The 72,089-nt window shown below is 36.9% G+C and overlaps 1 protein-coding gene and 1 pseudogene across 1 annotated transcript; one reads left to right on the top strand and one right to left on the bottom strand.

The window, feature by feature from the left end:
• The first annotated feature begins 24,313 nt into the window (after positions 1-24,313).
• Positions 24,314-68,422, top strand: RAD23B (RAD23 homolog B, nucleotide excision repair protein). The gene is made up of 10 exons (XM_016130023.2): positions 24,314-24,767; positions 41,425-41,506; positions 43,614-43,693; positions 46,188-46,456; positions 50,926-50,981; positions 55,641-55,768; positions 58,810-58,942; positions 60,455-60,582; positions 61,284-61,454; positions 65,974-68,422. The coding sequence occupies exons 1-10, from the start codon at positions 24,702-24,704 to the stop codon at positions 66,085-66,087; spliced, it is 1,227 nt and encodes a 408-aa protein (XP_015985509.1). The 5' UTR covers positions 24,314-24,701; the 3' UTR covers positions 66,088-68,422.
• On the bottom strand, positions 37,859-40,973 carry LOC107502608 (annotated as a pseudogene).
• Positions 68,423-72,089: the final 3,667 nt, after the last annotated feature.

Genomic DNA, 72,089 nt, shown 5'->3' with positions numbered 1-72,089 from the left:
CAGCATCTCTCCATTCTTGCCAATGACCAAGAGAAACCGCTGACAAGTTTTCCTCTCTCTCCTGGCAAATGCAATAATGGCATGGCTATTTTCTCACTGTAAAGATAGTCAACCCTCTCTGTCACTCCGGCCTATAGGAAAAGATTAGTTTACACTAGTGATTGAACTACCATGTGTCATGTGAAGAAACACAAAAGAAGTTCACCAGGAGAGGCTCTAAGATTTCTGATTATTCTATCCACATTTTAGCACTAAAATTTGAGAGTGGTGCTCACTTTTTAAATGAATGCAGGGATTCGTTTATCCAAAAGAAATGTGGATAAATATTGCAATATCTGCTGTTTTCTGAAATCTTCATGGAGGGTAATTTTAATCCCTGCCTTTCCCCCCTTGGGTTGGGGAAGCACTTTATCATATTATAACTGCTGTGATTTGTACCTAGTACTTATTAGGTTCAAGACACAGTGTTATGAGAGACATAGTAAAGAAGAAAGAATAAGTGGAGTTTCAGTAAACTTGTTAACTTTAAATTTTATACAAACTTGCCTTTCCCTCCCCAAACCCTAAAGTAAGAGTAAAAATTAAAAGAAAAGACAAAACATGAACCCACAACAACAAAGAAAAGGAGATCACAGCAGATGATAGATAGCCACACTATTTTGGAAATGGAAACTCTACGAGGGGAGGGAAATGGGGGGCACAGGAAGAGGAGTCAACCAAACCACTTCATGCAAGAGAAGCCAACCACGTCATGCCTCAGAAACTCCAGGAAGTCTCTGGAATTAAGAATCCCTAGTGCCTCCAAAAGCAGAAATGCTGAGTGGGTCTGAAAGCAGGACAACTGATCGCGAGTCTTTGTAAGGGGTGAGCAATCTCCCAGGTCCCCTCGCCAGCTCTGTGTGGCCAGGCAGCCACAATCCTTACCCCAGCAGAACATCAGAAGTGTCCCCTCCTGGACATGTTGTGCAGAGGTGTTCCAGACTTGGGAACACCAGACACAGCTACGAATGGAGTGAGTCAACACATTTACGCAGGGAGACTCAGAGAAAAATCAGATAAGAAACAGCAAGTCCAAACCAATTCCACCTCCCTCTTCATGTTAGTTCTCAGAAATACTGTCATTCAAGCTTAAAATTACAGACAGGAGAGAAAAAACTAGTAACAAAGAATTAGGGATAAGAATGGCATCCTCTTCTCAATAGCACCACTAGCAGCTTAATCTTGATGTACTCTCCCTTAATCCTACCCCACACAGTTCCAAGCGCTTGATTCTGCAGCTTTGACTTCACACATAGGCTCCCACGAAACAATAGCTTTTGCCTCTTGTAAATGCTTGGTATGGCATATCCACCCAGCCTCTACTTTTACTGAAGAAATGGCTTTGGTTCTCAACCGACAGAGATATTGAGGAACTGCCTTAGCAAAGACCAGCATAGATTGTCCCCCGGAACCCTCTGTTCTTTGGATAGTACTTTACTCTCAGTGCCCTGTTCTCCTCCTGTAAGAGAGGAGACTATAGCAGCCAATCCCCAATATGTTCTGACTCCTGCAATGTAGCCAAAGACTGATTTCATCACTCTTTCCTTTTTTTGCTGATGATTGGAGAACAATTGGATCATGGGCTTGTTTTGATGAATAAATAACTGCACTGGTGACATTTGGAATGGCAGCCTTCCAGATCTGCAATTGCCATAAACCTACAGAGACAAATTATGAACCTGGGTTGGAGACACTGGGTTCAGGGACCATAGACTTGATATCATCTCATCACTCAAACATCTGCCTTGATTTCCCTTGGCCACATTCAGGGGCTAAATGCCAGCTTCTCATTGACTATGTAATAGAGACAAGAAGGTGATGCTCAGAAAAATACCCATAGTTTATGGAGTCTGCAGCTACCAATATGCTTGACACGTACTATAATCCTGTTGTTAAAAGTGTCTTTTGAGTGTAAAAAAAGAAAAGAAAGAAACAAAAAAAGTCAACCCGCATGGTCTGAAAGGAAACTGAGAACCTCTTTCTTTCACACTTTGAAGAATTTAAGAGAAGCAGTTTCTAGGGACTTAAATGGCTACAACGGTCTTGTGCCTCTGGTTCCTGGATTTTGTGTTTGAACTTGGTCTCTCTGCCTTTTGAACCTTCTACTGGTAAAGCTGCCCTACTTAACTCATGAGGAGGAAAAGTGCACACTTCCAAGCTTCGAATGCTGAGTGAATTGGGGAAGATGGTGTTATTAACTGAAATCTGCAAGAGAAGAGAGGAGCCTTTGAGGGAAAGAGAAGTTTATTTGGAGCATGGTGAATTTGAGATACCTGCAGAAGGATCAGGTCGAGGTTCTTAACGGGCACTGAAAGTGTCACAAGATAACTAGAAAACTGGAACCTGAGCTCAGGGGATCAATTAAGTTTAGTTCAGTAGATTTGGAATTCATTTGATTAGAGGATAAAGTGAAAGCCACAATCTTGAATAAACACATCAGGGGATAAGATGAAGAGTTTGACAAAGATATATAGAAGGCTATCTCAGTCAGGGAAGAGCTAGATTACACTGCAGAACAAACAACCCCAAAATCTCAGTGAATCAATGCATCAAAGGTTTATTTCTCATCCAATTTATGTCTGAAATTGACTAGCAATTCCGTTCGATGTCATCTCACTGCGATTTGGACTGATGAGAAACCACCCACCTGGAACGCTGCTGGTCTCTGGAGCAGGAGGAAAGAAGGGTCTCATGTTGGCAATTAAACGCCCTGGCCCAGAAGGGACAGACATTGCTCCTGTTCATAACTCGAAGGCCAGAACTCATCACCTAGCCCCACCCAACCGCAAGGAAAGCAGGACATGTCATCCAACTATGCGTCTGTAAGAGGAGTGCTGGCTGGCATCGAGAGCCACTTTAACGACTACCCCAAGGCACAGGACAGAATTTGTATAAACATGTTACTCCAGAGATGGAAGAACTTAAGAGTCACCATGAAAAGAAGTCAGAGAAAAAACATTTCGATGTAAGAGGAGGACCAAGAAAGCAGGAGTCACAAATGACCAGGAGGAAGGAGAGAGAGTGAATAAAGAAGTCAGTTATCAATGCAGAAGCTTCTTATAGAACAGTGTGCCATGCACAATAAGGCAAGGGGATTTCACAAGGCAGCTGGCTGTCCCACGAGCGGCACTTCAAGACCGCACTCATTTCCTAGATAAATTTCTCAGAATCACAATATCTGCCCCTCAGCCTAACCCTAACTCCATATCTAACCTTAATTACAAGAATGCATATGTAAGGCTGCCTTAGCCTGTTGCCACCCAATATTTTAAATGTCAAATCTTAAACCACTTTTTCTGGTTTCATACTTACTAAGCGAACTTCTGCTTATGATTTGGCTTTCCTTAAAGGTCCATCTTCAGTAAGAGAAGGTATTAGTCACGGTAGAGCATTTCAGGCCACGTGACAACTCCATTGCTCACTGGCTGAATTTAAAAACTGGCATTCTGATCATCAGTGTATAGGAATCTCTCACTAGATGGTTCTACCCTTGATATGCAGGTGAATGTATGATATGTAGGCAAACGTAAAGTTCACAAGCCTTATGTATTGATATTTTTACTATAATAAGCATTTAGAAGGAAAATTCCAATAAAAACAAATCTCATGTTGAAGAGAGATTAAGGAGGAAATAGAAAAGAATTCAATAGGAGGGGAAAACCCTGGATAACAAGGAATTAGAAAATAAAAGAAAGAGGAAGAGAGACCATAGTGAAGACTGCAATTTTAGAAACCTAAAGAGTTTGGTGGCCTTTTAATTTTTGCTGAATTTAAAATAGGTCTGCAATTGTTTATAGACTCTGAAGTCTTCAATTTGGCAAAAATTTAAGGTAAAATTATTGATGGTAAAATGAAAATACCCAAACTGAATACATGCCAGAAGCCAAGTATATAATAGATGTTTTTATTTCCAAAAAGAAGCATGCTGGGAACTGTTAAAGAAATTATAATAGGACCAGATTATATATTAGGATATTCTATACCAGATCAATTGTAATAAATTATAATAGATTATAATACGATAGAATACAATTCAGTCACCAAAACTAGGTTGTTGAAGAGTATGAAACAGCACAAAAAGAAAAAAAGATAGCCTCAGTATATTGTCCAGTAGGAAAACAGCAGGATTTTAAAACGTGTGTACATTTTATTATGCCAAATTTGAAAAACAGACTGTAAGATCTCAAGATTAGGTGAGAGGTAGTGGTGTGATTAAGGCTGTTTTTTATTTCATTCTTTACACTTTCTTGTGATTTTCAAATTTTCTATAATGAACTTAGAATTCTTTTAGATAATGTAGAGAAGCATGCTCCCATTAGCAACTCAGTTTTTCAATTATTTTCGTTACATTGGAATTAAAAACCCATTAGATACATTAAATGTAACATTTTTAAGTGCTCAGGGTATATATGCTCCTGACTGCTTTTAAAATGAAATTGTAATTAGACAGAATAAGAGAACTGAGACTAGAACAGCTCTCTGAGGATAATTGCAAAGACATAAAATGCCTTATTTCAAATACTGTGAAATACCACACAAATGGTAATCTTATTGACATATTTTTCAGAATGCAATACATATAAATTAAAACTTGACTTTAGATACTCTCATAGATTTTAATATAAACAGAAAGTTTTCAAATTTCGAATTGAGCTAAAACTTTATTTTTATATTATATAAAAATGAGGTAAGCAAACCAATATTGAAAATAAAGTGTCTTAAAGAAGTCACAAATGTAGCTCACACTATTGGGCACTACCAATCTAGACCAAGAAAAAGACAAGTGCCATGTACCGGGCTCCATGAGAGGAGAAGCCAAGCTCATTTGGGGGACACAAGGAGGGAGAGGTCAGTTTAGCTAGAGTAGAGAGTGCGAACAGGACAGGCCTCACCTGCTCGGTTTCCCATTCGTAGCACACAAGGTAGAGCACACTTCTCTGTGTGACCATCCTTTCCAATAGACAGAAATTCTTCACGAAAAACTGCAAAGCAATTACTTGTGACTTTTTTTATTTTAGAAGGCACAAAATTCAGAGTAATATTTTAAAACAAATACAAATTGCCAAATACAAGTGAACACATTTGTGACAAACCTTAAACTGTTCTCCACCCACATGGACCTTCCTCTTTTTCCCCTTGAACCCCAACAGACAGAGCCAAGTCTTTTTCTGAGCTACTTTGTGGGGTCCAAAACATCAAGGCTGTCATCACTGAGAGCTGCCTGTCTCTAGAAGTCCTCGCAGGTAGTGTTTCTCTAGTTTTTGATTTCTCCAACAGAGGGCATCTATTACCAGCTTAATTAGAGACTAGCTAATTGGCCTTCCCAATTAGTTCCAAGAGCTGTCTTTGGCTTCCTTGACTTATGACAAATCAGAAAAAGAAATGCTGAAATGGGATCTATAACTTTTTTCTCTATAATGGCCTTTTTTTAAAATTTACATTGAGAAATTCCCTGCCAGTTATCTTTTAGACCAGACCCCACTTCCCCTAATGATCCATGTGAATAATGTCTATTCAGACAAAAACTTTTATATGCAAATAGTTAACACTTGTTAAGCACATGCTGTGCATTAGATGTTGTGCTAAGTACTCATATCATCTCATTTAATCTTTGTGACTCAAAAAGGTAATAACAGTGGAATACTAACAATTATTCCATGCTTGCTATGTGCCAGGTACTTTTCTAATCTCTTTTTATTTGTGATGAGTTCATTTAAAGATTAAATGAGTTAAAATATGGGAAGTGCTAAGAATAATGCCTGGCACTGCAAGAAGCATTCGATAAATGTTAACCTATATTTAAACCCCACAGAGATCCTGTGTTGTAAATATTATCATTTCTGTTTTACAGATAAGTGAACTGAGGCTTAGATGGCTTAAATTCCTTGGCCTGGATCATTTGTTCTCAAACTAGTGTGTACCACAATCACTTGGAGGGATTGTTAACACAGCTTGCTGGGCCCCATCCTTGAGTTTCGGATTTAGTGGGTCTGCAGTGGGAGCCAGGAATGTGCATTTCTAACAAGTTCCCTAATGATGCCCAGGCTGCTGCTCAGGAATCACACTGCTCGAGATCATTCAGCTCATAAAGACCTCACCCCAGCTGGCCATGATCTTCACCACTACTCAACACTCCCTCTTTGTCATGTTAACAAAGCTTAAAGTGTTTAACACTCAAGCTAATGTTTTTCTGAATCTTTAAACTATTTTCTAAATACATATTTTAAAAAAGCCCCATGCCTACTACTCAATAGATAAAGCACATGGAGAAAAATCCTACACCACCCCACCTCCCATGGGAGTCACTACCTAGTGAAGGAGGTGGCCCTAAATGAAACACAAGCAGGTATAGAGTTACAAACGTCGATCTGTTTATAAAGCTATGGTTTAGAGTGCAAGGAAAGCTGTTAACTCTGGTATCTGACCTAGACTTGAAGTCAGGGACCGTTTCCCTGCAGAAGTGGAAATTCAGCTACCAGCTGAAGGACAGGTAAGTGTTAACTAGGAGCAGGTGGCTTGGGGGCACAGAGAAAACTCAATGAGTTTTTAAAGGAATGAAGGCATGTCTGTGGATCTGAAGAAAAGTCAGCAAGTACAAGGATGACACATGACACAGCTTAAGAGGTTGGCAAGGACCAAACCATGCAGAACCATACTGAGGATTTTGGACTTGATTAGTGCCCTGGCAAAACAGAATGAGCCTTGATGGTTATTTGCAAATAGGTCAAAACTATAAATATTAAAGCTTTGACTATTACGTATCTGTAGAATAACAAATGCTGTACTGGCAAACCGACTCTCTGAACTAAAAAAAAAAAATTAGTGTTTGGAGTGTTTGCCAATTTCTGTGGTGTGAATATTCCCACCATGCCGACCGCCCCCCACCCCCCGGCCCTCTTACTCCAAGTGATGCTAGAGAACACTGAGTTGGAAAGACAAGTGTAAACTAGCTCTTCTGAGCTGATACAAGCTTGCTTTTGCTCACCATTGTATTATAACTCTATTCCAGACAAACTCTAAATGGAGATGATATTGTGTACTCTAGCATTAGCGAGAAAGTCATTGATGGCAGACAGAATATAATGCATTTTCTTCCACTGAGAATATAAAATATTCTCTTATTTTATGAAGGAAGTCACCAGGATAAATTTTAGCTTTTGCCATTTTATGTAGACAAATCACAATGAACAATGCTTTCAATCTAATCTTGAGCTTATAAAACTTGTTCATCCTTTGTTTCTTTATGTGTAAAATGAGGAATCTCTTAAAGGGATAAAATCTTCATTATTTTATGAAATGATGTCTTCTATAATCAAGATCTAATTTATGTCCATTAAGGGTTTTAGCTTTCTAGTTTCACTGTCAGGGTGTGAGGACACACATACACGCACAAATCAGCCATCTACTTGCCAGTGATTGCTGACTCATAATCAAAATTTCTCCTCTATACATCAGAGAATCACCACTGAGGCCAGTTAAGTGATTTGACTTTGGATTTTCAACACCTAGTCCTTAGCCTACTGTACGGAGACATCTAATAGGTCAAATATCTGGATAACTAATGTAAGTATTCTTTATATCTAAAATTTATCCACTGGGGCGTGAGATTAATTCTAACGATTAAAAGTTTAGACACCTGATTTTCTAGAGCCACTCTAGGTGATGGCTTACTGTGTGTGAGGTCCTCGGGTATTCCTTTAAAAGGAAAAAATCACTATTATCTCATGAATTCACATTTGGTACACCATAGGTGTTTTCAGAACCCTTTATAAACCAGATGATACCGAAGGTAAAATTTCTTGATTGCAAAATTGTTTTAATACTACAATGCCTTAAAAGGATATTTTCCGTGAAAAAGTGTGTAAGGCAAAATCCTCCAGTGTCATTGACAAGTGGCTACAATAATTTCCCTTGAAAATATTTCTATATGATTCATTTACCTTATGAAATAAAAGTGAATGGTGGCACACGTTTGGATGGAATGTCATTTGAAATCTCTCCAAGGACGTATTATTACTTTAAAAACACCCATTACAATAATTTATCTGAAATCTTATTCATTCACGCTTACTTCAACAGCCGTAGTTGGAGCCCCACAGAGAGACCCAGGGGCACATGGCCATGAATTGGCCATATTGCTCTGAGAGACTTTCTAAATTTTTATTATGGACACGAATTTTCACACATACCCAAAATTAGGGAGAACAGTAAAACGAATTACCCATACCCATCACCTAGCTTCATCAATTACCAATTCATGGCTGATCTTGTTTTATCTTTACTCCCTCCCTCTTCCCATTCACTCAACCCCACACTGAATTCCTGAGAACTTTCAAAGGAAGTCACGGAACCTTACCCTGCAGCCATAGCAACTACTTACATTCTCTTATGGAGACTAGATTTTCTTGTAACCTTACAGTCCAAGCACAGTCACCAAAGAAGAAATGAACACATTTTCCAAGGTACTCTATTTACATGCTCATGGTTTTTCATCAATCATATAAAAGAAGGTGACATTTTCAGTTCAAATTAAAGTGACTCATCAAGCCAAAGGGGTGAGTCATGTGACACCTTCCAGTTTAACCTGTTCTTTGACTGCTGAACACCTGTCACATCTTGCCATAAATCTCTCCCTGATTCTCTGTAATGAGAGACACTACCAAATCCTGAACCTTATCGATATTATAAGAAATGGTTTCAATATTTTTGCAGGAGAGTTTAAATTTAAATCACATTCAAAATCAAGCATATACATTTACTTTAGAAGTAAAGCAAACCACTGGAAAAGCATTGTGGGAGAAAGAGATTCTTTCCATGGGCAATTCTGCATCTGTCATTTTTTCTTAAAGAAATAATCGAGCAAGTCTTCAAAGATATTGTATTGTTTATTGTGATAGTCCGAATATTTGGAAAATACTAGACACAATTAATTATCCAAAGATAGAGGATTATGGAAATGAACTATGAAATATTCACCCAAAGGAATATTATGAAGCCTCGAAGAATGATGAGAAAATGTTTGTAATATATTAAGTAAAAAAAAAGTTATTTTTAATAACTCATAAAACAAAAGATGACATAAGAACTTATAGGTTGAGAGAGACTTGAGACCTTTTAACAAATCACAATGTATTGTACTAAGCATACACACACATACACCCACACACACATACACACTGAGGAAATTTGAACAATGACTAATTATAGAATGATACCATGGAATTTCTTAAAATTATTTTTTAAATGTGATAATAGTATATTATTTTTTAACTTCTATATTGAGAGATGAAATGTAATGCTGATGGGGTTGTAAGACTATAGATAAAATAAGATTAACAAAGTTTGAGGGTTTAGTATACTCTACTTTCCATTTATACACATTTTAAATTATGTACTTAAATTACCTAAATTTTTTAAAGTTATAAAACAGTATGTATATTGGGATCCTATTTATTAATTTATTTTATGTCTTTTTTATTATTCTTGTATACGAAACATGAGTGTTTCTTAACATAGACATAATGCACTTTTTGTAATAAATTAACAACCTAAACTACCTTATCCTAGACATTAATCACCCCAAATTTACTTTCACCATTATTTCTAATATACCACTGAGTTTAACAGTTTATAACTATTAAAAATAACAATGCAAGATAAAGTCAGACATTGTCTCAAACTAAATTAGCTGATCTATTAACCTAAGGCCCACACTCCAGTTATAAAATAACTTTTATCCTGCTGGCTAGGGAGCAATTCATGCCTGAAGCAAGCAAAGAGATAAGCACAACTCTTTTGAAATCCTGCACTTTAAGTTTCAATACAAAGCTAGACTTTTATAAACAAACAAGGCAGCAAACTGAATCTCCTAATAGGTGAGTGTAGAGAAAGAAAACAAAAGCTTTATATAAATGATTCAAATAGTTTATACAACTTTAGGGACAATTTCGCCTAAATTAGTAAGAAAATGTGATTTTTTCCCCATGTACTAGTTATGCTTTTGCTCTGTTAGGGTGGCTAGATTTACCTTAGGGAAGAAATAAGCCACCAAGATAGTACACTATCAAATTCCTAAAGAGGCATTTAAGACTTAAGTGGGCCTTTCAGAAAGTGACTGTAAGCATATAAAATGAATTAGGAAAAATTATTTAAAATATCAGAGCCTCTGCTGATGTGCTGTGTGTGTTGTGCCATGTAACTCGCTATTGCTTAAAAATGCAACAAAAGTTCCTATATGTGAAAGAGAACAGTATGGAAATTGAAGTTTTGTGATCCTTCCTGTGTCCTCCAAACTCCAAATTGTTTAACTGACCAGAAATTCTTGCTTTGCTTCTAGAGTTGGTGTCCCATCCCTGGCCCTCTCAACTACAGGCCCTGAGCCACATTTTGAGTAATTAAGTTCCGTCTCACTCAAGCTCCTGAGCCCAAGTTCATCCTCTGTACAAAGTAAGTTTTCACACCTCCAGGGAGTGGGCTCTAGAATGGGCCTTGCTACTCTGCCCTGTATGTAGCCAGACGGGTGTACGGAACAGGCTTCTCCTCTGACCCTTTCTCCAGTAGCACCTCAGGACTTTTGTTTGGGTTTCCTGATTGCTCCCCTGGTCAACACCCAGAGAGAAGCCCTGAGTCTCAGCCCTCTGCCCCCAGATGTGGCCCTTGCTCTTAATCCTCTCGTAATCACAAGCCTGGCTCCCTAAATACTGGACCGCTTGGGACCACACTGCCCCCTCGTGGATGCTGGTCTTCTTGGAGATCCCTGTACCCAGCCCACCCCTCACTCCACATGTGGCACCCAAATATCTCTGCAGCTGGGGATTTAACTGTAGTTTGCCACACCTGTGAAAAACAATTAGAATTGTGGGCTATCCCTCAGTGGTGTACTGACTAATACATTTTCAGGCTTTTTACAAGTTGGACTGTTAAATACGGCCATTATTAAAATTTAAATTACATAAACTTATAGTTGATTTACATTAAAAGCAAAGATCATTAATACTCGAAACTCATCACTTCTTAATAATTTTACTATTGTCTACGCCTGTGAGTTATTTTCATCTATTGTTATCTGAATGGTGGAAATTATTCCACTTGTCAAATCATGGTTGAACTGCAACCATATGTTAACTATGGTTGCAAGAGTTCAGCAAAAATCAGTGAAAGAACTTGGGAAGAATCAGTTGGCTATATGGAATTTAAAGAGTATCATATGTTTTGTTATTATTTATATATATTGTGTGCTACACACCCTTTATGTTAGTAAATGTACAAATTGATAAAAATTTTTTTCCAGAGAGCTAATTGTTAAACATTTGTAGCGCATTACAGCAACCCTTCTTTTCACTATGGCACCAGATCTACAGTCTCATCACAGTCTCCTAGTTCTGCTCACCTCCCATTACTGACTTTGAGTCAGTTACAGGTTGGAAGGTGGGAAGCTCATATCCAACCCCCTCTTGATTCATCTTGTCCAGGAGGAGGGACAACCATTAGCATAACACACCTGGCCTCTTCTGCTCTCTTACACATTCCTCCCCCAGGCAGGTGAACTGACTTATCTGGCTGGTGAGTTTAGAAGGAGAAAGAAGTCATGCGCGGCCTAATTCCTGCCTCTTTTCCTTTTCTTAGCAGCTACTCCCAGAGAGCATTTTTCTCCACATGGGGAAGCTGGCCCTGTTTTGGGTTTGCCTGAGGCTGATGAGTAAGTTGGTCAAATTCTGGAATTCAGTGTTAATTCTACATGCTCAAAGACAGACAGACGCTCTGCTCTGTAAAGTAGCATTGACCAGTAATGAGGGCCATATATTGGCTTCCATCTGCTGACTCCTTGTCTTATTCCTCAACTGGTTCAAAATCTGAATGAGGGAAAAAGGGGTGCTCTTTATCGGGTCCCTCAGAATCTCCAAAAGGGTCCTCTCCCATCAGCCATTACTCTGAGGTCCCAGAATGCCTTCTGGCTGTGCCCATATCCACTGGTATGCACAAGCCTTTTCTAAGTTAAGAAAACCTGACTGGTGAATTTATTTGCTTATCATTTTTTTAATTACCAATACGCATGTGTGATAATAATAATGCTTCCAGAGTTGTGCACCTTTTATATGCCAGATATTATACGAAGACCTTGAAAAAGCAAGTATTATTATTGACCCAGAGTGTTTAAGTAACTTTCCCAAGGTGACAAAATAACCAAGCCAGTTGTCTGAGTTCAAGGCCTTTGCTCTTTCCATTGTAATTATCTCCCTCCCCTTTCTTTCTCTTTCTTCCCTACTCTAGTCTTCCCTCCTCTCCTCTTTCTTTCAACAATCCTTCTGCCACTACCTCCTCTCATTTCCACATTTTCTAGCCCTTTGACACCACAGAAAACAAAGGCAGCATTTGTGACCTCAGAGACTGCAGTATATATGTAGCTTTTAAAATTCTACAAAATCTTACCCCAACGGCTGGGCCCTCAAAGAACTTGGCAGCAGGCAGTAGGAAAACTGTGGCTGTCTTTTTAGTTTCCTCCTCAGGTTTCTCATGAGGAATGTTCAGCATCCCATTCAAGGTCCTGGGGGAGGAGGTCACAAAGAAACTAGTGTGCATCAAGAGACTATAGGACTTCATCCAGCTGGGGTATGTCCAGGCTTGACCTGGGGGCTGGGCTCTAGGTGGGAAATACGGCCTTTCCCCAAGTGGAGTGTTTGCTGTCACCTCTGAAACAAGGTTTCTTTTGCTAGTGTCAATGGTTGTGTAATAGACTCAGGGACAGAGCAAACAGTTTAGAAATTACTGAGGGAATGAGCGAAGAGAGCATGAAAGAAAAAATACTGAGAATGCATTATTAATATATATTAATATATTATATTATTTAACTTGAGAGTGCATTCTCTCTTTTTATATATAAAGCACAGATAGTGTCTACATACATATAGCTCCTAAACAAATAAAGTTTATCTGTGGTATTAAAATTTCATGGCGGGGATATTAAGAAAAACGTGTCTCAAAAGGCTCCTACAGGAGCAGTAATTTTGACAAATGGTTGATGTATAGAGAGCGCAGTAGAGTATGTGATATAAGTCAGGTACTCAATACATGAAATTGTAGTTGCTATTATCATAGGTGGTAGTGGTTGTGATTGTTCTACAGACTAGAGAACCATGCTGCCCCATCATGGTTAGGGGAGAGAAGGGTGTACCATGGAACATTCCCAGATAAAGTTACTTAGGGTGGGTCCTGCATGAGCTAGAGGATGGAACTGCCCTGGGTTCGAGAAAATAAGCAAATTCTTGCACACAGCTGGGATGGCCTCTGGGATGCCCAGAAATATTTGTATTCAACAGTGATAAAAGCCAAACAAAGCCAGACGCAGACATTTGTAGGCCTGCACAGGCTACCACGATGCCTGCTTTAATCCTCTGGGGAAAGGGCATGCTCCCAAATTCACTTTCTTCCTACCTGAGAAGTCCATCACCAAGCTTTGTGCACATGCCTTTGTTTCTCCTCACAGAGGATCTGGCTTCTAGGCAGCACTCGATAAATGAGTTAATATAGATGGGTTTGAGCAACTTCTCATATAGCTGCATGTGCTCTGCTGGTTGTAGGAAAACTAAACAATCCAAGGATTATTAAAATCTACGTTTGTGTTCCTTTTAGGATACAAAGTGGTTTCATATACAGTACCTTATTAAATCATCAATAAGGTCAGTATTACAACCCATCTAAAGGATAAAGAAGCTGAAGCTTGGCAAGTTCACCTAGTTATCTTCTTTAGTTACCCAGTAATAAGTAGCAGAGCAAGCCTCCTTTCAACTATATCATACCACCTCTAATACTCCCTTCTCAAAGAAGAGGAAGACACACGAAATGGTAAAGCTATGGAGGAAAAGTCACATGCTGGGACTTGGGGACTCCCTTATGCGAGAAGGAGTCTTATCTTCATGGAGTATGAGCCTAGCATATGGCAGGGCCTGCTGAGGCTGGTCAAAGCTATCAACTGCCAAGTTACAAGGAAATGAAAACCATTAAAATAGAGTATGGAGCGAGATGCTGTGAAATTTGGTATATAAAATAAAAGGCTTAGGAGCACAACTGTTGAGAACGATATATGATGTGAAATATGAACAACTAGGTACACATTGGTGCAATCTTTTATTTCAGGGACACAGCTTCAAATGGAGGAATGACAGGTATTTTACTAAGAATGGAGAGTATTTTTCAAAGACTGAAAAGAATGTGTTTAGTCAGAGACCAACTATCTGGCCAAAAGCGCTGTAAATGGAAAACAGATGGGAAAGGAGAAAAAAACACCTAGATAAAACTGAAATGGGTTTCCAAAGATGATATTAAGGAAGGCCTGGGAAGAATTTCAACAAGGAGGGAGGTGCTGAGTAATTCAATGAGAAAACAATGGGAAAGGACATCAGAAACAAAACGTAGGCAGCAGATGTCCAGATGTCATGCATGGAACATGAGCAACATAGTAACCTTGAGATTATAGCACAGGAGGACAAACAAGACCTCACTGATACCACTGAGAGTTGGCGGGATGGAACAGATCCATGGGAACATAACGATAGAAGGGTGTGCTGTACACGAAAGTCCTGTTGGGAGGAGACGGAGCAGCACTGTAGGCAGTGACAACAACTGATTCGGAGGAATCCCCGAACACTTGGATGAAGATGAAAGGAGAGGAGCACAAGTGATGTTTTTCTGGAAGCAGAGCAGAGCCACATGGAAAAAAGGCACAAAGCTGACACAGCACACACAATGGAGGTAACATTCTGGGTACTTCATTCGGATAACACGGTTTGCCTTCCAAACAATTTCATGTCCTAGAAGGTAGAAGAAGGAATAAAAATAACTGTGCTCTGACTGATTCCAACTAATGGGAAAAGGCATTTGTTGGAGTAGAAGGGGTAGGCTCCCATCAAGAGAGGACAAGTTTGAGCTGGATAAAATGTATATGCAGGACTTTAGTAAGCTAGATTTCAAAATATTTTAAGAAAATATAGGCATAGTTCCACAATTTTCCAAAAGAAGACAGTACCAGCAAGTGTTCAGAAGCATGAATTTTGGCAATGCCAATGAAGAGGAAAGAGGTGGGGAGAGTCCTAAAGAAATCAGAGTGATGGCGCAGAGCTCTTTAAGCTAGGGTCAAGAAAGAACATTCTCTATCATGCAGTTCACTGCATGCTTACATTGTGATTACATGATAAGGTAATGAAATATTGACATACTCAATTCCATCATGGGTATTTTTTAAGCTTGAATATTTGCTAGCCATCAGAAATTTGACAAATACTTGCTTTTTTTAATCTTCTGTTTCTGTAGTCTGACTTTATATTTACTTATTGGCTCATCTGTAATTTAGATGAGTGTAAGAGAAATTTTTGTGTAAGTTTCCTAGGGCTGCCATAGCAAATCACCACAAACTATTATTTCTAAAACAACAGAAATTTATTGTCTCACAATTCTGGAAACTAGAAATCTGAAATCAGGGTGCTGGCAGGGCTATGCTCTCTCTGCTGGCTCTACAAAAGGATCCTTTTTTGGGCCTCCCTAACTTCTGCTGCTTGCTAACAATTTCTGGCATTCCTTGGGTTGTGGCAGCATCGCTCCAACCTTTGCCTCCATTGTCACATAGCATTCTTCCCTGTGTCTGTCTGTGCCCAAATTTCCCTCTCCTTATAAGGATACCAGTTATAGTTATTGGATTAGGGTCCACTCTAATCCAGTGTGACTGCATCTTAACTTGATTATATCTACCAATACTATTCCGATAAGGTCACATTCACGAGTACTTGGGATTAGGACTTAAACATCTCTTTTGGAGGGGACACAATTCAACCCACAACGGTTTCTAAATAGCTAACCAATTAGTCCACTGCTCACACTTTTCCCTATTAAATATTATTAAAGAATCTTTCATTATACTATCAGATCATAAATTACATGGATATACACTAAAATCTCAGGTTATCATTTTTTACTCTGCTTTATCTGTCTATTCTTATATCAACATGAGAAGAGTATATATATCTTTAAGAGACTTATAATCATTTTTGACAAGTAGTTAAATATGATGACTTTTTCAACTGTCATATGATGTGACAAGACAACCAAATTATTTCCCTCTGCCAAAAATCTGCATTCGGACCAGCAGAGTCTTCTTCATTCCTTACTTTCTCAGAGTCTCTGGTTTTGCTATGAAAGCTACATGGAAGAGTAAAAGGTAGAGTTTTTGCTGTTTAGGAGAACACCCTATTCATGGCCCCCCTGTGGTTTTATTTCATTTTTAATTAAACTACAACGTGGGCTACATCTACTTTATAATCATTTGGAACTGGCCATGAGGAAATCCAAGAAGAAATGAGACAGACTGGGAATACCAAGGGGAACTAGAAACTATAAAACCAATTTCAATGAACAATATGTGTACAAGAAAGGATGTCTCAATGGGACAACTGCTATCAAAACTTTCAACACTTTGGGTCCTGGGACTCTTCTTAATTAATACATAGTATAACAGCTCTGCAAAACAGAGGCAAATAATAAACATGAGTCCATAATAAAGGAACTCACACTTTCCATTTAATGGTAAAAAAAAATGTTTTAATGCTCTAAATAAAGTTTCTTCAGAGAAGCCCATAGAATTATATTGATTTATTCATAGTTTCTTTTATGTCAAGATAATACTCTAATTCTAATACAATTTTCAGAACATCTGGCCAATATGTAGATTAGATAACCAGCTGTGAAAAAGAGATATGGAAAGCTGAAAATTTTTTTATTCCATCTCCTACCATACCCAGTCAGGCCTCACCACCTTCCTGGAACCTGCCTCAGGCCCAGCATATAACAGACATGTTTTATTCGTTTATTTCTTCTACTAACTTCCCAAGGGCAGAGGTTCGGAGACTCGTCCAACAAAAGTAGGGCCTGGCATATAATATCTTCTCAATAAATATGGAGAATAAATGATAATAAAGTAATTAACAAATGAACATACCAACAAAAAGAACAGGTATGATTATTAGTTCAAAAGACAAGCCTGGTATGCTTGAAATAAAACATGTATTAAAATTAGCTTTAGCTGGAAATGGAAAATACCTGTTGAATGTGAAAAAAAATGTTGAGTTAGGGGAAAAAAAACTAAAGAACTCAAAATCTTTAAACATATTGAACTTTAGCAAAAGATCTATTTCACAATTTATTGCTAATGATTTTCCTATTTTCTCTTGCAAAACTAATGAGAAAATCAGGTCAAATGAGAAAAGGAATGTTGGGTTGTGTAAATGATACCATTTAAACATAAAACATGTGAATGCCAGGCCTTTGCCCCAGTAGCTGGCTCATTGCACCATTAAATCAACTTGTAGATGGCTAAGCTGAGAAAAATACTTATAAGGGTATTTATTTAGTGTGTACAAGAGTTGAAATTTTAGAAGTTTAGAACCCCCCACATGGCTTTCCAAAAGGCTATAAAAAAAAATTGTAAACTCACCAGCAAACTATGAGAACATCATTCCCATACAATTTTAATAATATTGGAGGTTATTAAGTCTTAACTGTTACTTTTAATACATAACAATATCACCTTGTTTCAATTTTCTTTCTTTCTTTTTTTTTTTTTTTCATGAGTGGCTAAGTTTTCCTTTCATTATTAAATGAGCTCTTTCTCTGTTCCAGGCACTCTTCCTGGTACTTAAAGAATGTGAATGAACCAAATAGACAAAGATCCCTATATTCCAGCAGGAGAGACAGACACTAAGCAAGAAACATAAAAAGATCATGTAGTCTGTTAGACAGCAAATTTAATGGAGGGTGTGTGTAATCAGGAATGCTGGACTGGGAGTATAGGGCATTTTGTCATATTAAATAGGGTGATCAAGAGGTCAGGGTAGGTTTTATGAGAAAGTGAGATTAGAGCAAAGATTGGAGGAAGCAAAGGAGAGGGCAGATATCTATAGAAGAGTATTTCAGGGAGAGAGAACAAGACCCAGGTGGGAATGAACCTTGCCAGTTCAAAGCACAGCAAGGAGGCCTGTGTAGCTGGAGCAGAATAAACATGGGGAAAGGTGTAGCTGAAAATCAGAAAAGTAATGGGGAGGAGCGGGGAGTAAAGCCATTGTAAAGACAAGATTTTACTGAGTCAAGTGAGGAGTCATACGGGGTTTTGAGTATGAGTGAACTGATCTCATTTGTTTTAAAAGGATCTGGCTTTTGTATTTAAAATAGACTATGAGGCAAGAGTAGAAACATGATGGACACATGGATGGAGTGATCATGGTAGCAGAGATGGAGACTACCCAAAGGCCTTTGGCGTGGACTCTCACTAAGGCTGATCTAGCTCCTATTACCTCTGAATGACCAATCTGCCAGAAAGAGAGCAGTGTTGAAATCCCAAAATGGCACTATTCTTTGAGGAATCAACTAGCCAATTGGTGGCAAGTTGATTGCATTGGCCTTTCGCATGTTGGAAGATTCAATACAGGGACTCTTTACGATGATTTAGGGGAGAATACAGTGTACGGAAACTACAGAGAGAGGGCAGTACCCTGTAGGAAGAAATTATGGCCCCCTAGGCCTGAAAGGCTAGTTATCAGAACCTAAAAGGAGAGAATTAACCTGTAAGAAGAGAGTAGCCTCCAGGGCCACTCTACAGAAGCAATGACCTTATATCAAGAGACTGCCAACCAGGAAGAGGAATAAATTATTAAACTTCATTCTCCTTCCTCATTCCCATCTCCTGCTTGGACTCTTCAGGTTAGCCTTCTTGGAGCCAAATGCCAGGTGAAGAGGGAAGAAAGAATGATGGAGGAACAGGAATGAAAGTACCTAGTACATTCTCTGTAGCAATTCTGTTTTTTTTTTTTTTCTGAGTACTATTGATCCTCTTCACGTGCTTTTTAAAACACAGCACTTATTATCACCCAATATATTTTGATTTTACTTTATCTGTTTATTTACTATCCCACTAGAATATAAACTCCATGAGGACAAGGACATTGTTTTGTTCCCTATTGTATCCCCAATACCCAGAATAGTTCCTAGGATACAGAGTCTCAATGACTATTTGCTGAATAAATAGTTTAAAATCTGGTCATTTTACTCTGATATTTTCTAAGTCAGCAGATGCTGCATTTCTGCTGGCTCATCCCTCTTCCCTGAAATCATTTGACTGATTTCCAAAAATACAAACAAAATTCCCTGGCTTGTTACCAAGTATTTGGAATCATTGACTCCCTTCCATCTTTTATCTTAGTCCAAAAGCTCTTGAAGAAGCCCTAGGCCTATCCTATAAGGCCTTGCTCAAAAGTGCTCTCCACTTTGGCGGTCTTTGCACTAAGGGGTAGGGGTCCTGTCATGTTATATGAACTGTAGAACTCTTGGCAAAGGCAACTAGACCTTACAAGGAGGCATATAGCCTGTCCGACCTGTGCTATTGGGCCAAGCACAGGTATGTCTGGAAAAGTTTCTCCAGTTGTTAAAAGAAAACAAAAACAACTTTTATATTAACACTGTACTTTAGAAAATATTATTGGGTGATTCTTTCAATTAACTGACATTTAAAATCCATTGTTGTCACAACTATTTGGGGAACTATATTCTTGTATCTATCTAGAAAATTTCTAAAGACACTCAATTATTTCTAGAAAGAGGAAAGAAGGATTTTTATTTGCAACTGTTCCTTTTCTATACTATTGAATTTTTTTTATGCCATGAAAAAAAGATTACTTTTTAAAAAATACACATTAATATGTGGAGAAGCATCTCTTGCCTCCCCTATTTTCTGCAGACAATAGTAGTTATAGCAGGAAACGTGTGAACATTCTAACTCTATACAGCATATTGTTTTTTAATTTTTATATTTTTTCAGTGATAGTTGATATATATTAATTTCAAGTGTACAAACAGTGATTAGGCATTTATGTAACTTATGATCATCCTGATAAATCCAGTACCTGACACAATATTACAATACTGAATATATTCCCCATGCTATACTCTACATTCCCATGACTATTGCGTAACTATGAATTTGTACTTCTCAATCTCTCCCCCTGTACCCATTCTCCCACACCCCAATCAACCATCAAAATGTTCTCTGTGTCTACAAGCTTATTCCTGTTGTTTATCCTGTTCTCTAGATTCCACATTTAACATTTGTCTCTCCCTCCAACTTATTCCACTCAGCACAATACCCTCTAGGTTCATCCATGTTGTTGCAGATAGCATGATTTCATTCTTTTTTTATGGCTAAGTAATGTTCCATTGTATATGTGTACCACTTCTTTTATCTATTCATCTGTTGATAGATGGACACTCAGGCTATTGTAAATGATGCTGCAATGAACACATGGATTCACATGTCCCTTCTGGGTTTTCTCAAATAAACACCCTAAGTGGATTACTGGGTCCTTCTTTGTCACTTCTTATATCCTTTGTTTTAAAGTCTATTTTGCTGCTACCCCTGCTTTTTGTTTGTTTCCACTGTCATGAAACATCTTTATAATCCCTTTACTTGCAGTCTGTTTTTTGATCTGAGTCTCCTATAGGAAACATACGTAAGGGGCTTGTTTTCTTATCCATTCAACCACCCTATCATTTGAGTGGAGCATTTAATCTATTTACATTTAAAGTAATTATTGCTAAATATGTAGTTATTGCCATTTCATTATTCAAATTTATCTTTTTTCTTTTTCCATCTTCTTAAAGAAGTCAAGAAGTCCCTCTAACATTTCTTGTAACACTGCCTTGGTGGTGATGAACTCCTTTAGCTTTTTCTTGTCTGGGAAGCTCTTTATCCGTCTTTAGATTCTAAATGATAGCTTTCCTAGGCAGAATAATCTTGGTTGTAGATCCAACACTTTGAATATTTCCTGCCAATCCCTTCTGGCCTGCAAAATTACTGTTGAGAAATCAACTGACAGTCTTATGGGAGCTCCCTTGTAGGTAATTGTTTTTCTCTTGCTGCTTTTAAGATTCTTCATCTTCAACCTCAGGCATTTTAATCACGATGTGTCTTGCTGTGGGCCTCTTTAGGTTCATCTTGTTTGGGACTCTCTGCACTTCCTGGGGTTGTATGTCTATTTCCCTCACCAGATTAGGGAAGTTTTTAGTCATTATTTCTTGAAATAGGTTTTAAATTCTTTGCTTGCTCTCTTCTCCTTCTGATATCCTTATGATGCGAAAGTTGGTATACCTGATATTGTCCCAGAGGCCCCTTAAACTATCCTCATTTTATCGGATTCTTTTTTTCTTGTTGCTATTCTGATTGGGTGTTTTCTACTACCTTATTTTCTAAATCGCTGAGCATATTCTACTTTTTAAAATGTTTCCACACGTTTTCTTAAACTGTTGTCAATTTTAACTAAAAAGACTTCACCATTTTTCCAATCAGTGTATTCAAACATCCACATTGTGCTAGACTCTGGTTACCATTATGAATGAGGTTGACACAATACCTGTCCTCATAGAGCTTACAACTGAGTTGGGAGTCAGTCAACATATACTACTGAGCACCTACTGTGTTCCAGGCACTATTCTGGGTGCTGGGGAAAGAGCCATTAATAAGGCAGTGAGTTCCTCTCTCCAAGTGGCAGATAAGGGAAGTGGGTAGTAATGCGAGACAGACAATAAAAAAGTTTTAAAAATAATAATTTCAGGTAGATCCATGAAAAAATTTAAACCAGAGTAAAGCTATACCTATCTCATGGAGTTTTGTGGGGCTCAAATGAAATTATTTATGTAAAGTACCTAGAACAGTACCTTGCCCAGAGTAAAGGGTTAATGTGTTTATTGAATATTATGAAAGTTGTTGAAGTCCTTTCTAAGGAAGTAGAATTTGACTTGGGACTGGAATGATGAAAAGGAGTTAGCTATTTAAAGATATGGGAAGACTAAGTTTCAAGCTGAGTTACCACAACTGCAAGTCCCTGAAACTAAAACCAGCTTAGCCTGTTTGAGGGATGAAAGAAGGTGGTGCAGAAGTATGACAGTGAGATAGAGAGGGAGAGATGAGGTCAGAGACTTTGGCAGGAAGTCAGAAAATGAGTTCTCCAAGGCTAGGTAAAGATTTTGCATTTTATTCTAAAGTGTAATTAGGTACCAAGAATAGATGTAATGAGATTTGATTTATAGTTGAAAAAAATGACACTGCTGCAGAGGCTATTGGGGGAAAAGAGTGGAAGTGGAGACATCATTTGGGAGGCAGGTGAAGAAGGACAATGATGGAGTTAGCCCAGGGTAGAAGCAAAAATGGTGAGAAATGGGTGAATTTTTGAATTTTCAGGATAAAGTTAACAGCATTTCATAATGGATTGGACGTGGTTGTTGAGAGGGAGGAAGGGAGAACGGAGATCTCAGGGATGATGACTAGATTTTTGGTCTGAGAACCTGATTAAGATGATGGTGCCATGAACCAAGATGGGGGAAACCTGGGAGAAGAGCAGCTTTCAGTGGGGAATGGAGATCCGGAGGGAAATAAATGATTCTGTTTGGCTGTGTTAAATTTCAAAGGCTTGTTCTATTTTAAGTGAAGATATTGCATAGGCAATTGGCTAAACTCTGTAGCAAAGGGGAGAAGTCCAAGCTGAAAGTATTTCAAAACAAGGGACAAGATGAGATCACCTGGTGACTAATAGTAAAAATATAGGAAGGCAGAAGGCAGAAGATTCGATATTGAATTACAATACAGGTAGATACTTGCTGTGAAGGGGAAATAGGTTAGTGAAGAGGAGGTTTGGTCAGGGAAAGTTGCACAGAAGAATCATATCCAAACTCCTAGTATCCACAGAACACAAACTAGTGACACTCTATCTGGCCCACAGAAAAATATTGGACTCATGGATAGTGGTCTAATTTTGCTTTTGCTTTATATCTGAACCACTTAAAGTCAAATGTGCCACAGGAAGTGCCTTAATGTGCCCTATTAAGAGGCTGAAGGAGCCAGACACCTAGGAACAAAGGCTCTGGAGCCATTCGGCTTGGATTCAAATTCTGAATTAGCCACTTCCTACGATGGTGTCTCCAGGCACATTATTCAACATCTCTGTATCTCAGTTTTCTTATCTGTAAATAAGCATACTATTAACAACTTAATTTCTCATGGACCGCTTATTATCTTCCTCATACTGATTTTATATACATTACTCAACATCCCCCCCCATAATCAATACCGTTGAACGCTATTATTATCCTAATCATACTGATGAGGAACCAGAAGCACATTCACCCATTCCGCAAATATTTTGTGTGCCTACTGTGTGCCTACTATGTGCCAGGCATGTTTCTTTGTGCTGGGGGTACATCAGTTAACAAAACAAGAACCTTGCTTTTGTGCAGTTTCAGTCTGGGGTTTAGGAGAGGAGAAAGCTAAAAAATATAATAAAGATGTACACTACCGGATGATTAGAAAATTCTACATAGCATAGAGAAAACGCCAAATAATGGAGCTAGTGAAGTTGCAGTTTTAAGTCAGGTATCCAGAGTAGACCTCGTTGAGGTGACATTTGAGAGAAGATTCGAAGAAGAGGCAGCGAGCCACGCAGATATTCGTTACAAGAGGATTCTGGGGCAGGAACAGCGAGTGCAAGGCCCTCAGGTGGGAGCATGTGCGTACAATCCACCAACACTGCCAAGAGCAAGACGGGACTGTAAAATGTGGTGAGAGTCAGGGGCTATGCATCCTGTTCTAAGAACTTCGACTTTTACTCTGGGTAATATGAGGAACCATTAGACAGTTCTGCCCAAAAGAGTGATCTATCCTGACCTATTATCGGCCCTTCTATTTAGGTTCAAGGTCCACGCAGGCAGTCTGGCGCTAAAGTCTGTGTTCTCTAAAATTAATCAGTCACCAACACAAAGGCTTAGCTACACAGCTAGAGAGCCCTGTAAACGCCGGCCCATTACTGTGGTGACTACGATCCTTTCACTTAAGCCCCGCCCGACCTACCGCCCTCTAGTTCCCCAGCTCCAGAGCTCGGCATCCACTTAGTCAGGTCTCCACGTAGCGCTTCCCCGGCTACCGATTGCGCAATTCGGGCAGCCGGGCGGAGTCTGGACAGAGGCGGAACCCAGTTGCAGACGCGACGAGGAAACCCCGAGACCACCCCCCCCCACCCCCCACGCCGCCGTGAGACATAGTAACTGCGCCTGCGCACGCCCGATCCAGGCTGCCGACATTCCAGAGCCGCAATCCGCCGCGCGCCAATTCCGGGACGGAGTTCTTATCTGCGCCTGCGCACAGCCTCGCTGCAACCTACGCCTGCGCATTTCGTCCGCCTGGCCCCATCCCCCAGGTTTTTCGGGTGGGGGAGGGGGCGCGTCTCGGCGAGTCACGATGATGGCGGCTACCAGCCTGTGGTGAGCTAGCGGATTCTCGGCTTGTTTCAAAGAGCCCCTCGCGTCTCCTGCAGACTCAGTGGCTGGCGCCGGACGCGTGAGGAAGCACGGCGGCTCGAGATCGCGGGGGAGGCCGCAGTCGCGGAGGCAGCGGCGCGGCCCGGGGCCAGTGCTGGGGGAGAGGCCGCTCCACAGGGCGAATGTGACAAGCCCCCACCCCCACCGCCTTCCTCCCGAGTGCACGAGGAGCTCGGGCAACCCCGGGGCCCCGCCAGGCCACAGACCCCGCCCAGCGGCCAGCACCCGGAGCAGGCCCGGCAGCCGAGCTGCGCGGCGGCACCATGCAGGTCACCCTGAAGACCCTCCAGCAGCAGACTTTCAAGATCGACATCGACCCAGAGGAGACGGTGCGAGAGGCGGGGAGTGCGGGGAGAGGGCGGCCGCGCACGAGCCGCGGGAAACGCGAGGGGTCTGCCAGGCCTGAGCGGGGGGGAGGCGGCGCGGCGTCCCCGTCTCAGCTCTGAGGAGGAGGGCTCGGCGGTGGCGTTAGTTGAGAGAGCCCGGGGCTCACCCGGGAGGGCGCAGCGAGCGTGGGGCTCGGGCCCCGGGCGTTGGATGAGGCCTGTGGGCTGCGGGCGCGAGCAGGGCCCGGGATGCTGGCCTCCGTGCAGTGCGGCCGTCGGCCACGAGCTTTGTGGCAGGAGTAAGGGGAAGCAGTGGCCGAACCCCAAACCCTGATGGCAGATAGCGTGGAGCAGACGCACGCGGGGCACAGGAGGCCTCGGCCTAGGAGCTCTCGTTAGTGGGTCCGGAGGTGGAGGGTGGAGGGTGGGGGCGGTCAGAGTTTTCTTGGCGGTGGAGCGGGGCACTTCGGTGTGTGCACGGTCGGGGGAGGGAGATGTAGGCGTCGCCACTGTCCCTGCGTGGCCGGGTTTAGGCGCTAAGCTTTCGGTGGTAAAGGAGATAACCGTTTTTAAAAAGATAACACGTTCCGTCAGCAGCAGAGTGAGTGGTGGGTAAGGTGAATTCTATGCCCTCTTACCCCAAGAATAGGTGACCCTTTTATTTACATTATATGTGTAGAGAGAGACAGACAGACAGAATCGTTTGGCTGCAGTTCTCCCGCCAAGGAACCCACACATACATAGATTGCACTTTTAGGCCTCTTTGGTGATGAAGATTTTTTTTTCTTAGTGCTCTTCACATCCAGACTTAGACTCAACTCCTGATTAACGGGCCCTTTACAAGTCTTAGAATTGTAGGAGTTGGAATCCTACATCCTCCCCTCACTGCCCAAATGATAGCATTTCAGGAGGGAAAACAAGAAAATAAAAACTATGAATCTCTTCTGCAGTTAAACCCTTGAACACTTCAGAAGTCCACGTGGTGTGAGTTCTCAGGCCATCTTCTCTGACTGCAAAAAGAGCCACTATGTTGAAATCAGTACAACTTTATGCCAAGAATCTGAAAATGCCATAAGTGTAAATTACTGCTTATGTTCGGGACTTGTCTTCTCTATTGCCGTTAAAATTGTCATAATACTAAATTTAAACCAACAGCTTTCTGCTCATGAATATTTTTTAAAAATAGGTAACTCTATTTTTGGTGGGGATCGAGGTACTTGACGTTAAATAGACCTGAGTTTCATTTGTGGCTTTGTAACTTATTTGGTGTGTACCTACCTTGCAGAGATGTGAAGATTAAATGGTATTTACTTGGTGGTCAGTAAATGGAATTGATTATTCATCAATGGATACCTTTGATTGAAAGTTTACCTCATTTAATGTAAAGTTTTCTATATTTTTATTTTTAATTATTTAAGACAGTCTTTTTGGAATTACGGCACAAATTATTTTATTTCAAGATATTTAATTATGTTTGAAAGTATGCTATACAATAAAATGTTAAAGGTGTAAGGGATATCAGTTATAGATCAGAAACCTCAGTGTCTTCAGAAGTAATTAACAACACCCTGTGGATTGATATTACTAATAGAAAACAAATTCTTAAATATTTACTTCTTAGTGTGTATTAAAATAAGTTAGAGGATGAAAGTTAAAATGCAGCCGTCTAATGTTTTCAGATAAAACTTTTAATAAAATATCTATTTGAATTGTTTTTTTGTAGTATTTAAATGTTAGTGCTGCAGGAACTTTACCAGCTAATAATATTTAGAATTAATTCCAGAATTATTGCAACAAAGGATATTTTTTTAAATTTCTGGGTTTAGTGAAGTTATTTAGTGACTTTCTGCATACAGCTCCACTGAAATATTTGTTCTATAAGATTTGTATAGCTCTTTAGATACTTTACATACATTATCTTAAGAGCAAATATTGTATTTGTATAGATTCTTAACTATATTTGCTATTTTCCAGTTTATTTCCAAGGCAATGTATTAGTTATATGAATTGTAAATATACTTTTAGAAGTATATTTTCAGAAAGCTTATTGTTATAGTGACTTCTTTACCTTTTTTTGTTACTATTTGTCTAAATATAATTTTGTTGCTATTTACATAAATATAAAAACTAACAGTCTGGGGCAAGAAAGGAAAACATTTAAGTAGTCATATATGGAACATTTACATTAAAATAACTTGTAGGTTTTCCTTATAATAGACTTAAATTTCAGATGTGTTTTTCAAGATAGAAGTATTTTAATTCTATCTTTGTAGCAGTTTTTTTCCAATTAATTTTTTTGGGGGGTACAGAATATGAGACTAGAAACCAAGGATATTAGAAATAGGCCTAAAAATAGAGGGGGGGGGGATGGAATTTAGTGAGATCTGTAGGGTAGTCCACATAAAATGAGAACAAATTTTGGTCTCTGAGTCTCCATTTTGCCTGTTCAAAGGTTTGTCCTTGTTTGATTTTTGTTTAGAATGAACTGAGGAAATTAACTTGAAATGGCCAGTATAGAAACTCATGAGCTTGAGATGAGCAGCAGCAAAAACGAGTGAAAGGACTGAGAGATAAGGGAATGACGGGCGTGATTCATCACTTGAACAAATAAATGTTTAGTGAGCTTTGATTGGCAGGCCTGGAGAGTTTAGGGACTTGTGGGACATAGTCTGTCTGGATCTTCTGGAAACCTTATTGACCTAGTTGTATCTTAGAGCTATACAGTAGGGGATGTACAAAGTGAAAGAAGCAAGGGGATTTGTTTTTAAGGTGTTCTTATTTGCTTTAGTTTTTGAATGTTGAAAGTCCTTCCTTTTTCGTTTAACTAACAAAACTTTTTTTAACAGCCATTTTGTACCATTTCCTTGACCATTACCATGCACCACCTTTAGTGTTAACAATCTGCAAAACAGTCTTTTTATTATAAAATAGTAGTGCATCTCCTCATAAAATATTCAGATACTGTAGAAACAAAATGAGAAAGTGGGATGGGGAGACCATTGCTGAAAGAGAATATTCTTCACTCAGTGACATTCTATTTTAAATAGATGAATTACGGTAAAAAAAAAAAAAAAGAAATTTAAGTAATCTATATTATTAAAACATTTCAAGATGTCCGATATACTGATACTCATACAAAATTCTTAAAAATTCTAAAAGTTGGTGGTGTGGAGTACACATAGTTTTTCAACTCAGATCCAAAGTCTCTTAGTTTTTATTATTGCCATTAAACTCATCCATTTGGAATATATTTTAGACTGTGGTGTAAAGTATAAATCTAACTACCGGTGGTGGATGAGAGAAGAAAAATTGAGATTATTGTAATACAGTACAGACTTTATTGTATCACTGAAAATGATGACAAAAAGAGTATGTGGTATACTGATATAATCCTTTAATCTGCGAACCCCTGCCACTATGTGCTTTCAGTAACGGAAGAAAAAAAACCAGCAATAAGCTTGAGATGAGACTTTGAATGCACAAGCTAAAATGTGATTATATTACTATATAAGTGACACTAAAGCTGCTTATATATACTGGAAGTTTTTGAAGAGAATTGTAAAGATACAGTAGTTTTAATTATTATAGACAGCATGTTTAGTGTGCTGTACAGTAATCTGCAAAGAATTAACCTCTGTGCAGTTCACCCGTATAATGATGGAGATTATATTATAAAATATTGCGTTAGTACTTGTTCTGCATATGGAATTTGCTAGCCATTATTTATTATTGAATTGTTCCTATTGTGGTTTATTGTATTTTAATGTAATTGTGCCTTATTATGGAAGTTTCCTAGATTATTAAAACATGGAGTAGTAAATGTATTAAAATACTATAATGCAGAGGTGAAACCAAGGTTTCTTGGCACATTGGTATAACAAAATACATGAAGTACCTGGGAAATCTCGTAGAGTTCCCACCAGACTTTTGGCATACAGTAGGCATTTAATAAATATTTTTGAATGACTTGAATACATTCTCATGGTGAACTGTCGAGTCAGTGATCCCTTTTGTTTGCATGCTGATTCATTTTATATTTGTTGAGTACTTAACTAAATGTCAGGTCCTGCTGTCATGGTGCACATATTTAGCCGAATAAATCATTTAAAAAACAAATTTTAAAAACCAGATAATGGTAAGAGTTATGTAGAGAATTGGAATAGGGTGAGGTAATGTGGTCGTGTATGACTGAGTGGCTACTTTTAAATTGACTGGTTGCAGAAGGCCTTTCTGAATAAAGTGACATTTAAACTGAGCTCTGAAAAATAATAAGCACTCAGAGATGGAGAGAGGATTTTCCACCTTTAAGAGTGTTTTTTGGGAATCAAAAAAGGTCTGTGTTGATGATCCAGTAGGTGGGGTGGGGAAGGGGAAGAGAGATTAAAGATTGGAGGGTTAGGTAAAGGGCCAGAGTCTGCTGGGCTTTATAATCACCTGCGGGTTTTCAAGGTAAAGTAGCCTGGGGCATTTTAAGCTGTATGGAGAATGGTAGGTAGGATGAGCAAGAGTGAAAGCAGTAGCCTTAAGCAGTTGAGGCTTTGACCAAGGAAGTAGAAGTGGAGTTATATGAAGAGGAGTGGATGGATCTAAGGTATGTTTGGGAGTGTAGAGTTGAGAGAATTTTTTGATGAGTTGGAGTGGGAAATTGGGAAATCAAAGATAAAACCTAGATTTTGGTTGCATAATTATGTAAATACTTGCATTCTTTTCCTGAGATGTGGAGAGCTGGGAGAGGAGCGGGTTTGGGGTGGGAACTCAAGACTTAAGTTTAAGATACCTATTAAACATCCAAGTGAAGATGACAAGATTTGTTGTGAATCTTGATTCCAGAGAGAAGTTTAGACTGGAAATAGAGACATGACAATAGGCAGGATATATGGTTAACTTTGGTCCATGGGACCAGATGAGATCATCCAATAGTCTTTTAATGTTCATTCCTTGAGAAAAATAAGCTCTAATGCCTGAAATAGTCATTGTATGTAATTAACATCTGTGCTGTTAGAGTTCAGGAACCTAGATGAAAATGTTGCTGCTGGGTAATAGGATGAGGCCTAGGTCTGAATCCTGGCTTGCTCTAACTTGTGAAGATTGAATAGTGAAGAGGTCAGTTAAGGAGTAACTTCTGAGGTAGCAAGAAAAAAAAAATGTTTCAAGTTAGGAGGAAAGGGTCAAATGTGTCTAATGATTGAGAAATCAAAAGTAAGATAAAAACAAAAGACCTGACCTTTGGTTTTGGCAACTTGGAGGTTGTTAGCATCTCTGATTAGTAGCCTCTGAGGTGATGGGATCAGAAATTAGATTTGAGTGGATTGAAGAATGAATGAGAGAGGAAGTGGAAATAGTACCTAGGGACATATATTATTAATTATCCTCAATATTGTTCTTTTTCTTGGTGGAGCTACTTTTACCTGTGGGCTAAAAACATGAAAATGATCACAATAATTCAGACATTATTTAAAAAAGAAACCCACACTAGAATTGTAAAAAGTATGTAACAGTGTATGTTTTAAAAAGAAGAAAGGAAGACCACAGTGATTATTAACTTGGCCTGGGGTCACATAGTCAATGACCCTGATAGTTTCAATAGCTCTGAAAGATGGTCTTGCCCATACCCTGGCTTTTTATTCTTTAATTTCTCATCTAGTGATCTTTCCTTCTACACTTCCTCGGTTGTTCAGTCCCATGACTAGTAACTAGTGCTCATTACTGCCATTAGCTGTAGCTCTTTCCCCAATCCAAGTTATCTGTTTTTGGTATCCTGCATTACCTTCCCTCTGATTCCAGTTCTAATGAGACCTATAATCCATTTCATTCATACTTCTTTTCACTGGTCTTCCCTTCATGTTATCACTTCCACTCTTGCCCAGCTACAAGCAAGGCCAGTGATTCTGATCACCCTCTTGCAAGGGTCAACATAGCATGTCTCTTTAGCCAGGAGTTTTGATCCTGGCTATAGCATTTGCTATGCGACCTTGGGCAAGTTACCTAATTATGTGCTTGTTTCCGCATCTGTAAAATAAGAATACAGTCACTGAAAGTACTAACCTCATAGGGTTGTTTTAAAGATTACATGAGTTTGAGATAATATACATAGAATGCTTAAAACCATGACAGTGCTTGACAACATATTCCACTCATACTCCATTGTTCTTGCATGGAAAACCCCAAATGTGATTAAATTCAACCGTATGTTTGTGCTTGTACCTATGCAGCTAGAAGATGAACATGCAGCCACATTGACTTGTCTTACTTAACTTTACAAACATTATCCTTCACTAGGCCATTAGTTCTGCCCGATAGACATACATTTATTTCACTAGCCCATTCACTCTTCCACTGCCCCATAGACAGAGTAGCCGCCTTATTTTTTATATTATCTCTCTTTATTTTTAGCTGATGACCTTGGATTTCATATTTTATTGAAATTTTAGGTTTTATTGGGAATATAGAAACAATTGGGACAGTTACCTGCTAGCCTCCTTTTATTGTGGATAGCTGTCTGTTGTGGATGGTGCTGAAGCCATCTCTCCACTTTGCCGCTGTGTCTTTGCTACCCTGTCATCTATGAAGGACATCACTCCATCAGTTCTCCTTTTTTTCCTCTTCTGCATCATTGATTTTTCCATTTCTAGAATATACAAACTTTTCTCTGGTCTTAATAAAACCCTCCTTGACACCACATATCTCTTTAGCTACTGCCTCATTTCTCTGTTCTTCCTTACAGCAAAACTTAAGAGCAGCTCTGAGTGTTTACTTTTTCTGCACCTTGCTCTCTTTCACATACATCGTATTGTTTCTAAACTAGAGAGTTTTCTCCTACTTTGTAGTTGTCCTGTGTCCTTGAGCACAGTACTTAAATCTCTTTTCTCATGAGTAAAAAGGAGTATAGTAATAATAACTTACCGGCCTTCTTCATAGAGTTGATGTGAAAATCAGGTGAAATCATGGATTTGAAAATTTTTAGTGAATTGTGAAAGTAGAAATTTATGCAGTTTTTTGAAACAAATTCTACTTTTATCAGTTTCTTATTGATCAATGTTTTTACTATCCTTTCTAAAAATGTGCAAAGGAGGTATTCTCGTTTTCTCAACTTGACGTAATCAGCAATTTCAGACAGTTTTTAAAAGTAGTGTTCTGCCTTTTTTAGCTCGGAAATTGTGTGATTATTTGCTGGGTAATATATAAAACTTGTCACTTTTGGAAGGACGTGCCATATTTAAGCCTGCTGTAGCACAGTGAATCCTGCCGAAGGACACCACACCATCTGTTCCCTATAAGTTTGGGTAAATAAATTTTTTGTGTAGTGTCTCAAAGAGCTAATTTTATAGTCGAATGAGCTTTGTAAACACTTTAACTTTAAAACAGTGGTTCCCCAACCTTTCTGGCACCAGGGACCAATGCTCCTATGAGAATTTACTGCCCGAAGATTTGAAGAGACCTGAGGTGGTGATGCTAGCGCTGGGGAGTGGCTGCAAATACAGATGAAGCTTCACTTGCTTGCTCACTGCTCACCTCCTGCTCTGCGGCCCAGTTCCTTAACAGGCCACGGACTGGTATCAGTACTGGTCCATGGCCCAGGGACTTCTGCTTTAAAACATTACATAAACTTTTTCCAGCGGAGGAGGTAGACTGGCTACAAATGACTAATACGTATGAACAGGCCCTAGATGCTTCAACTCTCCCTTCTCACTCTCCCTTCTTTCCCACACACTTCTGGTTGAATTAAGTATGTGGCTTTTTGGTTGTACGTTAGATTCATTCACTGCGTATATAACTTTAAAAGTTACAGGTCTTCGGAATTTTTGCTTTTCTACTTCGTCTTCAAGCTCTGCCTGTTTTGGTCTTGTTGAAATCATACTATTAGAAATATATTTTATAATAGAATAAATTAGCATGAATAGGTTGGCTTAGCAGCCTAAATAGTTTCTGTGGGGGAAAAATGGATATCGTAAATAGTAGATTTGGGGATCATAACCCTAATTTAAGAATGAATTGCCTGTCCACATGTTATTAATATGTACATAGGTTATTCAATAAAAATCACTTTTCTTATACTACATTCTTTCATTCCTTGTGTTCAGTGGGGAGATTTTACCTGTTACACTAAATTCAACGGATATCTTTATAGTCAATTCCATTTTTAGAATTAGCAGGAACCTACTTTGGGGAGAAATTCAGGAAATACTCCTTGGTACCTGTGCCAGTTTCTCAAATGGAAGGATACCTCCCAGTGAACTAAAAAGGAAAGGAAGAGCTTTATCCATAGTGTAAATCTATGAAATCCCTTTGTAAACATATTTGGCTTTGGGACTCTCTTTCCTTTTACTAATGGTTAATTACCAAAATTTAGTTGCTCTTATTTTTTTTCATTTGCTAGTCTATGTAGTATTAGAACTACTGCCTCAGACTTTTCTTTTTTAATGAAATCTCCCCAAATTGCAGTATATTCTTGAGTAATATTAGTTAACAGTGGTTGGGGGAGTTCAATGAGATTTTTTTCTTTTAAACTCTAAATTTTCTCTTAAATTACTAAAATAATGAAGTAAAGTAAAAAATGAGAGGCTCTGCTCTAAGTAACCACTGTGGACTCTATATATGCTTCTAGTCTTTTTTGTTTATACTTACATGTAATCTATAAACACAACTACACTGTTTTTAAAAAATCCATTGCTTAGCAATTCACTTTTGTTCCATAAAGATAATTATAAATATTTCATTCATTCATATGTGCATGCATCCAGTGAATGCCTTGCATATATAGACATCATTCTTGTATTGCATAGTATTCAAATGAATGAATGCATGTGCAATACTGTATTTTACCATTTCACCATTGATGAATGTAGGGTTTTCAGTATCACAAATAATAGTGTAGTGGTGCACATATTTTGTTCATATGTCTTTGAAGTGTTGGAGCATCTTTTAGCACTGACTTCTAGATATAGAATTATTGAATCAGAGGCTGGCAGTTGCCTCAAAAATGTCTACATCAGAGCTCACAAATATCAGTGGTATTTGTTCACAAATACCGACTTTTATATGAGTAGCCAGGATTCAGATAGAGATGTAGCACAGATTAAATGAGTTAAATATCGTGAAGCTCTTTATACTGCCAGGCACATGGTAAGTACATAACACCTATAAGCTGTTGTTATTCATTTAGCTGCTATGTTTCAGGGCTATTAAAGCTTGCATAATTCTTTTTTCTATATATCGTAATAAGGGACAACACAGTTACAGTAGTAATGAGGAAAGCATATTGTAACATTAAGGAAGCTGGGTTATTATAAATATTCAATTGCTGATCTAATCACGCAGTAGTTCTAGAAATCTTATGCAAAAGTGCTGTGTAAGAAGACTGACATGCAAAACATACTGTTCTTGGAGATATAAGATGTTTTGATATCTGAAACATACAACTTAAATTTGTTGAAAGAAAATGACTACTTTTCGTGGTTGGACTAGGCTAGGGTGGTGCCGTGGGATGCAGTGTTGTGTTCACATTGGGAAGTGGATGATGAGTCGGAACTGGATCAATGATTTGATGTGAGGAATATGAAAAAAAGAGACAAGCACCTTACAGGGGAATAGGATGAAAAAGGATAACCGATCGGCTTTCGTGTGGGCACTTTATAATAGACTGTAGGCATACTTTGAAGATACTGTAGGTTTGGTTCCAAACTACTGCAGAAAAGTGAGTGCTGATGGAAGGTCTTTTCCTTTTAATTCATAAAAATGCAACATCCATTAAGTGCACTAAAACTGTATTGTGATCGTCTCCCTTTTGTGGGGGAAAAAAAAGCTATGTCAGCTGTGTTTTATGCTGGATATTGAGTATGTTTTTCTTTTAAAGTGCACAATTTCATAAGGTAAGTTTGGCTAGAAAAAAGATTTCTCGAGTGTTAACCATGCTTTGTTTCTAGTTGTCAGTGATAAATTCCCATTCATTATCTAGGAGGAAATAAGCAACAAAATGAAAGTTTTGTCTCTGCTTCTTGTTCATTAGCCTTGGTTATTTACTGGGACTGTATTGCTTGCTCAGCTTTAGATCCAGCCTGTTGAGATGATTTATTGGAATGAGAGCATTGACACAGAGCTTAGCACAGTTACAGGAGTCATAACTGTATCTGTTGCTGGTCATAACTTTCCCAGGAGAAACCATGTACAGAGTTAGTACCTACTCCTTCTTTGCAACATCCAGAGAGAGCTTTCTTTATAAACCGTTTTAAAGTGTGCTCAATTTAATTGGGTCAGGGAAGATTTCGACAAAGTAGTCTAGAAACCATCCTTTAACAAAAACATAGTTAAAATGTCTGCGAGACATCTAGTAAAGGTTTCTAGGAGAGTTAGGTTTGCATAACTGAAAGGATATAACTGGGCTAGATATGCAGATGACATCTGGATGGTTATTAAAACTGTGAGTAGATGAGATGGATTATCTTGGAAGTTTATGTGGAAGAAAAGTTAGCCTTAGGCATGACTTTGAGTAACAACACTTAAAGGGTGACCAGGAAGAAAATTTCACAAAGGAGTAAACAGAGAAGTAGGAAGAAAACCAGAAAAAGATAGTGTTGTAGAAGTCAGAGGAAGACAGTATGAAAAGAAGAGACAGGTCAGGTAAGGTAGGGAAGGACTAAAAAGTGTCTGATTATGATGTTGCTGAAATTAGTGATACTGGTAAATGCAATCTAAATGGAATTGTGGGAGTAGGCACTACTGTAGAAGATAAGCAAAAATGAGAACAAAGTCCATGCATCTGTTTATCAGCACTGTTTCACACACTTCAGTAATAGGTATAAGGTAACCAGTAAGTAATGTGTGTAGTTAATTTTTTGAAAAATGCCTGAGACTAAGGGAAGGAGAGTAGCTGGCAGGAGAAAAGGGGTTGTGAGGTTTTTTATTTTTAAGATGATGGAGAATTGGGTCTGTTTGTGAATGGAAATGAACTGGCTTTGAGGAAGAAGTTGGAAATAAAGCAGGGGAAGGGTAGGAAAAAATCTAGCTAGATGCTAAAGAACATTGGAGGGAGAACCAGGGGACAGAGAAGAATTAAGTTTGAAAGAGAGGGATACTTCTTTAAGTAGGAAGGAGATTAGGTGGATCTGAATGCAAAAAATAAAAAAAAAAAAGTGCCAGTGTAGTAGTAGAAAGTTGAGAATGAGCTCTCTGATGTCTTCCATGTTTTAAATGAAGTAGGAAATGGTCATCTGTTGCTGGAGGTGAGAGATAGTGTTGGGACTCTGATTTAGAGAGAGTGCAGGTTGGAAATACCCTCTTGGAAAATGGAGGAACAGGCTAACCAGAATAACAGGGTTGAGGGTATCATTCCTCCAGTCACACTTCGAAGACCATATAAATGTGGATGGGGAGTCAGATAGTTAATGGTGAGATTTGTTAGCTAAGTGAGATAGGAGAGTGTGACTCCACAGAGTGATTGAAATTTGATGACTACTGATGATTTAGTTGTGTTGATCCAAATATGAAATTTTGCCTGGCAGGAGCAGCAGACAGACAAGTCTGTGAGATTAGGAAGAAAGTGATAGAAGCAGTGGCATTATTGTCTGTGCTCTGTAGAGCTGACAGTAAAGGTCAAAATGAAAGTAGAGGCTCTAAGGGACCGAAGTCTTAATGAGATGCAAGACCAGGTGTAATGAATTGGGAGAGCTGGTAGGAATGGGAGGTTGATTACAAATTAAAAGATAGAACAGTTTGGGGATAATAGGATTCTACCTATATCCTGTGACTACTAGATGACTTAAGTGGATTGGACGTAAAGATCCTTGTGTTGAAGTTAAGGAATAATGCCAAAGTCTATATTTTCTTAGATACATTACTCTAAGTGGTATTGCTGGGTCGAATGCCCCGTCCTTCGCACACAAAATGCCCAAAAAAGTTTAGGCATTTTGGCATATTGCCCTCAGAATATTTTATCATTTGATGCTCATTTTGAGAATGTATCTCTTCACACTCAGCACCAAGAATTGTTCAAGATCGCCTTTTACAGTATGACAGTCTGTTGGACTAAAGATGTCTGACAGTAAAATCTGTGCTTTGAGTTACTAATAACTTTGAACTTTTCTCTCCTATTGTGTAGTTGTGAATGCCTGCGCCTGTCTTGTGTCCATTTTTCTGTTGTCACAAGAACTATTTTCTACCATTTTTTAATTTCTTTGATTCGTATTTTTCCTTTTCGTGTTTGTCTTGTTATTTCTGGTTCAGGTGTATGCTTAGTTGATTAATTTTCCTTCTTTGTTTAATAATTAACACTTTAAGTGTTAGTTTGATTACTTTTTTAGCTAAACTGTATAGGTTCTCATTGTTATGTTTTTAATATTCTTTGGTCATAGTTGTTTCTTTGAAGCAAATGTTACTAGTAAATGATTGGAGGTGTTTTGTTATTGTCGTTTGTCTTATGAAGGTTTTTTATTGTTATTCCCTCCTTTGTTTTAATATACAAAGCTAGACAGTAGACTCATTGTTTAGGCTTTTAAAAATATAAAAATATTTCTGTGGCCTAAACTTTTAAAATATACTCTTGATGCTAGAAGTAAAAATACTTTCTGTTGGATAGAAAAAATATATATATATATAGTTATATCTATCTTAATTGCCTACTCATCCTGACCTTTCAAGGAATGCGATTCTTGCTTATTTCTTTTACTTTTTGCTTCATATATTTCTTTTTTATTTCCTTTTTTCTTCACATATTTTTATGCTATGTTAATTTATTCATTCAGCAAACAACAATCGAGCACTATGTGCTAAACTACTATGTACTGTTCTGAGAATTAGATTCAGTCAGAGTGACACATGTAGTCTGTAATTTGTGATTTTCACTAAACAAGCGATCATAGTTATAAATATTGCATCTCTTTTTCCTCTCCAAATAAAAAAGTGTGGAAAGAAATTTATTTACCAGAGTGCTCTAACAAAGCTCTGCCACCAGTAAATTGACTTTGAGCAAGTCAGCATGTAAGATAGCAGTTCTCAAACTTTCTGTTTTCTGTACCCCTTTATACTTAAAAATTACTGAGGGCTCCAAGACAACCTTTCTCTCTGTGCTTGTATGTGTGTATTTTTATTTTTATTAGCATTTATTTGATGCTGAACTTACTCCCCGGCCATAAGTTTTTGTTTCTTCAGTTTCTTCTGGGACATCTTTTTCTTCTGAGCAACCTCCTCTTCTGGTTTGGGAACAGTCTGCTCTTTCCCGGTAAGGACCATCTCTCTGTGGCAAGGAGAGCTCTTGCAGGGGTTAATCTGCCCACGAGCCTGTAAGTTCTGCACTGCATCTCAGGAGCTTTATTCACCTGGATGTGCCCAATGACCAGAGAGTCTCCATCTAAACCCTCAAGTTCAGCATTACTCTTTGCATTTTTAAGTACGTGCAGCAAAAATTCTGAGGCACTGACCCTGTGTCCAGCCCCACTGTTTGGCCTGGGTACACCTACCAACTCCATCATCGTCAGGACTGAATGGTACCCATTGCTTCTGTAAAGTGACATCCTTCAGATACTTGGTTGGCTTTTCAGATATGCATACGCTTGATGGCCTGGGCAGTTTCATGAGTGTTCTTAAAGTGAACATGAAGATTCGAACCTCTTGATTTGCATGATTTTGTGAGGTTTTCTGGGTCAAGTAAACAGTGAACTATTTTCGTAAGTCTGCTTATGGGAAGAGAGTATGCTTGTATTTATTGATATTTACTGTATTAGAATTTTAAAACAATTTTTAAATGTTCACTTAAAAATAGTAAACCCACTAAATGTTATAATTAATATATTTTTGCATGAAAAACTATTTTCCAAAACAATAAAAAACAAGACCGATGTTTTCCTTTTTGCACGTCTATTCAATGTTTGCCTAATAGAAGATAGGTGGATTCACATCAGCTTCTGCATTTAGTCTTTTATGACATCACATGCTTTGTAGCCTTTAGAAAGCTCAACTACATACTTAGGACAAGATGAGAATAAAGAAGAAATAATTTATTTTGACCTGGCAGATCACCTGATAGGGTCTTAAGAACTTCCGGGGCTTCCTGGACCACACCCTGAGAATCTCTGCTCTAGGCCTTAGCATCCATTAGCAATATAGTGGTTTAATTAGATGGTCTTTAAAGGTTTCTTTATCTCAGAAATTTGATAGCATCTCTTATTTCCCACTGTTATCATAAAGTGCTAACTGACTATAATAGGTAAAATCAGAACTGTCAACATAAATGTTATTTAAAGACAGATATAGAGTTATTAAAGAAGTTATAGACTCCTTATACCTTTTTATTCTGAACCACAACTAGCATAGAGTTTACCATTTAATAGAACAATATACTGAAGTGGATATTACTATGGAATTTATATCCAGATCTTACTGATGTTGAGATCACATTTTCTGATTGCTTTTTTAAAAAGTTGTTATGGACGTGGTTCCATAGTGTAGTGGTTAGGACATTTGCTTTACATTTTGAATGTCTTGGGTTCACGCCCCAATGGAGCCACAGTCCATGATCTGCAGCCACGCCACCCTGAACAAGCCCGATGTCTGATCTCAGAAGCCAAGCAGGGGTTGGGCCTGGTTAGTACTTGAATGGAAGACCACCTAGGAAGACCAGGTGCTGTAGGCATAAATAATAATAAATAATTTAAAAATAGCAAAATAAAAAAAGAAAGGACATGGTTCCATAGTGTAGCAGTTAGCCCATCTGTATTACATGCAGAAGGTCCTGAGTTTGCACCCCAGTGGAGCCACAGACCCTGGTCTACTGCCATGCCACCCTGAACAAGCCTGATATCTGATCTCGGAAGCCAAGCAGGGCCGGGCCTGGTTCGTGCTTCGATGGGAGACTACCTAGGAAGATGAGGTGCTAGAGGCATAAATAATAAATGATAAAAAAATATATATTTTTTTAAAAGTTACTTGTGTTTTCCCTTTGAAATTTGGAACAGTAGAAAGTAGTGAGTTGAGATTCTTATGGATTCTACTCTAGGGACCATGAGAGTAGCACTGATGCTACTAACCCATTTCAGGAAGATCAAATGTAGTGAGGGCGATTTATATAGTGCTTGCAAAATACTCTGATCCAAAGTGTGAAGTGAGAAGAGCTGACTTCAGTTACTACTTGATAGCAATGTGATTTGGGGAGATTTTAACCTCTTTATTTTTTCATCTATAAAATTAAGCAGATGATTATTCCCATTTGTCTTAGAGTTTTGAGGATTATATAAAAATATGTATGTTAATATACCTGAAGCTATATAAACATTACTATAGTTTTTTTCGTTTTGGAAAAATACACCATTACTTTTTAATTGTACACAGGAACCCTCTCTTTGTATCCCTGTCAGTTTTTCATCTAAAGTTTAGAACTATCAACTTAGACATTTTTCAGAAGTATTCTGGGAAAAAGAAGGAAATAGAATTTTCCTCTTTGTTTCTTGTTCCTTTAAAGTAATGAAACTAGTTCCATTATTCTCTTTGCCTTTTTTGCTCCTATGTCACTCTACTTTCTGATCAGTTAGTTTCAGAAATGTGTTAGACTCGTTTTCTAAATACTTCATGATGAGTCTACTGGCATGCAATTTTAGGAATGGAAGAGACCATAAAGATCATCTACTGTATTCTAGTCCTTCTTTAAAGATGATACTGATGCTGAGAGAGAAATTGAGCTATTTGTTTAAGATCATTTAAGTAGTTTTTGGCTGAACTTTGAAGCTGTGAAGCTTTTTAAAAATATGGATGTCCAGGCCCCATCCTCAGAAATTATGTGGGGGTTTTTCCTATTGTTTTGTTTTTTATCTCTTAAGCTTTTATTTAAAGGTAATGCTCCATGGGGAATTTTAGGTCTTATTGATAGCAGCCATGTCCGTGAACTGTACATAGTCCTCAAAAACAGTGATCTGCTCCAACAGCATATCTATTCCAACTTTATCATTTACTACACTCTGTATCAAAGGTTTTTAATTCCTTACCCCACTGGAGCTAGTTTAGAAGAGCCCAGATCAAGCCATCTGCTTGAATGCTCCTGATGCACTTTTCTAATTTTGCCATATCTGTCTCATGATCCCAAGGTTTCACATCTAATTAGATAGACTTGGCAATAAATGCAGGATTTTGGCTTTCTTTGACTTATACTGTACAAGCATATTTTTCCTAACCTTTTCGCTTCTTTGCTTTCCTACTCATCATCAGATCCAAAGAGATCAATGTCATCATCGTCTTTACTCCTAAAACATAACCCATTTTAAAGTGAATCATTTTCCTCTTAATATTCACATTTAACTTTTATTATTGTTGTAGATGAGACCATTTTATTTCTTAGACCTTTTAGGTTAGATAGCTTTACTTTCTTACTGTGTGGGAAATAAGCTCATAAACTTTATAATGAGAATCAAAATGCCTTGATGTTGAAACCCTCAAATAGATTTATCAAGTTAACTGGTAAAGTTTTTTAAAAATCTGTGTGTCTGTAGCATATGGTGATAAAAAAAAGTTTATACCTATTGTAAATAACGAGTTCATAATGAGTCTTGGTATAATATTTTAAAGACATGATCTTTAAGTTTATGGAAGTATTAATATGTATAAAAAATTTTTATTGCATCATTCATATTGTTATTTGTTGTTTAGACTCTTTCCAAAAAAATTTTTATTTTTCCTGTAGGTAAAAGCACTGAAAGAGAAGATTGAATCTGAAAAGGGGAAAGATGCCTTTCCTGTAGCAGGTCAAAAATTAATTTATGCAGGTACGGATTAAATACTGACATGAATATGCCATTTTCTTCTTACAGTGACATTCTTTTAGATATCATCATCTTACACATTATAGTGCATACAAATTGATTCTGTCAGGAGCATGATTATACAGATGGGAACAGTGAACGAGCAGTCATTTGAATATATTAATATTCATTCCTCTTTATTCGCATTTGCTTTGTATATTTCTCCACTAATGATGTTAAATAGTTTTGTTCATTTTCATCTTTTCTAAGTTTTTGTATTTTTTAATTCATTTTTATTGAATAAATTTGATGTGTAACAATGTGTAAGTTTAAGGTGTACAGCATGTTTTGATACATTTACATATTGTAATATGATTGTTGTAAACACATTTATCTTACGACAATTATAGTACAGTATTTTCTATATTTATTATACTGTGCATTAGATCTTTCTGGCTTATTTACTAGTTACAAGTTTGTGTCCTTAAACACCATCACTCTTAGCCCCTCTTTACCTACCAATCCCCTAGTAACCACCATTTTACTCCTTTTTTTTTTTTACAAGTTTAAACTCTTAGATTTCACAGATAAGTGATACCATATAGTACTTATCTTTGACCTATCTCACTTACCTTAATCTTCTCAAGCTCCATCCATGCTGTCAGAAATGGGAGGATATCTTCCTTTCTCATGACCAAATAGTCCATTGTGTACATGTACATCTTTTTTTAATTCATTCATCTTTGATGGGCATTTGGGTTGTTTCCATATCTTGGCTATTGTGAATAATACAGTAAACATGGGAGTGTTTGTATCTTGTTGAAATCCTGTTTTCATTGGGTATATACCCAGAAGTGAAATTGAAACCATTTATACTGATTGTTTTTTGATGTACTTGAAATCATTCCTGTGAAATTAAATTTCAGCTTAACTCTTGTATAAAATAAAATGCAAAAATTGGCTGAAGAACAGAAAACCTTATTTATCAATGAACACTATAAATAAGTGGTAGGAAAAGAAAAGATTAATATTCAGATTATATAAAGAGCTCTTAGAAGTGAATAAGGAAAGGATGACCCAGTAAAAAGAGCAACAAAGGATATGAATAGGAAATTATATTACTAGCCTCACTAGTAACCAGGAAAATTTATTTTAAGAATAGACTTGATATGCGACTTTCGTGAAGAAAGTATTTTTCTTTGTTCTTCAAAATGAACTTCGTCATAATAGATGTCAGTTAGATGGGTGTTGGATTACTCATAGGTTCTTGTCTCTTCCTAGATAACAATTTTGTAGTATTTTTTTTTTTTTTTAAACTGAGATGGCTTAAAGGAAACACTAACCTCAAAATCAGGAATCAGAATCCCAAAAAGGCAGAGCTGGTAGCAGACATAAAACAAGAATTTCTAGTTCCTCGTCTTGGTCTGCTTTCCTCCTGTTAGGTAGAGACACTATTCTTTTCTGTCTTAATGCTTACAATTTTTGATTTATTATCTGTTTTTAAATGGAAAACTAAAAAGGAAAAGGAATCCTGACCTACCATTTGACCTTCAGCATGGTCAAAATCTTGTGTACATCTTTGTGCCTTACTCAGTTCCATACCATCTTGTCATTTCTGTATACCAGGTCATTTTCTAAAGTACTTTTTATTATCCATATCTCACTTTTACAGCATTGGGGCATTTCTGTTTTACCAGGTATCTAATATTTGTGGGAACAAGAAGTTTGTTCTTTTTCCCTTCCTCCCATGAAGAAGGATTACAGGTTATTCCCTAGAGGAAATCCTTGGGCAGTCTCAGTATTGAATTTTATTTGTTTTTATGATCTTTTTTCTCAGGACTTAGTTAATATTTCCTTACCCAGCAGGTCTTTTTATTATAAGAAATAATCTTTAAGAATTGCTTGGGATATTTATATACTATACTTGTGTTTTATATCTCTTAGTCATATGCTTATACCTTTTGCTTATATACTGTTTTTCAATTTATATTTATCTTGTTTGGTTAATGTTTTTCTTTTGGAAAAGTATTGATAGAATTGATGCTGGTGATTGTTTTAACTTCAGTTGTGTATAAGACAAAAGTTACTGTGCCTTAAATGACATGGTTTTTCTTTTTTATTAATGTACTAGGCAAAATCCTCAATGATGATACTGCTCTAAAAGAATATAAAATTGATGAGAAAAACTTTGTGGTGGTTATGGTGACAAAAGTAAGTTTCAGCTGTATTCTGTATGTTTTCATGCATGTCATTTTTTTAAATAATAATGATCCCAAGTCCAGTCTTTATACTTTTAATGAATATAATTTATGCACATCCATCGTGGTGTGTGCTTAGCTCTTTTTTAAAGGTTTTAACAATTTACCTTGGGTCAGCCATAAATAAATAATTTTATACATTTGCAGTTTGAATATAATTTTAAATAAAACAATTGCTATGTAAAATGTCATGTGAAAATTTGTTAGGTTTTGCAGGATTATAAAATTACTAATTATGTATTAGAAAATGCAATTGAACTAATGTTTCTTATTTTGTACTTTTTAATAAGGGCGCCTTAAGGAGACTTGTTAAATTAATGTACTAGACCTCACACACTCCTCAAGGTTTTGTAGCAGAGGGATGTAGACTTATAATTCATTGTTATTTCTTAGTTGATGGGATAGCTTTTTAGAAACTAAAGAAAGGAAAAGGGAGCTAAAAAATGATGGAGTGATTATTGTGAGGAAATTTTTAACAGGATTCTTTGCGATTTATTGGACCGAAGTATGATTGGGACAGTTTATAAAAGCCAAAGTTTTTCTCTAAAGCAAGAAAATGAATATGAGTTCTTTCAGAGGATTTGTTTTATTTTTATCCTTGTTTAAAGATACATAAGCATGCAGTGAAGAGTTTAGACAAATAGAATGTGGTAGTACTCATGATACTAATTTTCAAGATTGAATTGTCATCTGGGAAGAACAGTGTTACTTGCGTAGCACTGAAAATTGATTTAAATAGGTAATTAGAAACCACTTACCAAACACTGAAAATAGAATAAATGCAGAGATTTTTTTAATCACAGAAAATATTGATATATACAGGAGAAAATAGAGTTGAACAAATAAATTTTAACTACACATTGTTGTTCTGAGGAACAAAAGCAACCGATAGTATCAAATTCGCAATGTTCAGGCGTTTACTCATTAAATATTAAACTTTAAATACAGAGGAACAGAATCATATGAGGAAACTTTGTCTTACTAATTTTTTTTTTAATTATGATAAACTATACATAACAATTTATCAATTTAACCATTTTTAAGTGTACTGTTCAGTGGTATTAAGTACATTCACATTGTTAGGCAAGCATCACCACCATATAAGTGGAATCATACAGTATTTGTCCTTTTGTGACTGACTTATTTTTCTTAGCATAATGTCTTCAAGGTTTATTGATGTAGCATGTGCCAGAATGTCCATCCTTTTTAGGGCAGAATAATAATCCATTGTCTCTTCTAATTTTATCATACATGGTACATAATGGAAAATGTGGTAGCTGCATTTGGATATGTATTGTTATTGGTCTTATTTCCTTTAGTATTATAGTACCTTTGACTATTAAAACATAACTAAGGATAAGTCTCAGAATTTGTGCATGCACTGAAGAATTATACACAGTTGGAGTCAAGTTTGAACCAAGCTTATTCTTATTTTATATAGGATTCTAACGATATTAGTGGTAGTTTTACTTTCAAATTAATAGTAAAGGCTAGCCATTAGAACAGAAAGAAGACTGCTATAGTTAGGCATTATGGAAGCAATGAGAAATGACCTTATTACAAAGAAGATAGGAAAAAGCTATTAGGATCAAAAATGAGCAGAAAACTCGAGAAGTGGATATGTTCGGTACTTTTTAGAATGAGGCTTAGTTTTTTGTGGCAACAGAGGCCTTGAGGACATAGTATGTTACAGTATTATATTGATTACAAATAATCTTAAGAAAAATATTAAATGGGCACAATACATTTAAAAATTACTTTTTATCTAAAGTTCCCGCCCCCTACCTTGCACTAGCCCCTTTCTTCCCAGTGCACTCTGTACTAGCTCAAATCAAATAAGATCGGTCAGCTCATTGCTTTTACAATGATTTATACTGGGAGCAAATTTTGTTGAACTTTAATCCCATCTCCCATCGAAACAGCTGTGTTTTGTTTTAAGGAAAGTTATGAGTTAAACAGGTAGTGAGAACAATAAAACTCATATAGTATGATTCTTTTACCTTTATATAATTACTTTGCTCTATGGGAACTTCTGTGGCTCTACTTCTGATTCAGAGAGTGTGGAGCATGTGATTATAACTTAATTTGGCCTTTATTTTTCTGTTTAACTACACACATCACAAAAGTCAGTTGACCTCTTTGTATGTATACCTGTCGGTTTTAACACTGACTTTTTTGGTTTTTTCATATTAACTTGATATGAAAGCCAAAACTGTTGGCTGAAGTTAGTTGAGGTCGATAGTTAATATATCAGCTTTGGAAGAGTAACATAAGTAGTGATTCACAGTGCTAATATTGACTATTATGTCACTTTACAAACTTATTTTCAAGTTACAAGTTTGTATTATTACGTTAGTAGCATCCTGTAACAGTATAGTCTAATTAGAGATCAAATAATAAAGTAGTATTTCATCATAATCCATTGTTTTGTTTTTTAATGTGTTTAGCCCAAAGCAGTGACAACACCAGCACCAACAACAACTCAGCAATCAAATCCTGCCACTACCACCACAGTTAGTTCCTCCACAGCACCAGCTGTGGCTCAGACCCCAACCCCCACCCCTGCTTTGGCTCCCACTCCCACACCTGCATCTGTCACTCCAGCATCAACCACAGCATCTTCTGAACCTGCACCTGCTAGTGCAACAAAACAAGAGAACCCTGCAGAAAAGCCGGCAGAAACACCAGTGGCTACTAGCCCAACATCAACTGACAGGTAAAAACTGGATTCTCGGAAATTAGCTCTCAAAATATGTTCTTAACAAGAATTCCATGCACGTATTTTGATTATTGTTTCGATCAAACTAATATGTTAAACTTTTTTTAAACTTTGAGCTCCAGTGAAAACAGTATACTGGTGACTAATTAAATTTCCATAGTTCAGATATTTATGCTCTGTTTTTTTCCCCAAAGAGAAGGGAAAAGGAGGTCAGAGTCATTTTGTGTGTGTGTGTGTGTGTGTGTGTGTGTGTGTGTGTGTGTAAAAGTTAGGAAATACAAAAGACCAAAAAGAATTATAAAATGATATTATAGTTGACATATTATAAATAACTTGACGTTGCCCCCCAATTATTATTTATATTTGAGCTGTATTCTTTCTGATTGTCATATGTAAGCTTCCTTCTATGTCAGTAAATATTTCCAGTTGCTACATAGCATTGTGTTTGGGTCTAACATTTGTTAGTCTTAATCTTAAAAAAGTAATTAACATCTTTGGGATTTTTCCTCATCTGTAAAATGTAAGTGATGACAGGATGTATCTCATAGAGTTGTTATAACGATTAAATGAAATAATGAGTGTAACAGATATGAAATAGCATGTAGCACATAGTAAGTGCTGAGTAAATATCAGCTGTTGTGATTATTTCACCTACCACCTTTTTTTGAGCATAGGGATTGTTTCAGTTTTCCGGTATCTTTACAAACTTATGTAGAAATTTAAGCTTTTGCCTGTGTAGATCTTTAGAACAAAGGAAAAAGTGCTGGGATATTTTGGGAGCAAGAAATAATTTGTGGGAAGTTAGCAATTAGGATATTGAGTAGTTTGTGACAAAGATTTTTTTTTCTCTAATGGTAAATAAAATAACCAAAGCAAGTGCTTCAGTTCTCTTGGCTGGAAATCATACAGAGGAATCCTTACTTTATCTGAGAGCATGAGTTGTATCATGTCCAGTGTGCACTAGCTTTGGAGATGTTTGTATTTTGATACTTCGGGGCAGCTCAGGACCTCAGTGACAATAGCTGGAGGCCTTGAAATCAGAACCAGACGCAATGGAAAACTGCAGCAATTGGAAACGATTACTGACATGAAAGGATGTTTGTGATAAATACAACAGTGATTAGAAGGAATTTAGTCATGAGTCTTCATTGTAGTGTTCTGCCTTTACGTGCAGTTTCTGTGTCTGACCCAATCAATCATGTTTGAAGGGCTTTGAGTCACCTGGTTCATTACTCCCTTGAGGCCTCTTTTTAAGGAATTAATTCCCTGAAAGAAAAGCACTGGCTCAGATAATAGAATATTTTTCCCTATGCTTGTCTGCTGCACTTCACTTTAGACATTCAGAGACACCATTTCTAACTTCATACTTGTCCCATGAACTGCTAGAAATGTATTCAATACTCTTTCTTGGTGAGGGACAACCCAGAGTCAGGTTAAGCTCTTTCATCAAATGGCTGTTGGTCAGTTTTGTATATGGGAGGCAACTTAAAAATATAAGATTGATTTCTCAAACTTTAAATGTTACAAACTTAATTAAATATGTCTTGAGTCAGTACACTATATATTCTCTTACATGCTTTAACATCCTAGTGTAATCATTTCTGAATCGATCAACACACATTAATGTGCTAATATTAATACCATCAATTCAGATTTGTTTATATTGCTATTCTTTTTATTTCTTCTCGGGAGTATAATTTTATCTACCTCTTCTTAAGAGTCAGGATATAATCTTTTCAGACCTGCAAAGAGCGCGTAAATGAGTTGATGGTCAGTGATCTGGAAGAGCAGATGGATGCTAGAGTCGCTTACTTGGCTGGGCTTTGTACACCGATTATTTACTCTTATTTCCCAGAATTATACACCTCAGAGAAGGATAAGACAGGAAAGGAAAGATGAGAGAAACTCAGAAAACAAGTGACTTATCTGTACCTTAATCCCCTCATCTGTGCTATAAAACATTTAGTATCCTGCAAAGCATAAAACTTAGATAGTTATCAAGAAATCTTCTGATGTGAATTTGAGGGGTGTCAGAAAGTTTGTCCATCACCACTGGCCTGACATTTTTATCATTCGGAGTTTGTTTGTTTAGGTAGTTTTGTTCTTTAAAAACCGCCTATTAACATTGCAAATGCCACTCTAATTCCTTTTCTAAGGTTGATATCTGACCTAGAAAAACTGCACTTTTGCACAAGGATGTATCATTTGTAATTAAGGACAAATTGGAGCCAATCTTAAATATTCATTAGTAAGGAAATGACTTGACCTGTGACTTATTGGAGAACAATACTACTCAAAGTGCAGTCAGCATCACTGGGAATTTGTTTGAAATTACTTCTTCGGCTCCACCCCAGACCTCTAAATCAGAGTTATGTGAAGATGGGTTCCAGAAATCTGTATTTTAACAAGCTCTCTTGGTGAATTCTTAGGCTTCCTAAAATTTGGGAAACCCTGATACCCAGTACCACAGACCAATTAAAGTATGCAGTATATATGCATATTAAGTGAATATGGTTTCAGGGCTTTGTTATCAAGTGAAAAAAGCAGATTGCAATACAATATAGGTAATAACCATAAGCCAAAAGCCACAAAACATTTTATTTATATGTATGTAAATATGTATATTAATAAGTAGAAAAACAGTGGCAAAGGGGCAACACACAACTGATAAGTGGAGAAGTGGTGAGGCAAAATCAGGAATAAAGAATGGTGGTTAAATGAGGCATTCTTACCTATAATGTTTAAAAAGAAATTTTAAAATAGTGTACCAAAAAAATTGTACAAATCGTTCTGTAAAAGAACAGTAATAAAGGGGACTAATCATACCAGGTAGTAACATGTATTATTCATGGTAACGATTACAATTTAGAATGACTCTTTCTTGAAAGACAGTGAAATAGACAATAGTCTAGAAACAGACCAGAATAATATCAGATACAGATGTAATTTCAGACCACTGTGGGAAAAATGCTATTGGGATAAATGCCTAGCTATCTGGAGAGAAGAAAGATTAATCCTTGCTCTCGTAAAAATAAATTCTAGATGCATAAAGATGTAATATAAAAATGAAACCATAAATTACAGGAGACCATGGGGAAAATAAAAATAATTTTTTTTTGATCACAAAAGGAAAAATAGATAAATATGACTACAGAAAGAATTTAAAAAGTGGCAGCCAAACTAAAAATTTCTTAATAAAAGCTTAATTTGATTAATTAAGTGGAATACTGTGCATCTGTTGGGAAAACTTGAGACAGTTGTGGTTGTGCCGATTAAATGAAACACAAAAGCAAGACACAAGTGGTTGTTACATAGAAAATGGTAGGTAGTATAGTGTCTCTGAGCAGGGATCTTGGGCAGGAGAATTAGTTTCTCCATAGTTCTTTTTGAAGTTTTGCCTTCTACACATGTTAGTTTTACTATCTAATGAAGATAGTTTAAAAATTATTCCAAAGGATTATAATGATCATATTGGATATTAGGGTACCAGGCACTTTGCTAAGCACTTTACCAGCAGTTAACCTTACCCACATTTTGGGATACATGGATGCTGTTGTTGACCTCATTGTATTGATGAAGAAACTGAAGCTTAGAAACTAATTTATGAATTTAGGCTTAGGAATTTCCCTTGATGTTGCTGTGCTTCAGGGTTTTCTCAGAACTGATCTACTGTGTTTTGTTTTTTAAATTGGGACAAAGGTATAATTGTGTGTCATGTGTGTTTTAACCTAGACTGCTAACTACTACCTGTTCCATTTTTGTAAACTTCAATTATTTTTCTTTGGCCCACTCTTCTTGGTCTTTCATAATCTCGTTTTTGTATACTTTGTTTTCCAGACTCATCTTCTGCAGTTGCCCAACAGAAACGTAGTCCTTTTAAACTGATTTACTTTTGGTTACAACTTGGATTTATCCCACCTCTGCATTTTTTGCTTATGCTGTGTTCTTTGATTTGAATGCCTTCTTTCAGTTTTTGTATTCAAAACTTAACCTATAAGATCTAACTGAAATTCCACTATGTAAAGACTTCCCAGGCCTTTCTAGCCTAATGAAGTTTCTACATGTGTTATTTATCATGTACTGCTTTTGATATTTCTTCTACTGCGATGTGACTTCCAGATTATTTAACTTCATGTAAATTCTTTCAGGGAAATAGTTGTGCTTTTTTTTTTTTTTTTTTTTTTTGTATTCCTTAAATAGTAAGATATCTGTGAGACTGTTATATCTTTGGGCATTTAAAATGATAAATTTGTAGAGTAGAATGAGTATTAAGATTGAAAGGTCTTCCTAAGCCTTAAAAGTCATGGCTAAAGCTTTGGAGGTTAATCTGGAAAACTGTTTTAATGCTGTACCCAGACTTTTACATTCACTTAAAATGCAAGAATCTCTTTAAAAATGAGAGTTACTAAACTTTAATGTAAATTTTACATACTTATGGTATATGATTCTCAAAAAACCTTTTACAGTACATCGGGAGATTCTTCTCGGTCAAACCTTTTTGAAGATGCAACAAGTGCACTTGGTAAGTATCTGTATTGTAATTAACATTATAAAGATAGGGCAGAGGTTTAAGTTTCGTTTTTCTAGATCGTGATAATGTGTTCATTTTCATTGTTGCCTATAATCAAGCTCCTAAATGATTGATTTTAGATAGTTATTCAATTAATAATGTTACTAAAGACTATAAATATTAATGTTTTACACATTGAGGTTTTTAAATTATACTATTAGAGCGAAGCATGCTCTTTTCTTAAAGCAAATAATTTTTTTTTTCCAAGTGTGAATTTTGAATGAGATCTTAATGTTTGATCTATGAACAGTCTTATTACAAAATGTCTTTGGAATGAGTTTAAATGTTATTAAATCTGTCTCATATCTATATTCACCTCCAGCCTATTTCAGCATATAGCTATAAGTTCCCATCTACATCTTATTGTTTCTATTGCACTTGCAACAAAAATGCCTTTTTATCCTGACTTTTAATTTTACCCGTTGAACATCTGTCTTTCCTTCACAGCTAATCTGTCGAAATCGGGTTTTCGTTTTTTCCCTTCTAGTTTCTTTGGTACAGTTTCTGCTGTGCCTGTAGTTAGTTATTGATTTATTGCCTGGCAATCACCTTCCTGCCATTTGGTACTCTGCATATTACTAAAAATGGTAGAGAGGTAGAAGACTAGGAATAGTTGGGAACAGTAGCTTCAGTGGAGTATGAGTTTCTGGATTCCTTGCTTAGCTGCCGCAAGGGTTTCAACAGCAGTAGCACCTCGTAAGATCTGAAGTTCTCTGACCTAATTGGACTTGAACTTCACAATGCCCTTATTGCCAACAAAAATTGCATACTCCTTGCCCATAGTATATAGGAGCAAAGTAGTTGTTTAAGAAATCAACCTAAAATCACTCGGATGTACCAAACCTACATTCACACAGACTGTTTTCTAGGATTATCCTGTTACCAAATGAGCACGGGTTAGTATCCAATCAGGAAAAACAGAAATCACTCTTGTTTCAAACAGAGAAAGATGTAATCTTAGGAGGTTGTTGCAGAGATACTGGAAGGGCCCAAGGAGACTACCGGAGGTATCAGTAAAGTGCTCTGTAGTCTTAGAGCTGGAACCAACTGGCACTTGCCCCTGATGCTGCTGAGCCCAGGAGTCCACAGCTCTAGCTGCTGATGGTGATGTCTTGCCTTTTCATCTTACTTATATCTCCAAGGAGAGCTACACTCAACTTTATGGTCTTGGGATCCCTTTACTCTTTAATCTTTCACTTGCCCAGTCTTTATGTTGATACCTGCTTCTTTAAACTTTCCTTCTTTGGCTTCTGTAACCCTACTCCTCTTGATCCATACTTTTGTACCTTCTCAGGCTTCCTAGTTAGTTCTCTTTATTTTATCTGGCCCCTAAATATATGTGTTTTCTATGGTTCTGATCAAGGCCATACTTCGAACTATGGGAACGACATACCATCCATACACTATAAGGGTTCCCAAAATTATAAAACCAGTACACATCTCTCTTTGAGCTCCCAGACTCAATCTTTAAACTGCCAACTGGGAAACCGGCAACCTCCACAAACTCCTTAGGTTCCAGATTGACTCATCATTTATTCCCCCATCTGATTCTCCTCCTCTGTTCCCTTCCTTCCTTGCCTGCATCATCAGCCACCCATACAAAATATTAGCATCATCCTTGACCCTCTGCCTCTCGGCCCATTGAGCCCAGGAATTCTGTTGCTCCTCATTCCTAAAGTTTCTGGAGTATTTGTTTCCACTGCCATTTAATGTCTTCCTTCATGTCCTTACCTCACTGATACTCTTGCATTGTCCTCTCCTCTCTGCTCTATTCCCTACCATAGTGGACTTTCCAAAAGGTAAATCTAATAAGTTGTTTTAGTTAATTTTATAGCCTCTTGGTGACCTAGTAAATAAGTCCAAAATTCACTCTTATGACATATATAAGGTTCTTCATCACTACTTTTTTAGCCTCTTATCTGTCTTGTGTTGTCCATTATCCCTAATTTTACTACAACTTATTTGCCCTTGCTTTTTTAAGATCTGAAAAGTATCAAGCTGCTATGGGTGTTTCTTATGATTTTTTATAACTTGATTAATTAGGAAGCATAATTTTAGAAGACATAATATAATGATTAGTGTTGAGGGCTCTGGAGTCTGGCAGCCTGTGTTTGTGTCTCTGTACTCAGCCATTGAAACCATGATCAAAATATTAATCTTGCTAAGCCATCATTTTAAAAGGAGAGGAAAATAAACCTTCCCATAGAATTATTTTAATAATTAAATGAGAAACACCAGATTAAAATAGTGTAGTTCTGATGCTTCACAGCTCTCAATTTTATTTATATTGATGCTAATTTCTATATCTGAGAACTAGGTTACTGAAAGTGTATTGGCACTTGAATGGCTTTGTGCTAGCATTATATCAATGGGTAGTTAATAAAGTTATATTAACAAGTCCTTTACGGAATGGGAAAGGAAAAGTCATTACTCTAAACAAGATAGCAAGTGCTGAATTTCCTCAGTGATATTTAGTTTTTTACAATATACTTTTGTAATTGTTAAATACCTTTATTTAAAATTCTGCAGAAGAAAATCATTCAACTGATGATGTCACCTATGTGTCACAGAAATAGTTATATAGTATAACGGTTTCTTGTGCAGTTAAACCTACATTCAGATGGGGGAAAGAAAAAGGAGGGAAATGTAACAATATTGCAAATCATGATAAATGATATTTTAAAAACTAATGGTTTTCATAAGGAAAAACAGAAGGCACTTATACTTTAGGATTGTTAGGCAGTACCTCATTGAGACCGTAATATTTTAATTGAGAACTGGAGTATTTAAAGAAGCTGACCATTAGAGAAGCCTGGTGTATGTAAAGGTTCCGGGGCCGTGGAATGTGTGACTTGAGTAGTAAACTGGAGATCCGGGTGGTTGGCGTGTGGTGTGTGGAGGATTGTTGAGGTTTGAAACCCAAAATGAGATGAGATATTCTTTTCTAAAAGCTTACTTTTGCAACTGGCTGAAGAATGAGTTGTAGGCTTGGGGACAGGAGAGGAAGAAGCAGGGTATCATCCAGACCAGAGATTGTTCTGGACTGGTCTTGAGTGAAGGCAATGGAAAAAGAAGAAAGAAACTAGATAGATTTGGGATACATTTAGAAATAGGACCTACCAGATAATCTACTAGATTATCTGGTAGGCTTTTGATTCAAGCGCTTGGATGGATAGAGGTTTATTTATTGAAATGAAGATGGCAGGTATTAGTGGAAGACATTTGAGGAGAAAATCTTTAGAGATCCAAAGACACGTACCAGTTGAGGAGTGAGAGGAATATGAGGAAGTAGACACAGCATGTGCAGACAGCTGTGGCTCTGAAGGGAAGAGAGCATACATATGGACCAGTTTCTGAAAGAGGAATTGGGATGTCATCAAGGGAGGCATGTTTTTGTTTTTAGGATGACATTCGAGGACCTAGTTACCTGATGATCAGGGTAATGAAGTGGAGAGGAAAGGGTGGGGGGATGGGCAAGAGAGAGGATAACCAAAAGGTCTAGTTCTTTGTGGAAACAAGAAAGAGAATAGTACCCAGAACACAAGTGAAAGAAAAGATGGCTTAAGTGAGGTGGGTTTAGTGGGAGAGAGTCAGCTTTCTTTCTATCAGTGTTGTCCGTTGCCTGCCATTTCCATGAAGAGTGAGTTACAGTTGGAGAAAGCCTATGGGAAGTGATTTACTGGGATGATAGTACTTGGGAGCATAGTACCAGCTTTGTAGATGGTGTGTGAAATTCTAACTTTATAGCCTCTAACCTCCTTTTCCCCTCTGCTTCGATAATAAAAGGTGTCGAAGACAGCTTGTTACAGCAGAGTTGATTGCTTGAAATGTTCCTCTTGTTTTCAAAAATTATTTCATCTTTCTCTTCGTGGTTGCAGTTCCTGACCTGCTATAATTCTGCCCTATATTTGTGCTACATTTGTACCCAGTATTTTATTGTAGTTATTAAACATACTATATTAGTTTTCTGTTGCTACTGTAGTTTCTACCAACACAAACTTAGTGATATAAAATAGCACAGAGTTGTTATCTTATAGTACTGTAAGTTAGAAATCTGACACAGGTCTTACTGTACAGAAATCAAAGGACTAAATCACTTGGCTAAAATCAGAGCTGCATTCCTTCCTTGAGACTCTAGGGGAGGATTTGTTTCATGTCCTTTCTGGCTTCTAGAGGTTGCCCGCATTCCTTGGCTCATAGCCCTTTCCTCCATCATCAAAGCAGCATAGCCTCCCTAACTCTGCTTTTGTCCTCTCTTCCTTAACACTGTTTCTTTAACCCTCTTATCTGCACCCTTCCTTTTAAAAACCCTTTGATTACATTGAGCCCACTCATAATCCAATATAATTTCCCTATTTTAGCTGATTAGCAATCTTAATTCTCTTTTGCCAGGTACCCTAACCTATTTATCAGTTCCAAGGATTGGCAGGGATAGGGTTTGGGGGAACATTATTCTACTTGGCACACGTATGTTGTCATTTATACTGTTATCTGTCTATAGTGCCTGAAACATTGTATACATGTATACACTCAAGAAATATGTGAAGATTGTTTAATTATTAAATGTTCCCTTTCTTTCCCCCTCTCCCATGCCCACACACCTTTTTGTAGTGACAGGTCAGTCTTATGAGAATATGGTAACTGAGATCATGTCAATGGGCTATGAACGAGAGCAAGTAATTGCAGCCCTGAGAGCCAGTTTCAACAACCCTGACAGAGCAGTGGAGTATCTTTTAATGGTGAGAAACATTTTATTCTCTTCATGCTAGTTGTTTAAGACCAAAATCTCAAATAAATATATTTTAAAGGAACATTATTCATAGGAATATAATAATATATGCTAATTTACATAATGCTTTTTATTTTTATTAGTATGTTAACATTTTGTGATGATAAAAGGACTTTTTAGGTACAAAACAACATGGTTAAATGAGTTATAAAATTAGCTATCCATTTGAAATACTACCTTCCACCCCAATTATGTCATCCTCAAAGGATATGTGTTGAGGTAGATTTCTTTCATCTAATCTGTCATTTTAGTAGCTTATGTGACTGCTAGCAAAATCCTGGATGTACTATTTAGAGCAGAAATTTCAAGTTAAATGCCCAAGCTTTGTACTCTGTAATTTTTGTAATTAGTTGCTTACTTTTAAAAATTGGGAGATTTACTTAAAAATTCCAATAATCTGGTTTTTCTGGACAACTTGGATCCCATATTTTCTCAAGGGTTTAGGAAAAGTTTTAGAGCGTAGACTCTTTAATTTGCTTATTTCCCATCCATTCACTATTACCTGACAGAGCATTATGCATTTTAATTTAACATGAAGTTACTTGCCTGGTTCCATTGGCATTTGAATCGTTAGCTTGTTTATAGTTGGTAATGGTCAAGGGGATTTTGAATAAGTTATTGTTTTTTACTAGTATAAAGGTTTTTGAGAAATAGGTTATTGTGGGTGTGGACTGAAACCCTTGATATTTTATGATAATATCTGTTAGTTTCACAGATGTGGCACATGCTAGAGTAATAGCATAGATTTCAGAATAACAGTAGATTAACTTTTCTTCATTCTTAAATTTTATCCTATCATTATCTGGTGTTTTGAAGTATTATCAAAGTCTAAATTGCCCTAAATAGCATCTTAGAAATCCACAATCCTAAGTCTTTGGGAAATATAGCCCACAGTTTAACCCATTCCTTTGTTTCCAGGTTGTACTTCTGTTAGAAACTCCTTTTAAGATAGTTTGAGGAGAATCACAGTCATGAGTAAATAACTGCTCTGCCTCCTCCAGTTATTTGCCATTAATTTATATCTGGTTTGTAATTCTGCATCACTTAAATTCTGCATCAGATAGTTTGATGTAATAGATTGAAATTTTGAGACATAAAAAAACGAATCACTATTTTCAAAGTTGGTTGCTCCTTTTTAGTATCAAATACATATAGATGAGAGAGGAGTTCATGAAACATGTTTTTGATATATTTACCATTTGTTTCATAGATTGAAAAAAAGGGGGGCTGCTTTAACTCATACTTGCTTTTGAGACCTCTTTAAATTAGGATGAATGGATAGAAAGAAGAAATAGTGATCTAATAAAATGCTAAATACCATCTGTGAGAATTTGAGGTAGACATATAACAGTGATTAACTTTTTAGTTTAACAAACCTGTTTGAGAATTTGAGAAAGACTAGAACCCCCAGTCTGTATAGTTTGTTAGAACTTAATAGCTCCTCATCTAAGGGTTTAAATTGGTGGACTCTCTCAAAAAAACATTTTCTCCAATGCCTGAAGAGCCATCTAATGCAGGCAGCCATTACTCTGCTTATTACCCTTGATTTCTTTTTTTATTATTATTTATTTTTCAGTTACAGTTGACATACAATATTATGTTAGTTTCAAGTGTACAATGTAGTGATCAGACATTTATAGACCCTACAAAGCCTTGATTCTTTATTTTTAGGATTTTGGCTTCTGATTTATTGGGAAATGGAAGCATTTACTATTACAATTTCTTATGCAAAGGCAATGTTTCCTCCATTCTTCCAAAATCTATGAGGATATCCTAAAGACTTTTACTGGGCTGTACGTGAGAAATTTTGTAAATCATTTGCATCAAAATAGGGCATGTCAAAAATATTAGTGCAGTTTTAAGTTATAGTAACTTCAGAAGATAAGTGCTTGGAAAAAGCATCAACTAAATTTTAAAAGTTCTTTTATTCCTGTTTACTTTTGTAAATTTTGAATAATCAGTTTTAATTTTTAATATGTATTGCTTTCTGGATAATGCTTCCTCAGAACCATGATAAGTAGAGGAGATCCTTCTTGTTTGGCAGTTGTCATCACCTGCTCTGTCTCCATTGGACATTTTTTTCCAGAAGTCGTTTCAGAACTGCCATGTGTGCATCAAAACCTCTTTCTTTGGATGATTTTAAGGCCCAGGCTACAAATGCAATCCTTTCTATTACTGAGCTGGTGACAGTTTCTATGAAGTTCAAAAATCAACCAGAACAATATATAGCATAAAAACCAGATAAATCCAATCTTAATAAGTTTTCTTTGGGTTTATTTTTATTTTATTATTAGTTTCAAATATACAGTATATTGGTTAGACCAATTTTAATAAAGTTTGTATTGATGTTTTAAATTTTAAATCTTTAACTTCTTATTACTTACATGCAAGTTTAGATTCTTGCCCCTAATACTTTGGTGTTGGATATAACTAACATGTTGCTATATAAACATTTCGTGATTTATTTTTTAAATTACAAAATCCCTTACTTTATACATTAGATCTGCACTATCTAGTAAGATAGCTATTTAATTTCGCTATTTAAATTTCATAAAATTATAAATTTTGGGTTTTCTGGAACAGCCACATTTCATGTTTTCAGCAGCTACATGTGGCAAATGGGTATTTTATTGGACAGCAAAGATACAGAACATTTCCATCATCGTGGAAAATTCTCTTGGAGTGTGCTGCCTTATGTTACAGCAATGTGGGTCCAGCAGTGTGGGGTTGTATATGCCTTTCAAAGCCTTGATTGTTTATATGTTTATGATTCTGGCTTCACACCACGTTCAGACCATTTCTAATCTAATTTAAATATATACAGCTTTCAGATAAGTCTTGATCCTTTCCTTCTAATTGAAGCAGACATCTGTTTGATGCTTTTGGAAATTAGACAAGGATATTAAATAGATTAATAAAGGTTTTACTCTGTGTAATATTTAGCTAACTTTAAATGGCAGGATATTTTAAAGCTTGGAAATTGTGTTATAGGGAATCCCTGGAGATAGAGAAAGTCAGGCTGTGGTTGATCCCCCTCCAGCAGCTAGTACTGGGGCTCCTCAGTCTTCAGTGGCTGCAGCTGCAGCAACTACAGCAGCAACGACTACGACAACAAGTTCTGGAGGTACAGTGGAATCTTTTGGATGGGGAAGACATGGTCCTGGATTTTTACTGTAAAATAATGTAATCTGAACTATTTTGAAGGGAGGTTCATTTCATTCCCACAACATTTGGATAACTCTTAAGCACATTCTCTATTCATTAATGTTAGAGAAGGGCCCAAAAGAAAGTTTACCAAGTGGATATAAAAGATAGGGCAAAGGGCATATTCTGTTTACTTTATTCTAAGGAAGAGGTACGTCCCAGTTTGCATTCCATGTTATATTCTGAAGCCATTTGGAATCGTTTGCTCACCTTGTCTTTTTCTCTCCTTATAAATGCTATCAAGATACCTAATTTCAGAGCTAGTAGTATCTTCGTGGTTTTTATACAACCAAGGAAATAAAACCCCAAGAGGTTTAAAATGTTGTATCTAGAGATGGAAGCACACTTGAATTCAAGTGTCTCTACTGGCACACACCCACCTTTCCATTGCTAGTTTGTCTACAAAGCAAAACCTGGAGCCTTTGGTAGGCCCAGGAATGACTTACTTAGAGTTTTCCTTCAAATTTTTCTTCCATATATTGATAAAGTATTCAAACTGTTGATTTTGAAGAGGACACTTTTGATGCCTTTCTTAGCTCTTGTTATGGCAATCAGCTCTGGTTGACAAAATCCCAAAGTATTTTGTACATATCTCCCAGAGGACAGACAGGTTTTCATTTCTTAAGGTTCAGCATGGGAACAGCGGCCAAAGTTTTGATGCTGTCCCATTCAGCAGCACTTTATTGGGTAACTTAGTTTCTGAGTCTTATTTTCTTCATCTGTAAAACTGGTGTTACACAAAAGAATAAATAAAGGGATCTTGAGCTAAAGAGTTCTCAGTGTATTAGTACTACTAGATTGTCTTGTGATTTACTTATCTCAAATATTTATAGATTACAAATGTTTGAAATTTGATAGTAGTAACTAAAAATCTTCTAATTGTAATTCAGTGTATATTTGTTAAACTCTATCTGATCTGCAAACCTGAACTGTTAACTTTTAAATATTAAATAATCTTTCACTTACTTGATTTAGAATTTCCCAGGAATTTAAGCTCAGATTGTTTTCTTTGAGAGTTTTGGTTGTATAATAAAGTAAATGGGTTTTTGTTTTTGTTAGTCCTGGTATATATTTTTCTTAGAAACTTTCAAGCAACAGTAACAACTTTTAGTACTTTTTACTTTGCCTAGAATGCATACAGGGCACAAGTCTTCAACATTACTTGATAATATTGAATGCCTGGGGCAGTTAGAGGAAAACGTTCTTTAGTGTTTTGTACTCTCTGCTGTTGCTAATGGAGAATAATTTCTGCAGTATGGGACTTGGAAGTTGATATAGTTTGAAGATTTTGTCATTATTTCATTTTATATACATCCGAGAACTTGAATTATATTTTTTACTTTCCACTGTCCGCTGTTTAAACTATGATTGAACCAGCTCTTTGTATATGTAATTGCTACTTTTGTTTAAAATGTTTTATATGTGTTTTTAGGACATCCCCTTGAATTTTTACGGAATCAGCCTCAGTTTCAACAGATGAGACAAATTATTCAACAGAATCCTTCCTTGCTTCCAGCATTGCTACAACAGATAGGTCGAGAAAATCCTCAGTTACTGCAGGTAACTTATTTAATCAGTGTTAATTTCAAAAGTGGGTTTAGAGTAAATCACTTTGGAAAAAATCCATAAGCACCTCTTTCCCCTCCACCAACTCTATAAACCATTCTTCTGAGCTACATTCAGTAGACTGTGCTATGGATAGATGTACTGAAAAAGGAGTTAGAGAGTAAGTAGAGGTTGGTTAATTTTAGTTGGTCAAATAATAAGTCTGGGAAACACTTGATTAAAAAATCTGAGAAACTCTTTAGCAAAGAAACTGTTTAACTTGTTAAATCTTTTTTCCCCAAGCTTATTGCTAATGGAGCACTAGCCCAAACATACCCGTGGGCTTAATTAATACTTAGAACACAAAGTATTTAAGTTTTGTACAGCGTTGTACTGCCTACTAGTGTGGAAGATATATGTAAATTCTATTTCTTATAATCACCAACTAATTTTTTAGCATTGAATCGGGGGGCAGGGTACATTTGTGAAAGAGAATTGAATTCTCTTAATTCTTCACTGTTCACCTTGCCCAGAAATACTGAGCTTTAATAATATGCAAGAAATCATATCTTTCCAAAGACTAAATAATCTAGAATCATTCTAAAATATTGTAGTTGCAAAGTTACCACTTTCTCTCTTATTCGTATTTAGAATTATTTTCCTGAAGATAATTTGTATCAATGTATTGTTTTTCTCTGTCCTTCAAATCACCACAGCAAATTAGCCAACACCAGGAGCATTTTATTCAGATGTTAAATGAACCAGTTCAAGAAGCTGGTGGTCAAGGAGGAGGGGGTGGAGGTGGCAGTGGAGGAATTGCAGAAGCTGGAAGTGGTCATATGAACTACATTCAAGTAACGCCTCAGGAAAAAGAAGCTATAGAAAGGGTGAGTTTAAGTAAAACTAAATATTCAGTTCCTTAGTCACAGCAACCACATTTCAAATGCTCAGTAGTCACATGGGGCTATGGCCACTGTATTGGATAGCACTGATATAGAGTATTTCCATCACGGGAGGTAGTTCTATGGGACAGAGCCAAACAGAGCATTACCCTAGGGATTACAGTAAAGACAGTCTTTTTCCAGCCCTGCTCTCCCATCTTGGGCTTTGTGAAGCCAAGGGACTAGTAGTGAATACCCACCTAGCATGAAATAGGTATAAATATATTAAATTAAATGTTTCATTGATGTTTTCAAATACAGGAAGAAAAAAAGTGTTCTTAAGTTGTATACCCAGTTCAAGATTATCTATTTTTTAATTTATATTTCAAATTTTACTTCACTGCTGTCACTATAATGTAAAATATATATATATGAATTATATTTTAAAATGTACAGTAAATATCAAAGCCTGGTATCCTGATTCTCTCTCCTTCCTTACCAGGTAGGTACACCAGTATAGGTCATGGCACTGCAGTAACCTAGTTTTTATATCATGACAAGTCATTCATTTTTTCTGGGCCCCATTGTTAACAGTTGTAAATAGGAAATTATAAAACTTACTTTGTCTTCTCATACAAAGTGTTCTGAAATGGACATTCAATAAAGTGCATTTTAACTTAATACTTAGAAAATCATTTGGACAATAATTTGTCCTTGTTTATGATACAGACATCAAGTGTTCAGGTTTATGATTATGTATTTCTTAAAAGATACTTTATATATTGTTCTGATATTTTCCCCCTCAAAGAACAAGTGAGTAAATGACACTTGCTTCGGTTGTTCTATAGCAACTTTTTTTAGGTTACGCATATCAGTTTTTGATTTCTGTGTTGGAGAATTTTGTTGTTGTTGCTTGTGCTTTTAGTGTCTTTAAGAATATTGCCAAATCCAAGGTCAGAAGGTTTACTCTTTTCTCTGAAGACTTTATAGCTCTTTTTACATTTAGGTTTGTGATCCATATTGAGTTACTTTTTGTTTATAGTGTGTGTGTGTTGTATAGTGTGTGTGTTGGGGGGGGGTGTCTACCCATATCCTTTTGCATCTTGTTATCCAGTTGTCCCCGCACCATGTATTGAAAATACTGCTCTCTCTCCCACTGAATTGTCTTGGCATTCTTATTGAAAATCGGTTGACCATAAATGTAAGGGTTTATTCTTATGCCAGTACCTCACTGTCTTGATTACTGTGGCTTTGTATTAAGTTTCGAAATCCATAGGTGTGAGTGCTCCAGTTTTGTTCTTAAGATTATTTTGCCTATTCAAGATCCTTTGCATTTCCCTATAAATATTAGGATCAGCTTTCTGATATCTGCTGGGATTTAGATAAATAATGTGTTTTTTCTGTTGATAAATTTGGGGAGTATTACAGTGTTAGCAAGTCTTACCAAGCCGTGAAAATGGGCTGTCTTTCCATTTTTTAGACTTTCCGTCATTTCTTTCAGAAATGTTCTGTGGTCTTCAGTTTGTACTTTTTGTGTTAAATTTATTGCTAAGTGTTCTTATTGTTTTTGATGTTATAAATGGAATCGTTTTCTTAATTTTATTTTTGGATTGTTCCCTGCTAGTTATATAGAAATACAATTTAGTTTTGTGTGTTCATCTTATATATCACAGTCTTCCTGATCTCATGTATTAATTCTGATCATTTGTATGTGTTCCTTAGGATCTTCTATATGTCAGATATATTCATTTGCAAGTAGACCTGGTTTTACTTCTTTTTTGTTTGTCTGTTTGCCCAGTTGCTCTGTCCAGAACCTTCTGTGAATTATCAAATAGAAATGACAAGAGCCAACATGCTTGTCTTATTCTAAATCTTAGGGGATAACATTTCAGTCTTTCACTATTAAGTACGATGTTAGCTGTCCATTTTATTAGATTCCTTTTATCAAATTGAGGAAGTTTCTTTCTATTCCTAGTTTATTGAAATGATCACATGGTTTTGTTCCTTTTCCTATTAATATGCTTTATTACACTGGTTTGTTTATTTTTATATGTTGAATCAACCTTGTATTCCTAGGATAAATCCCACTTGGTCATGGTATATAATCCTTTTCATATGTTGTTGGATTTGGTCTGCTGGTATTTTGTTGAGGATTTCTGCATAAGAAATACTGGACTGTAGTTTTTGGTGATGTCTATGTCTGGTTTTGGTACCAGTGTAATCCTGGCCTTATAGAATGAGTCGGGATGTGTTCCTTCATCTTTTTAGAAACGTTTATGAGGACTTGGTGTTAATTTTTCTTGAAGTGGTTGGTAGAATACTCCAGTGAAGTTAACTGGGCTCAGCTTTTCTTTTTGGGAAGTTCCGTGATTACTGATTCAGTCTCTTTACTTGTTATAGGTTTGTCCAGATTTCCTTGTTTCTTCTTGAGTCAGTTTTGGTGGGGTTTTGTCTTTCTAGGAATTTATTTCATCTAAGTTATCTAATTTGTTGGCATACAGTTGTTCATAGTATTTCCTTATTAATAATTTTTAATTCTATAAAAAAATGGTTATGTTTCCACATTTATTTCTGATTTTTGTTATTTAAGTCCTCAGATTTTTCCCCCTGTCAGTTTAGCTAATAAATGTTGTTGTTGTCAATGTTGTTGATCTAAAGAAATAAGAATCAACTTTGGGTTTTGCAGATTCTCTCTATTGTTTTTTGATCTCCATTTTATTTAATTTCTTTCCAATCTGTATTGTTTCATACCTCCTCTGCTTGCTTTGGATTTAGTTTCCTCTTCTTATTTCCTAGTTTCTTAAGGCGGAAATTTATTATTGATTTAAGATCTTTCTTTTAAGAATATAGATATTTACAGCTATAAATTTCCCTCTAAGCACAGCTACAGCAGCAACTCATAAGTTATTGTGTATTGTGCCATTTTATGTTTGCATTGTGGTTTTTTCATTCATTTCAAAGTATTTTCCAATTTCCTTTGTGGTTTCTTCATTGAGCTATTGGTTAGGATTTTGTTAATTTCCACATATTTATGAATTTCTCAAATTTCCTTCTGTCAGTGATTTCTGACTTCATTCCATTGTTGTCAGAGAACATACTTTGTATAATTTTAATCTTTTTAAACTTATTGAGGCTTATTTTATACCCTAACATGTTCCAGGTATACTTGAGAAAGATGTGTAATCTTCCATTGTTGAGTGTTCCGTAAACGGCTGTTAGGTCTAGCTGATTTATAGTGTTGTTCAAGTCTTCTATTCTTGTCGGTCTTCTGCCTAGTTGTCATACCCATTAGTGAATGAAGGGATTGAAGTCTCCAATGATTATTGTTGAGTTATCTATCTCTGCCTTCAGTTCTGTCAGTTTTTGTGTCATGTATTTTGGGTCTCTGTTATATGTGTTTATTATGAAATCTTCCTGATGTTTTATCATCATAAAACGTCCTTTGTTATTAGTAACAATTTTTATCTTAAAGTCTGTTTTGTCTGATATTAATATAGCCACTCCAGCTCTCTCTTTGTAACTGTTTGCATGGTATATATCTTTTTCCATCCTTTTACTTTCAGCATATTTGTGTCTTTGAATCTAAAGTATGTGTCTTATAGAAGCATATAGTTGGATCGTGCCCTACCTTTTACTTCAGCTAGCCCAGCTTTAATCTGGACAAGACCTAGGTAACAAAATCATTTTGGAGTTTCTTCTCCTTTCATGGATGAATAGTTAATCATGATGAATTGGGACTTACGCCAAGTTTTTTAAGGTCATTTCTTGATATAGTCTAATGCAAGTCAATTGAGACAGTTGAGGAGGAGGCTCATAAATAACATCTGGCTGACAAATATATAGTACCTAGTGAATCATATCATTGACCTGGGTTTTAAAGGCTTTTAAAGCTGTGATTACTGAGTCACAGTGATTTTTAATAGACCAGGAAAATGAAAATGGCTCATATTACTATGTAAAATGCTGTAAAAATCAAGATAAAAATAGAACACTATATGACTTGATCTCAATATATCTTGTAATATTACTAATAATTCACCCGTTTTTCTAGTATGAATTGTTTCATAAGGCAAGGAGATTGGGAATAATATTTGACCCTAATGAAAGATACATTTTCTTTAATAATAATTAGATGAGGTAATTAAACTCATTTCCAGTTCTCATTCGTATCTTCACCCCTTATATACTAAAAGCCATTTGATTTACAAATTTCTATGGGGTCATTTATTTTTAAACTGCCACAGTAGGCAGTTTTTAGTGTTCATGCCAGTGAGTATTAGCGAAGTATCTGTTAGACTCATAGCTTTAGGAAGAGAGAACTTTGTAGGTGGTTGATAAAGGAAAGGGTCTAGGTTCCATCCAGCCCCTTGGGTTGGACAATGACTCCATATTCAGACAGGGATGAGTTCATGTAAAACTCTCAAGAACATTTTTGTGTTTTTTTATAGTAGGTTTTCAAATGATGATCTATTGGTGGTGCCATGCTGGAATCCATAACTTGTTTTCTTTCTTTCTTTTCTTCCAGTTAAAGGCATTAGGGTTTCCCGAAGGACTTGTGATACAAGCATATTTTGCTTGTGAGAAGAATGAAAACTTGGCTGCCAATTTTCTTCTACAGCAAAACTTCGATGAAGATTGAAAGGGACTTTTTTTTTTTTTTTTTTTTTTTTTTTTTATCTCACACTTCACACCAGTGCATTACACTAACTTTGTTCACTGGATTGTCTGGGATGACTTGGGCTCATATCCATAATACTTGGTATAAGGTAGATTGTTAGGGGTGGGGAGGGAGGGAGCTAGGATATAGGGCAGGGATAAATACAGTGCATGTCTGCTTCAATTAGCAGATGCTGCAAATCCACAGTGTGTAAAATATACAACCAAAAACCAGCTTTTGCAGGTCTTTATTTCTTGTATAAAACAGTAGGTAACTTCCTAGGTTTCACTCTTAGTGTGCTAGATCCAGAAGTTTAGTGTAATGCCCTGCTTTATATTTCTTTGACTTAACATTGGTTTCGGAAAGAATCTTTGCTACCTAGAATCTTCAGTCTCTATTTCATGGCAACACTGGATAATGGCTTTGAGAAATTGAAAAGGTTTTGAAACAACTATAAACAGAAATGCCAAATTATTGATGGTTATTGTTGCTGCTTCAATGAGTATGAAATTACTGTCAAGAAAGCCCATTCTTTTGTGTTAAATACTTGCGGGGGGGGGGGGAGAGAAACCTTTTCTTAAAATGAAAATAATTACTGCTATTTTAAAAATCTCTTGATCATTGAATGTGAGACCCTTCTAACATGATTTGAGAAGCTGTACAAGTATAGGCAGAGTTATTTTCCTGTTTACATTTTTTTGGTTTGTTTTGGGGAAAAATTGGTAGGTGTCTGATTACTGTTTACTTCATTGTTATATTGCAGTAAAAGTTTTAAAACCATCATTGCATGTTTGCTTTTGATGTATCCCTTTGTGAAATTAGCACTTTGGGGCCAATGGAGAAATGCAGCATTCACTGTCCCTCTCTTCCCTTCCCTCCGCAGAAATGTGTGTGTCAGCAAGTTGTGAGTTCAAACTGCTGCCTTTTATAAAACCCACAAAATGCTGATTTAGTTAAAAATTAATGCAAATGTTTCAGAACTGGGTTTCTAATATTTGTAAATGTTTTTCTTCATAGATAAAAGTCATTAGGATTATATTGTTTCCAAAAAGAAGGTGGACAAAACTATAATTCAGCATCTTTTATTACATTGGAAGTTCTGGTGAAATCTTTTGGTAGGGTTGGGAGATGTGGCTGGGAAAGTACTTTAGAAAATATACAATCAGGATATCTCGTGGCATATTAAAAGAAAAATCTTAATAGCAGTGTTGGCTTTTATTTGGATTTTTTTCCATCTCAGTTTTTTCTTTGGAAATTTCCTTCACTGGCATTGTTGTCATAAAGGGGGGAGCCAGATGTCTACTTGTTCAGTTTTTCAAATCTGTTTTCCTGAATATAAACAAGAGTATTTAAAGAAATATTTTTTTCCCTGCCATCTGATACTGAGTTAAGATGAATTTGCACAGATTTCTCCCTGCATAATCTCTTGCAATAATCATTAGTACTGTTTGGTGATAACTTTTAAGCTTTCACGTCATGCATTCGTAACCTGTCTCTTATGAAAATAAATGAAACCTGATTTCTCCCCACAATGTTAATCATGTAGTTTAATCTTCATGTGTTTATTCCATAAACACAACAGAACTTTGTATTACCTATATGTTTTATAATGAATCATGCAAAATGTCTCAGGAGAATAAAATGAGGATTCGTAAATACGTTCATCATTCAAGGCAGAGCAATGAGTTGGGGAGAAGGGGTGGCTTTTCTGATTGGTTAATGGAATACTTGCATTTATTTTTTGACATCATTTTTCTCTGTTACCTAATTGCTCAGAGCATAGCAAAAACTGGAAAAAAGGGAAAAAAAAAAAAACAACCTCTTCCTTACTCTGGAAAGTGACAACGGAAGTTGATGGCATGGAGCTTTTGTCCTTGGACAACAAAACTACAAATAGTGGGAATAATAATTACCAGAAAACAGTTCAGGCCAAGTTTTGACCAATTTTTTTTACAATACCTTGTTTATCTGCTTAAAGAACCAGTCAAGATACTATGAAAATAGGCTTTTTGTGATTTTTTGTTGTTGTCTTTAATTTACATACAGTTTTGGTAAATCTCCTAATGTAAGTGACTATTTGACTTTGGAATTTTGCATTTGAGGTATTATGTCATCTATCTCTTGAAATGTTTTTATTGTTGAGTTGCTCTATGGAAAATGTAAGGAGGCTTAAGTTTGTTTGTTAAATTCTATTGCCATCCTTAAGTCAGATATGTCTTTACATTGTTTAAAAATACTGAAGTGTTCCACCAGATCATTTTTCCTGTACTAGATGGCTAGGATTCTAGATAATTAATTATAAAATATTTTCAATACATCCAGCATTGCCTTCTCATTTTTTAAAGTGATTTTGCTATATAGAATCTTAGATTGAAAGTTGACAATGCATCTATCACTGATACTTCTGTTTTCTTTAGTAAGTGGTGATCGTAGTGTGTAGGAGGCACTAGGTTGGTTTTATTGGGTCTCCTGTTTGTTTTCTCAACTAAAACATCAAAACAGATGGGATACTTTGTGGAATATAAATAAATGAAGGTTCATGAGAGCTTATAGAAATTTTAGTAAATCCCCACTTTCCCTATACTTTTTGTCTTAAAGCAGCCAGCCTAAGACTGCTTACTACAAAATATTCAAAAGTAATCAATTTCAGGGACAGGACAGCATGACCTTTCAGTTGACCTCCCATGTCCATTTTGTTTCACTTCATTCTCCGAAGCCAGAGGTTGGTGAACTACAGCCCCATGGGCCACATCTGGCTCACTGCCTGTCATATGGTCCATGAGCTAAAAATGGTCTTTATATTTTTAATTGGTTTAAGAAGTTATGTGTGAAAATTAAGGTTCAAATTTCAGTGTCCATAAATAGTTTTCTTGAAATACAACCATGCTCATTTGTTTACGTGTTGTCTATAGATACTTTTGTGCTAAGGAGGTTTGATGTTGAATAGTGACAACAGAAACTAAGGCCTGCAAAGCCTAAATAATTACCATCTCTGGCCCTTTCCAGAGAAGGTTTGCCATCCCTGTCCTAAACTGCAACTAGCTCATCGTATGTTAGATTATATGATGCTTTTTATTCCTTTTGGCGTTCCTGGCTTCTTGACTGCGGGTCTTAGCTTCACTCTGGTCTGCTTGTTACTGTCACAGGTTCTTTCCCGAGGAGTGGCACCACCCCCATGTCTCCACTATCAAAAGAGCATTGTGTGCCTGATGCACTGACTTAGCATGTATGTGGTGTCTTGAAATTCTTTGTTGTTGCTACAGTATTCCTTGCTTTTATAGAAAGATAATGAAATTCAGCACTAAGCGCGCTATCGAAAGCACTTGGCATAGTGATGAATCAACCAGAACAGAAAAGTCCAATGAATCCTTGGGCCCTGGGATCAGAGTTGGGGCATTTGAACAGCTGGGAAAAATGTGTAGAACCCTAGAGGAAGAAGTGTAGTTGGACCTGTTTGGGTGATGGACTAGTTTCCAGAACTGTGTGGGTAGCGAGGGAGAGACAATGGGAAGGCTTGGACTTGCTAAGAAAAAGACAGCACTGTGCGATAATATTTAAGAAACCACAGGGACTGTGATAGTGACAAGTTAGTTGTAAAAGGCCTTCCCTAGTTAGATTTGGAAAACAGTGGTTCCTTCAAGTAGGGTTTTCACTGTGGAGATAAAGCTGGGAGCACCAGAAACATCATGGATGACATTTGCTGCTGCCGATTCCAAAGTGAATGGAAATATGGTCTCTCTGCCATTGAGCTTGAAATACTATGATAGAGATCATTTGAATAGTAAAGGATTCTTCCATAGGTATCGAGGAACTTGTCTTCCAGGAGCATGAATTAGGAAATAGTCTCCCAGACTTCTGCTTCTCACTCAGTTTTCTTATTGATTCTGTCTCACTTGACTTAGAATGAATTATAGCTGTTTAGAGGCAGCAGTCCACTCTGGCTCATGAGGTGGTCTTCAGGACACCTGGGGAACCTGGCCTCAACCCTCAGCCCACGCAGCCTCCTCACCCTCCTCCTCCCAGTGTTTTGTACAGTACTATGTACTGTATTTGCTGTGATTAAAATATTGGGAAGCTCCATCCTACACTTGTACTGAATAACTCTCCAAATGGGCCTCCTTCCTGTTAATGGCCTTCCTGCCAGGGCTGGGTACTGCCTGTAGAATAGCCAGCCACCTTAAGGCTCAAAGGATGTTCAGTGTGGATCCTGGTTTGGTTATTTTTGGCTTATATCTTTAACAAAGTCCAAAATTTTGGACTCAAAACCGCTCTTAAAGTATTCGGCTGTTAATTACAGAAGCCAATCTGGGTTTTATTATTCTGCAATAGCCAGTTAGAAGAACACTTGATAAATTAGTTAAAAATTGGATGAGAAGGAATGAGGCTGGTTGGGGATATGCCTTAGAACAGCTTGGAGTTAGGGTTCTTATTTTTTCAAGATTTTATGAATCCTGAAGTGATTTTTATGCATTTCTTCTTAGGGAGTTTTGTTTTTGTTTTCAGATTTCTTTTTGGTCAGGCCTTCTGCTTATTTGGCAGCATTTTGACTAATTCTTATATTGTTTCCAGTTCTAAGGAAATTAAAAGAAAGTTACATATTTTACAGAACTTATTTAATTGTATTATATATTCATATCTTTAACCTTGGTGTTATAATTTTTACACCACATTTGTACTTCTGCAAAGAGCATTGACAACTTTCTCATCCTTAATTTCAAACACACAGAAAAGTTGCAGGAACAGCACAGAGGTCCTATTTATCGCCCCATTCCCCACTTCCACTCCCCAAACCCATTTAAATTTTGCAGTTGACCCAGTAATTCCTTCCATGGCAAAGGGATCCAGTCCAGGAAAACACTGCATTGAGTATCCTTCAATCCATATTCTTTCTTGGTCCTTGATCTTTATCACCTTAATTTTCTAAGGTTACAAGACGGTCCTCTTATGGAATGCTCCAAAGCACGTTTGGTGTTTGTCTCTCCGTGACTAGACTCAGGTTAGGCATATCTGAAAATGCTGCTCCGCTCTTCCACTGCTTCCCATGAGGTGGCACAAGGTATCGATTCATCCCATCACTAATGTTCACTTTGATTGTTCAAGGAAGGTGGCATCTGCCAGGCTTCTCCACTGAACAGTTACTCTTCGCCCCATTTACTTAATAAACATTTTATGGACAGGTATTTTGAGACTGTAAATATCTTTTATCTTTATTTCTATTCAAAATTTACCCATTAGTTTTAGTGTTCATCGATATTTCTTGCCTGAATTTTTTTCTAAGATGATCACTAAGGTGATTTTTAAATTACATAATTCTTCATTTATTAGGTCATATTCTCCTGTATTCTAACATTCTCTTTACCCCACTTAAAATTTGCTTGTCTATGGAATCAGATTCCTCTTACTCAACAGTAGGTGATCCATTACTCTCATTACTTTGATGCTCAAATTGTCCCAGGTTTTGCCATTATGCACATTCTTAAAGTTGGCTTCTGTGTTTGGCATGCCCATATCACTCTTGAGTACTTCCTTCCTTTCTGGCACAGCAGTGTATTCCAGGTTCCTGTACTTTCTGCCATCCAGCCCTGGAATTCACCATTTCTTCAAGGAGCGCTGAGTCCCTTTCATGATTATATTTAGAAACCAAAACTTTAGATGTGCTCACTACTTAATTCTACTGCTCGCAAGCTGTCCGGGTAGGCTTACGCACATGTAGACGCATTAGCATCTGTACTTCTGTATAGATAATTGAAAACTTGAGTTCACAAAGGTACCTTTAATTCTAATCCAACACCACAATGTTCCTTCTGTCTTCACCCTTTTCATGTTTCTCCTTTCTTAGGTAGAAACTTGGCACCCATTATGCTCAATAGGTTTACTTATTTGTCATCTCCCATGTCTGTAACCAATCTTAGGCACCTTCAGCTGCCTTCTTTTGAGTGCTAAGCTGCCATCCTCCTTGGCCACTTTCTTTGCACAGCTGAAGC

This window comes from Rousettus aegyptiacus, unplaced genomic scaffold (genome assembly GCF_014176215.1).
Source record: "Rousettus aegyptiacus isolate mRouAeg1 unplaced genomic scaffold, mRouAeg1.p scaffold_m13_p_3, whole genome shotgun sequence".
Classification (NCBI taxonomy): Eukaryota; Metazoa; Chordata; class Mammalia; order Chiroptera; family Pteropodidae; genus Rousettus; species Rousettus aegyptiacus.
Note: the sequence above shows the minus strand (reverse complement) of the source record. Positions and strands in the feature narration are given on the sequence as shown.

Bases quoted from the DNA above. Each gene is read 5' to 3' on its own strand.
- RAD23B (XM_016130023.2), top strand. From the start codon at position 24,702: ATGCAGGTCACCCTGAAGACCCTCCAGCAGCAGACTTTCAAGATCGAC. The intron at 58,943-60,454 runs GTACAGTGGAAT...ATGTGTTTTTAG, and splicing joins TACGACAACAAGTTCTGGAG to GACATCCCCTTGAATTTTTA. The intron at 60,583-61,283 runs GTAACTTATTTA...AAATCACCACAG, and splicing joins AAAATCCTCAGTTACTGCAG to CAAATTAGCCAACACCAGGA.